This window comes from Mya arenaria, chromosome 16 (genome assembly GCF_026914265.1).
Source record: "Mya arenaria isolate MELC-2E11 chromosome 16, ASM2691426v1".
NCBI lineage: Eukaryota > Metazoa > Mollusca > Bivalvia > Myida > Myidae > Mya > Mya arenaria.
This window is the reverse complement of record NC_069137.1, coordinates 27,365,228-27,426,175: the sequence shown is the minus strand read 5'-3', so window position 1 is coordinate 27,426,175 and position 60,948 is coordinate 27,365,228. Positions and strand designations below refer to the sequence as shown.

General features: G+C 36.7%; 2 protein-coding genes across 2 annotated transcripts; one reads left to right on the top strand and one right to left on the bottom strand.

Moving 5' to 3' along the window:
• Nucleotides 1-4,737: 4,737 nt before the first annotated feature.
• LOC128222588 (arylsulfatase I-like) lies at nt 4,738-18,564 on the bottom strand. The gene is made up of 14 exons (XM_052931676.1): nt 18,492-18,564; nt 18,101-18,212; nt 17,740-17,791; nt 17,365-17,468; nt 15,593-15,714; nt 14,890-14,954; nt 12,584-12,688; nt 9,482-9,545; nt 8,572-8,669; nt 7,521-7,660; nt 6,483-6,541; nt 5,967-6,078; nt 5,265-5,392; nt 4,738-4,910 (listed from the first exon to the last, which is right to left on the bottom strand). The coding sequence occupies exons 1-14, from the start codon at nt 18,562-18,564 to the stop codon at nt 4,738-4,740; spliced, it is 1,407 nt and encodes a 468-aa protein (XP_052787636.1).
• A 5,281-nt stretch (nt 18,565-23,845) lies between these two features.
• On the top strand, nt 23,846-41,583 carry LOC128221843 (arylsulfatase B-like). The gene is made up of 15 exons (XM_052930461.1): nt 23,846-23,983; nt 25,562-25,664; nt 26,863-26,974; nt 27,679-27,730; nt 27,942-28,045; nt 31,072-31,178; nt 32,552-32,616; nt 35,212-35,316; nt 36,677-36,740; nt 36,918-37,015; nt 37,555-37,694; nt 39,173-39,231; nt 39,468-39,579; nt 40,100-40,227; nt 40,889-41,583. Exons 1-15 carry the CDS (start codon nt 23,981-23,983, stop codon nt 41,059-41,061), a joined length of 1,425 nt encoding a protein of 474 aa, XP_052786421.1. The 5' UTR covers nt 23,846-23,980; the 3' UTR covers nt 41,062-41,583.
• Nucleotides 41,584-60,948: the final 19,365 nt, after the last annotated feature.

Below are 60,948 nucleotides of genomic sequence, written 5' to 3'. Positions count from 1 at the left end.
GTTTATAACACGGAATTTGGCAGTGAAATTAAAAACAACTAGAATAAATATAAATAATATTTACATAACATGAAGTATTATCATAATGATTAAGAATGGGCGGTTAGAGCGTAGCAACCGAGCACTTTTTAATCATAACGCTGTAACAACAGGTCATGAAACTTACTTAGTAGAAAATCTCATTGGCTTACATTGTCAATGACACACGGGTTGTGTATCGGATGGGTGAAAGGGAGCCGACCTTTAAACACCGGTGGAAGTTGAAATTCTTAATGATAAAGCCTAGTATGTAATGCTTGCCTATCTGCCATTTCATTGGCTGAGAATATATGTTGTCTTCTAAACGTATATGTCAGTTCCAGAAAAGCAGAGCCTGCTAAATAGCCCTAGGTAAACATGAAGATGATTGTAAAAGAATGTACGTCTGCGAATTTACATTCAAATTCATTATACAATGCATTGTTCCTTTAATGGTTACATTAACATGAATTGCGATTTCATAGAGATGGTGTCCATCCCACTTTTCTCAACAAAATTACACGTATAAATGAAAAAGTATGCTTGTTTACATACAGATCGATGACAAACAGCTATAAGTTAATTTCACTTGTCGCGCCAGAGTAATGATTTGTTTAAAGGCCCTTGTTTAATGTTTTTTTCATCCCAAAAACTTTTGAGATTGATTTTTCAGTTAGAAGAATAAGAACAAGGTATATTTTAATTATTAAGTATTCTTTCATAATTGAGTATAAACCAACATGTGAATGTGCGACATATTGGGTAATTAGAAAAATTCGCCATTTTTTGCATATATCTTTGCACATTGAAGTTAAATGCAGTCCTAATACGTGATGAAATCATTAATTATTCCATGCTTTTCCATGAAATATAGAGTTTTAACAATAAAGTAACATCAGTAACCATGAACTCCATCAGTTCTGAACCAGAAAATGTTGCCAAAATGTTCTGAAATTTAAAAGAAAACTGGTAATCCTTTTTTTGGAACATTTTCTTTAACTTTGAAGCTGAATGTTCAAACATTTGCTTTCACACCAAACACATTACAGACGAAAACAACTGCTCGAATATAATATGTTATTTCACATCTAAAGTGTAATGTAAGTAACATAATGTGAATACCTGCGTGCAAACATGAAAAGTGTAAGATAGAACCCTAAACCCGTTAAGAAGTATTGTTTGTACCATAATCATGATGCTCACCACCACCTCATTTACATGTCGACGTAATACTACTAAAGAAAAAGAAGAACGGAAGAAAAAGAAGAAGATAGAAATGTGTTTGTCTTTATTTCCATAGGAAGACTTAATATTATTTAAGGCCATGCACTAAATATCTAACTCACATAGCAAAACAGTCTTAAAAATTTAAAACCACAAGGGGCTCCGCCTCATATCTAGTTATATCAAACCTTACATAAATGTTTCCCTTCTCTATATTTATAAAGTCAATCGGCCCGTAAATCACTGTATTTTAATACAAATCCACTTTTTATGACGTCAGCAGGCAATATCACATGTGAAAAAACATATTTCACATCATCGAAACATTTTCGCACATTTTTGTGTTTAATAAAACACATCGAAAGCGCTTATATTTTTTAATGGTATTATTAAATGTTCGGTCTAATATAAGAAATAAAACACACCACTTCGGGTCATAAGGCATTTTAAGTACCGGACAGTCAGCAACCATAGATGAATGAGCCTCGGCTAACCCCTCGGTCCATACACACTTTTGTTTGCCGATTGACCGGTCCTTATATGGCTGTCAGTGTAATATTTCTTATGTAGCTTGGCATGCGTTGTGCGTACCCTCAAAATTACTCAAGGGATTCTCAGAATAATATGTTTGTCCATTAATGATTGGATAATGATCAGTGTTTTAAATCTATTGTGACAATCTAAAATGTAACAGTTTATAAGTTTTATTCATAGGTGAATAGCGAATGTTTACTTGATGTCTCTACTCTCATGTGAACGTGAAACAATAATCAAAATTCACCTTCTGCTGGTCACTTAACAATGCCATCCATATCGGACCAAGAAATAGCCAATTTCCAACATCGTACACCATCCGATTCCAAATAAATGCGACGAGTGTTTTGGAGAGAATATCAGTATTTCTCTGATAGAAGACAGTCAAACGCAAAATTTCATATGGCTTTATCACACTGGCATGGTGATTATTTGACAAAAGTAGAGGCATATTGTGTTGGATATGGTCGAATCTAGAGGCTAAACCATCCGTATATAAATGATTTTTTCAATGTCTCCTATAACGGTGGGCGTATCCGTGGTCTAGTGGTAACACACTTGACTATCAATCCCGGGATCGCAGGTTCGATTCACCATCGTATCATTAAGATAGTCAAAATTCTAATCGTCGTCCGGAAGGGACGTTAAATGGGGATCCCGTATGACAGTGCTATACACCGCCGCCTGAAAGTACTGAAAAAAACATTTATTAGAAACAGGTTAATCGAAGTGTTTGAGGAAACCAATCAACTTATAAAACTCCGGTAATAAAACAAAGGCGGGGCTCTTCAAGCGGCATAGAGTGCCCTAAGCGGCATAGAGTGCCCTTTGATTCATTTAAAATGGTAAAGCAAAATAAAAGTTATCTTTGTTTTCAGTCTTCAATCGAAACAAGATGTTGCCTTCCGACGCTGCATTTATTACGTAATTTATCACATGTTATATCACAGGCCTGAAGTGTTTCATGGGTTGACAAGTCCAGTGATAAAGAAAATATTGCTTGTTATTATTTAATGCGTATTGCCCTCTTTAATTAAAGCTGCACTCTCACAGATATACCAATGTTACAACTTTGCTGACAAAAGATCAGATCGTTCGAAAATTAATGTTTAATGGCTTAAACCCACACTAACGGTTAAAGAAAAATGCATAAACTATCAATTTTGCATTTAAATATTATAATCTGCGATCTAATTTTTTGTCAGCAGTCTTAAATAACTGGTTTCCATGGATTTTCGCAAAAATTGGTTCGTTCAAAAAAAAGAGTAAAATAGTTGTCAAACCGTTCAATCTGTGAGAGTGCAGCTTTAAAGAGAACAGTGCATTTGGTCAACCAATGGCAAGACCAAATGCACTGTTTCCCTGAAAGAGAGTAATATGCATTAAATAATAACAAGCAAAATTTACTTTAGTTCTTACTTTAAATATTTGTTTAGTATTTTATTAATGTTACATAGCCAATATTTATTTAACGATTTTAAGAACAAATTTAAATTTAACAACTCAATAAATAATAAATCTTTCACCCCGCCTATTCAATCGCTGAGAACTCGCAGTTTATATCGCTATTTTAAATAAATTCAAATCATTATCGGAAACTCATAGCCTCCAGTTTTTTTCGAAGAAAGATGAGATCTTGTGATAGCTTTGGTTTCGTCGTCGTCCTTGTTGAGCAAAAGCCTTTTATCTTGTCCATAACTCAAAACCGTTCGAAATATTCAAATCAGACTTTGAATACATGTTACCAGAAACAGGGGAATAAGCGATATCGTTCACGCAAATAATAAATAGATGTGGTCACAAAACTGACCCATGTGGGAATTCTGCGATTGGCTTAGAATGAGAGAAAGTTGAACATGCGTTGAGACCTATTTAGTAATCAAAGCACTGATAGTGCTGAACTGCTTGAGCGACGATTCTTTCTATTGGATACTTGTTCGTCGCGCTCCCGCAAAATTCCTTATCATTAAGATAATTTCACTGCTAGAATAATGCAGAAGGGAGAAAATTGCATTGCATTATGTACTGTATATCTGAGTTCCCTCCATGTAGTACCTAATCTTTAGAATTATTATGAAATCTTATCCAAATGAGGTCAAACCCAGAACTGCCAGGAGTTTACAAGTTTATAGGAGTTCTCCCTTTCATATCCGTGTTTAATAAATGTTTTAACTGTTAATATACGCATAATATTACATACTCTTACTTTTAACCAACCATAAATTTATTTTGTAAATCCAACATTATTCCATGTATATTTACAGCTCAACTTCAATTCCCTAAATGAACTGCCTTTCGGCCTTTGCGTTTATCAAATCGATGAACGCAACATCTTCGGCTTTCTTGCATACCGGACGTGTGTTTCCGGTTATGTGACCAGTGCTGGAAAACCCCATACACGCCCCATGTAAGATGAGTCACGCGCAACATCACGCCACTTCTTATTTCATTTATTGCATAGTTTTAAAAAGAATATTATGCCATTTCAATAAAGTGCAATCAAATATTGAAAAAAAATATTCGTAAAATACGCGATTTTTAGTTATATAAAATAACTGCGCTTTATGACGTCAGTAAACAACTTAAGCCTCGAGCTAGCGCTCAAGCCTAAAAGTAAGTCATCTAAACAAGTCGCCTGAAATTCGATATTTGAAAATTCCTAAAGGTCCATACACATGTATTTCTCAATTTGCGTCGTTGAAAGGTAAACGTAATCAGAACTTATTTGTAGAAAAATGAAGTTCATTAGAAAAATATACATAACCTATGCATAATAATGTTACGATTGTAAATTGCATTGCCGTAAATCCATATGCACCCAAAACGAAAATTACTGGAATGCATATGTAGCTCTATCTGAAATTTGTAAATACCAAAATGTATTATATATGTATTTGTTACATTTATTAAATTATATGCACACAAGCATCAAGAAAAAGAGTATCAAAATTTTCAGACGCACTAGCACCACCCCGGTGTCCAATTGCCGCCAAAGTTGTCGGGGTTGGAGGCAGGGTCGGCGGCTTGCATGTTGGAGGGCACCATGGTTGCTTTGTGAAAATTAAGCCGGTTCACCAGTTTGGAAACTACATCTGGGTGATCATTCGCTATGTCATTGTGCTCCGTCGGGTCAACTGTAATATGTTTATAAACAGTAAACGAGAAATCTGTTAAAACATTAAACAATGCATACATATGAACATGAAAACCTTTGGCAAGCTTTGTCTCAATGTACACCCAAACTGCTACCGCTAATTGAATGCGTCCCGCTCGTTCTCTGTAAAATAAATAGTACGGGACGAACTTCCTGATTAACTTATAATAATGTTTCTATCCTGGTTTGGTCCACCTGGTTTGGGGTGTTTGGAGGCTTACCCAGTAACTTAAGAATAATATATCTGATGAAGTATATGATAAATTATATTGAATTCCATGAGGCGGCCGAACACCGATGCTGTATAAACGGTTTTGAACCTTTCTCGGGTTACCTTCGATGTCGAACAGTTGATACTGTGGAAAGGACGCAGTGGCCATGTCCGAAGCTGTCAGTGGCGGCAGTGGCGTCCAGCCATTGAACTGTCCCGGAGAACCTTCAATCAGCTTATACTGGCCAACTCTGAAATGTATGTTGTTGTTTTATGTTAATCAAAATTCTAGCCCAATTTTTCAAGAAAAAACCCCACATTCGTCATATCTTTATGTATATACATGTTTAAAATTAAATTAATGTAATTTCAAAGATCTATCCGGTTGTATACCCATAAAAGGTTAAAGGGGGGGGGAGCATCCCCCACCCCACCCCACTCTACCCCGATAAAAGACCCGTACAGTTGATCAAGTTAACCCTTTATCTCAAGGTTTGGTTAAACAAAAAATATCCCATAGACAAAATTCGCTATATCAGAGTAAGGTATCAAAAGTTTTCTATGGATATAACCCCAAACTTCGCTACCAACAGTTAAATCATAAGTATTTTGATTATAAGAAAAGGGGCGCTTATCCATATATTCGGAACCTCTAACGCAGATGCTAGAGCCGCCACTGGTATATTATGATTTTTTAATAAATACTATAGATGGAAGTGTTCAAATAATAATAATTATATATTTCAAGAAGGGGATAGTGCCAACCCCACTATTACTTCAACCAATAAACAAGTAATCTGAACATAGCGAGAACAATTATCTGACCTGATGGCTGCATTATTGTCAATGTCGTCGATGTTGTAGACAAACTCCGAGCGTGCGGATGGAGCCCCGGAACTGATGGTGGGCCACTGGTTCACCCCATCCATACCGGCGTCTGCGAGCAAAAGGCAAACGTGAATTACAACGTAAGTTAGAACCAAAAACCCGTTAAGAAGTACTGTTTGTACCATAATCATGATGCTCACCACCACATCTCTTAAATGTCTACGTAATACTACTGAAATGACATAAATAATAATAATAATAAGAAGAAGAAGACGAAAAAGAAGAAGGAGCAGACGATGGAGAATATGTTGAAGACGTAGAAGATGTAGAAAAAAGTTGATAAAGACAAAGGAGCAGAAGAAGAAGAAGAAGAAGAAGAAGAAGGAAGAAGAAGAAGAAGAAGAAGAAGAAGAAGAAGAAGAAGAAGAAGAATTAAAAAAGAAGAAGAATAAAGGAAATGTTTTTGTCTTTAATCTCAGAGGAGGAATTAATATTATTTTCAAAAAAGAATACCTGGTGCCCCTCCTGCGAGAGTGAGAAATGTTGGAAACCAGTCCACAGCATGAATCAATCTGAAAAAGTTATGTTACTCATTGGACTATGTATCTGTAAGTGGCTTTCTGTACATGTATCTCGGCATTTTCCGTAAATCAGTAAAATAAAAAAAGCAATATCTGTGAGAGTGCAGCTTTAACGAGCTGATAAAGATAACCATGAAATAGCTTTATCTGGCTCAAGTGTTTTACTCCTTTAGATTTTTCACAATCTGACCCTTACTTTGCAATATTTTTAGTTTAATTGATACTCTAATTCTAAGGGCCAGTATGAACCTAAATGTAGGACTCGCTCAATACCCGATAAGGTGCACTTTCATGTGAGCTGTTCGGAATGAGAAATCACGTGACTTGTTATTGTAAGTATCTACCGTGCAAGTGAAACTTGTTCAAAACAAGAGCTGTCACAGTATGTGACGAATGCCCCCAAATGTGACATTGACCTATGAACAAGGGCAAAACATGAAAAGTTGATCTTGCCTTTACGTGTCAAATACATATGGCAAGTTATTTTAAATTGCCACTGAATATAAAAATACTTGAACCACCCATACTTGACAACCTACACTCCTATGTCCTTATATTCAGCATTCCATTGTGATCTTTACGTTAGAGGTAGGGACATCGGTCTTGCACGTGACACGTCATCTTGGTATGTCAAACACATGTGGCAGGTTATTTTAAAAATGTACTTATATGCTGCATTCCATTGGAAATAAACACTAAGTGTGACCTTGACCTTAGAGGTAGGGACACGGGTCTTGCACGCGACACGTCGTCATGGTATGTCGAACAAATGTGGCAAGTAAATTTGAAATATGTCCGTACGAGAGAAAGCTACAGCCCGGACACGAGTTATTGAGCCGGACACACGTACGGGCGGACGGACGGGCGGACGGACGGGCGGACGGACGGACGGTGCGATTTTAATATGCCCACCTTCGAGGGCATAACAATTGCCCTCTAACTACTTTTGAAGGTTGTGAAATAAGCCTACTCGTTGTTGGTGTATCCGGTTTTGTTGAGGAGGTTGTCGCTGTAGACGAAGGCCGCCCCTCGCGTGCCGCCCTCCCATAGCGTCGTCTTGGAGCCCCTAAGCGGCAGATTGTTCGCGGCAATGTTCGTCGCACCGCCGTTCTTTCAACGGAATCATATTAAAGATACACACGTTTTGACAAAAGATAATCATAATTTTAAAGACGTGAAAGTTGCATGGTATTATTATTATTATTATTATTATTATTATTATTATTATTATTATTAATATTAATAATAATAATAATAATAATTATTATTATTATTATTATTATTATTATTATTATTATTATTATTATTATTATTATTATTATTATTATCATTATTATTATTATTATTATTAATCATTATTAATACTATTATTATTATTATTATTATTATTATTATTATTATTATTATTATTATTATTATTATTATTATTATTATTAATAATTAGTATTATTATTATTGTTGTTATTATTATTATTATTATTATATACCAGATTTTATAGCGTTCATTTCATGTACAAAATACACGTTCAAAAACGCTTTACAAACTTCATATATCATAAAATGAAAACAGAATAACCTTACTTGATATATACTGCTTAAATAAATTCCCGATACCGATTTATAAATTAAACAGATAAAACACTTTAAAAAAATATAATTTTGTAAAGCATTACAAAATAATTAAAACAGTTGTCAAATTTAATGTGGTTTAATTATCAAAACTAGATATATAATAAAGTTTTAAAATTATATAATGTCTTTCATATCAATTTGATATTTTAGATATAATTCCTTTCCCATATACTTCAGTGAAATAGTGAGCTATGAGTGCCTTTTTGAAACTAGCCAATGTTTTACAGTCCGTTATACAAAGGGGGGAAGCGCGTTCCACAACCTTGCAGCTACTGACTGGTATCAGCCCATGACAATAAATCAGCAGCAGTCTTAGATGTATGAATATTGTTAATGTGTAATTCAAACACGTATTTTGAACAGATCTCTGTTAAGACAAAAGCACTCACGTCAGAGGTAAAGACGATGAGAGCATTGTCCATGAAGCCCCGGTCTCTTAGGGCGGAAGTGATGTTTCCGACCGCCTCGTCCAGTGCAGAAACCATGCCTGCACAACAAAACAGATGAGTGTAAAACAATGATTTGTTAAAGGGGTTGTACTCCATATGATGAAACAGCGAAAAGAAAAGAAAATTGTCGAAAACTGACAAACTTGGTATCGATGTGTACAGTGCATTGAAACTTAATAACTGAAATACCACATAGTTTACAATAAATTTATTTATCGCAGTTTTTTTCGTATTGTTCCATTAAGATTACTACGTATGTCTACCTAGTAGAATTCATTCCTTATGCGTGATTGGCTAGTCGATGTTATCACTTGATATGACAATGTTAGGAATATAGCCTTCGTAGCACAGTGGATACATCACTGGACTGCAATTTTGGCGACATCGGTTCGAACCCATTCACCGACTCGATTTTTATTTAAATTTTTGTATGTTTTTTTTTTACAATAACGATATCAAAGAGTAAAACATTTCATTAAATAATTGTCCTAAGTTTCGTTTTTGGGTGCCAATCTGGTGTACAGTCCCTTTAAAGGCAGAAACTCAGTCAATCATTCGAGTAGAAGGTTTGGAAGACTCAAAACACAGCTTATGAAAATATATTTATATTGGCCGAAAACATGGCTGCATACTATTAAGACATTGATTGTACATAACGAAAACAGCCAAGTTTTTTTTTTATAAAAATGCACCCTAAATGGCCCTGAGCCAATAAACGAATACACAGGAATTTGGCCCCTACTGTGACACCAGTGCAATTAGCAGGAGATGCACAGCAGGGGATTATCATGTCAAACATTCCTTAAACTAGACGCATTCTAATGATGATAACAACTTGTTAAAAACATACCACAGTAGGTTCGCCTGGCCTTGGTTGAAATATTTGCATACATGTCTTCATATTGTTGAGGTACCTACAAAACCGAGAATTATATCAATAATGAATTGGGACATATGTCGTTGTCACAAATATTGCCATGCTTCAGTCTTTAGTTTTCTACCGGGGCCTTAAAGCTGCACTCTCACAGATTTGCCATTTTTACATCTTTTTTACTTTTTGTCTAGGAAAGAGCAAATTTTTGCGTAAATATCTGCAAACCAATGATATAAGATTGCTGACAAAAGATCAGATCGCAGATTTTCATATTTCCGTTTGAAAATTAATGTTTTATGGCCTAAACCTTACTAACGGTTTAAGAAAAATGTATAAAACAACAATTTTTGAACTTAAATATAACAATCTGCGATCTTATTAATTACGCTATGTTTGATAACCCCGATACACACTACGCTATGCTCAATAACCCCGATACAGACTACGCTATGCTTGATACCGCCGATACAGACTACGCTATGTTCAATAACCCCGATACACACTACGCTATGTTCAATAACCCCGATACACACTACGCTATGCTTGATACCGCCGATACACACTACGCTATGTTCAATAACCCCGATACACACTACGCTATGCTCAATAACCCCGATACACACTACGCTATGCTTGATACCGCCGATACACACTACGCTATGCTTGATACCCTCGATAAACACTACGCTATGCTTGATACCCCCGATACACACCACGCCGTGCTTGATACCCCCGATACACACTACGCCGTGCTTGATAACGCCGATACACACTACGCTATGCTCAATAACCCGATACACACCATGCCGTGCTTGATACCCCCATACACACTACTCTATGCTTGATACCCCCGATACACACCACGCCGTGCTTGATACCCCCGATACACACTACGCAGTGCTTGATACCCCCGATACACACTACGCTATGCTTGATACCCCCGATACACTCCACGCCGTGCTTGATACCCCCGATACAACCTACGCTATGCTTGATACCCCCGATACACACTACGCTATGCTTGATACCCCCGATACACACCACGCCGTGCTTGATACCCCCGATACACACTACGCCGTGCTTGATACCCCCGATACACACCACGCCTTGCTTGATACCCCCGATACACACTACGCTATGCTTGATACTCCCGATACACACCACGCCGTGCTTGATACCCCCGATACACACTACGCTATGCTTGATACCGCCGATACACACCACGCCGTGCTTGATACCCCCGATACACACTACGCCGTGCTTGATACCCCCGTACACACTACGCTATGCTTGATACCCCCGATACACGCTACGCTATGCTTGATACAACGATACACACTACGCTATGTTCAATAACCCCGATACACACTACGCTATGCTTGATACCCCCGATACACACCACGCTGTGCTTGATACCCCGATACACACTACGCTGTGCTTGATACCCCCGATACACACTACGCTATGCTTGATACCCCCGATACACACTACGCTATGCTTGATACCCCCGATAAACACTACGCCGTGCTTGATACCCCGGTACACACTACGCTGTGCTTGATACCCCCGATACACGCTACGCTATGCTTGATACCCCCGATACACACCACGCTGTGCTTGATACCCCCGATACACACTACGCTGTGCTTGATACCCCCGATACACACTACTCTATACTTGATACAGCCGATACACACCACGCCGTGCTTGATACCCCCGATACACACTACGCCGTGCTTGATACCCCCGATACACACTACGCTATGCTTGATACCCCCGATACACACCACGCCGTGCTTGATACCCCCGATACACACTACGCTATGCTTGATACCCCCGATACACACTACGCTATGCTTGATACCCCCGATACACACCACGCCGTGCTTGATACCCCCGATACACACTACGCTATGCTTGATACCCCCGATACACACCACGCCTTGCTTGATACCCCCGATACACACCACGCCGTACTTGATACCCCCGATACACACCACGCCGTGCTTGATACCCCCGATACACACTACGCTATGCTTGATACCCCCGATACACTCTACGCTATGCTTGATACCCCCGATACACACCACGCCGTGCTTGATACCCCCGATACACACTACGCCGTGCTTGATACCCCCGATACACACCACGCCTTGCTTGATACCCCGATACACACTACGCTATGCTTGATAACCCCGATACACACCACGCCGTGCTTGATACCCCCGATACACACTACGCTATGCTTAATACCCCCGATACACACCACGCCGTGCTTGATACCCCCGATACACACTACGCCGTGCTTGATACCCCCGTACACACTACGCTATGCTTGATACCCCGATACACGCTACGCTATGCTTGATACCCCGATACACACTACGCTATGCTTGATACCCCCGATACACACTACGCTATGCTTGATACCCCTGATACACACTACGCTATGCATAATACCCCCGATACACACTACGCTATGCTTGATACCCCCGATACACACTACGCTATGCCTAATACCCCCGATACACACCACGCCGTGCTTTATACCCCCGATACACACTACGCTATGCTTGATACCGCCGATACACACCACGCCGTGCTTGATACCCCCGATACACACTACGCTATGCTTGATACCCCCGATACACACTACGCTATGCTTGATACCCCCGATACACACTACGCTATGCTTCGTTGTGTACCGTGCTTAATTTGGCTAGAAAATCTCGTAACCATGAATATTTAATGAGGCCGTTTACGTTTAAGTACCAGAAGCTTTACGGTTGAAACATATTCTGGTGATTGCCGGAATTGAACCGGTAATATTTGGCAATAGTCAAGACCACATGGCCACTGAGTCTACTGAGAGTTGAGTGTTATTGAACAATATTTGAGTGTAACATGCGAATTCATTGGAAGAAGAGTTGTCTCTCCTGTATATTCATTAAAACGAGATTTTGTTAGTCAATTGTCCCGCGGTATGTATAAAGTGTAACAGAAGAAAGTAACGTGGTTGCCGATAATGCACTTAGAGATGGTTCGCCAAGCAACAAATGGAATGTTTAGAGGTTTTACCTGAAGTGGGGCGTGTACGGACTGGAAGGGTAGATAGAGGTAGAGTTGGTCATTCACTGGGTCCACAGAATCCAGTATCTCTATTGCCCGCGCAGTTATCACATTCTGGAACATACAAGACACGTGCATTAAAGGGGCCGGCATTAGCATGAAATCAATTTTTAAACAATATCCATTTTGTAGTTTCGGTCACGTATGCATCGACAATACTTTAAATATGGTTTGAAAAATAGCAAAACGCATCCTTAACCGAGTACGGTTTACGCCGTCTAGAGGTCATCTGCTGTTGGTCACGACCACCCTCCCTACAAAGTTTGAATATCGTAGGTCCAAGAACACTCTAGTTATCAATCGGGCAAGCTTTTTGTATCCAAGGTCACAGCGACCTTCACCTTTGACCTACTGACCTCAAAACTAATAGGGGCATAATTAACAGTAGGTATTAAAATCAAATCTTAATCGATTATCGACATAAAAGGAATGGTAAGTATAAATCATTGAATCACCGACTTCATTATCGAAACTGTAATTATGAACGAGAAAGAATCCGTTGCCTAAATTTCTTTTTAACTAATATCCAAACATACATGTAATAGAAAATGACATTCAGTCATTCAGAAATTTCATTTTTGTTTGAAAATAACACAAATAGTTAGTCAAATTCCTCGAGAAAGCAAAAGTAGGCTAAAATACTTGATTTTGGCACGAACATTTATTGGGGTTTGTTATGGGAATTCAAGTAAAAGTATGATTTTACTACCAGCAGTATTTTTTTTTTAAAGCTGCCCTCTCACAGATATACCATTTTTACAACTTTTTGTCTTTTTTTTTGTCTTGGAAAGAGCATTATTTGGCATAAATATCTGCAAACCAATGATATAAGATTGCTGACAAAAAATCAGATCGTAGATTATCATATTTCCGTTCGAAAATTAATGTTTATTGGCTTAAATCGTTACGGTTTAACAAAAAAGCATGAAACAACATTTGTTGAACTTAAATATAAAAATCTGCGATCCAATTTCTTGTCAGCAGTATTATATAATTTGTTTCCATAGTTTTTCCAGAGTTTCGCAAAAAATCAAAAAGCTGTCAAAATTTTGAGAGTGCAGCTTTAAAAAAATCATACTGGTTGAGAAGCAGTTTCCGACAGTTTTTACAAGTTTTTATTGATTTATTCTTACGTGTTAAAATTCTTACTAAAATTGTTCACATTTTAGATAACTACAGCCCAAGCTGCTATTGTTGATATATTTTTCACATGTGTGACGTCACATATAGTGTATCTAATGGGGGCGCCAAGAGGGTACTTACACTGTTCGGACTAGCATGACAACAGTGTTCGCAAATATGTACACAATGATCATCGTTTGTATAAGTCAATTAAGGACAACCTTGTAGCTATTCATAGATATGCAAATTAGGTTTACACGCATGCGCAATGCGCTGCGCGTGACGATCCCCCACGTGCAAGTTTGTGTACAAATTGAAAAATAAACATTAAACATTAAATAACAATAAAAGTTATTTACGTGTCTCGGTAAAAACTTCAACTTTTGATTGCATAGTAACCATTAAATTGAATTGCAATACCTTCTTTATGAAGATCAAAAGAAAGTACGCGAAAAAGCGATTTGTCGGGAACTGCTTTCCGTCGGAAACTGCTTCTCAACCAGTAATTAACTATCGCCGAATACGGAAGTAAATGATAGACGCTCGACAATACTCGATAATCTTTTTATCTCTGATAAATATTACTCAAATTAAAACTAATGCCAAACACATATTAAATCATGTTCTGGATTAACACTGAATGAATGAATAGAAGTTGGCACCATAAATAAAATGCTCGTCGACGGGTCATTAAAGCTGCACTCTCACAGATTGAACGTTTTGACAATTTTTTTATTTTTTGTCTTGAAACGAGCAAATTTTTGCGTAAATATCTGCAAACCAGTGATAAAAGACTGCTGACAAAAGATAAGATCGCAGCTTTTTATATTTCCGTCCCAAAATCGTGTTATGCATTTTTCTTAAACCGTTAATAACGGTTTAAGCCATGAAACATTAAATTTTGAATGGAAAAATGAAGATCTGCGATCTGATCTTTTGTCAGCAGTCTTTTATCACTGGTTTGCAGATATTTACGCAAAACTTTTCTGATTCTAAGACAAAAAAATAAAAAAAGTTGGAAAAACGGTAAAACTGGGAGAGTGCAGCTTTTAAAAAAACCCATACCAATGGTTTTGTTTCTTAAATCTGAAGGGTTGTAATTAGATACATTATCTAACAAATTGAAAACTCACCGCCGAATACTCCCCGTCCGGCGGTCGGTGCACGGAAGTATTGAACCGGAAGTCATATCCATTCCCTGAAAAGAAGTGCAAATTGTTTGTATCCGACCTTTTCGACAACCTTATTTTAGAGAATGTCTTAACATAGTTTTTGAACATGACATAGTTTAGAGCATACGCTACAATGAACCCTGATTTTCTAGCATATGACGTCTTCGCCCGTTTGTACATACAAAAAAATCTAAACCTTAACAGCCAATTCGCAACGGGTATCTATTAACCATGTTCATAGATGTCATTGAATGTTTTTAAGTTTTTAAGACGCTTTGAAATAAGTATTGGAAGGAAATCGAGTGTTTCCAATTGATCAACGGCACAAGATACCAACGAATTAGCCCCAATTGAAATACCATTCGCAATAAGTAGATCGCTTACTAATTTAATTTAGCAGTTAAGCAGTTAAACTTAATGACTTAACTCGTGGGAATCTCAATTATGTTTGCAATAATACACTTAATAGACAGTAATTTAAACTTAAATCAGAAAATAAAAGCTAAAACATTTCATTTATTTAATAAATGACATAAATAAAAAAATACGAACTACTTCAGCTGATGTACCGGCATACATGCGAGTTTTTTTGTTTGTTTTTTTATAAAAAATGGGCGAGGAGTTCATAATGTTGAAACACATCACCTTATTTCACTCCCTGTACAGTCTCTAGTATTACCTATCATGTGTGTATAGTAATCTTCACGGCCGCTGTAAAAGCCCATGAAGGAATCAAACCCACGGTACGTTGGTGTGTACTTCCAGTCGCAAAAACCCAAATGCCATCTACAAAATAAATTATTTTGCAAGAACGTTAAAGGCCAAGTTTAATGAATGTTTGGCATGACAATCTCCTGCTAATTGTACTGTTGTCACAGTAGGGGCCAATTTCCTGTGTATATTTTTATTGGCTCAGGGCCATTAAGGGTTCATTTCTATAATACAAAGCTCTAAAACTGCACAGCAGGATACTCAGATCAGAGATCTGATAAGACAATTAGACAATTAGATTAAGATCAGTACACAGAGGTTGTGTACTATACAAAGTTGGGGGGGGGGGGCTTATAGACGGATTAAACTAGGCCTTTAAGACCATATGAAAAGTATGTTCAGAAAATCCTCACACGTTCCGACCGTATGGTAGGAATAGCCAGTTTACATACGTTTTAAACAACATTGGTAAATATGTGCAAAATGATCTTAAATATAAATATCAAATTGTACAAAAGAACTGTGAATTACTGTAGAATGTGTAGTTCTAAACATATACATCCATGCTTACCATTTAAGTTTTTTTTTAAATAGTATTATTGAAAATACAATCGAACACCGTTGGCTCGAACTCCCTGGGAACGGCGAAAATACCTCGAACCTCGAAAAATTCGAGCCAAGCGGTAATACTTTCCTTCAGTATAATGAAATTGGTCCTTTACATCAGTTCGAGCCAACAAGGAATTCGAGCCAAGCGAGTTCGAACCAACACTATCACAGATTAGTAAAGGCGGTCTGTGACAGTACACTAGCCAATATGATGGTTGTGTGATTGGTGGGTTCGTGTTGTTGTTGTTGTTGTTGTTGATGTTGAGCTTATAAAGTCTACCCGAGCCCTTTTATGGCTGCATTATGGTATGATCCCGTCAAATCCCAAAGTGTAATGAAACAAAGTCAAAAGAAGATTTTTGCTATATTCGCCAAAAGAGTTATTATGTACCCAAGATGACATTAAAGCTGCACTCTCACAGATTTACCATTTTGACAACTTCTTTTTTTTTTCTTGGAAAAATCTGCGATCTTATTTTTTGTCAGCAGTCTTATGTATTAACTGGTTTCCATGGATTTTCGCAAAAATGTGTTCGTTCCAAGACAATTTTTTTGTCAAAACGTTCAATCTGTGAGAGTGCAGCTTTATAGGCGTTTTTGTTGATACCAAACCAGTTTTAGTTTTTGTTTCAATGGTTTCAGCAGTTACTAAACCGGTTTTGATAGTTTTGCTTGAAGTAATAAATACATGGTTTTGTGTACATTTTCAACAACATGGCGGAGCTACTGTAGCTACTGAGTTACACAATTACTAATGTAACCCTTTTCATTTAGCTCATTTGCCCATTGTAAGGCATTGCTATAAAAAATATTGAATTTCAACAAACGAGGTTGATCATTATCCGCCATGTTGTTTCCGAAGTAAACTAGCTTTCGGATGGAACGAACCGATGAAACCGCCTCCGGTAGGGGTTTCGATAGTTTAAAAAACCGGTTTCGGTTTTCGTTAAAACACGATTGAAACTGATTTGGGTTTTATTTGACACCGTAACAACAAATACACGGTTAAAGTGGTCCAACAGCTCTGACTGTTGGATAGGGTTTCATTTCCCTAGTTACGACTAGTTGTAATATAGAACTAGATGCTACATTATCTTTGTACGAAAGGATTCATACTTTCCAACCATGTGGGTGGTGTAATTCAGCTGCTTCAATTTTTGGGGTAACGTGGTGAATCTGGCCGGCAGGTACTCGGGTTGGTTCGGGAAAATGGCGGCATGCTGTCCACACCAGCGTAAGAGAATTTGCATAATTATTATTGTAAGTTTGATAAATTCTTGTTTTAGACTTTTTGCAGATAGAAACAGCAAACATTAATATATCATTTCTGCATAATTCACCAGCATCATGATTAAGCATAAATTTCAATTCGTAAAGCAATACAATCGGGTGTGCAAATGTGTGTATAACGCTAACGTTTAATTAAACCATAGTTGTTATATTTTATTTTAACTAAATTTATCCGCCTTCAACAATTGCAATATAGGTCACCTGAAGCCCAGTATGGAAGGGGTAGTATCCAGTCATATAGCAGTTTCTTGACCTGTAACGTAAGACAGTATTACTTAATAAACATATGGATATATTAAAGCTCTCACAGATTGAACGTTTTGACAACTGTTTTATTGTTTGTCTTGGAACGAGCCAATTTTGGCAAAAATCCATGGAAACCAGTGAAATAAGACTGCTGACAAAAATTAGATCGTAGATCTACTATATTTTAGTTCAAAAATTAATGTTTTGTGCACCGTTAGTCAACAACAATTATAATAATTTATAATAATAATAATAATAATAATAATAATAATAATAAAAATAATAATGATTCTTAACAGTTTATGTTCTGACTTACGGTGTACAGACGGGCTGCACGTATGAGGAGTTGAGGATAACGCCGGCACGGGCCATGTTGTCCAGGTTGGGCGTGAACATCTGGTCATTGTGCCAACCAACATCGTTCCATCCTGGAAGCACATACTAATATATAATGCGTGGTTAATTTTATATTGTTATCTAATGGGTCTTAGATTGATATAGCTTATCGGATTGTGAGATATAAAAATATTACCCATAGTGAATGAATTAAATGATGTATGACTCAGGTGTTCTAATCTTACAAGTTTACATTTATTTACGTCCTCAAGATGAAACTTTCAGTGAGACAAATTTATTTGCTTTAAACGCATAGTGTGATACACATAGTGAACGATTAATTTTATATTGGTAAAAAACGTTATAAATACCCAAGTCGTCGGCCACCATGAATATAATATGTGGGGGTTTAGCAGCCCCCAACAAGATTAGGTTCACCAGCATCGCAATGACAAGGAGGGGACGGGACGATTCCTGAAAGGGGGAACAATATCAATTGATTGAGTTTGTGGGGATAGTTGTCACGTTACATGGTAAACTTATTTATATAATAAGTATTTTATACAAAAAAACATATATGTGGTTGATAGAGACAAGGTTATTACAAGCGGAGATAAAATTAATTAAAATTCAACAAAATAAACTATTTAAAAAACTACCCCAAAATCCAAATACCAATATTAAGAATTAAATGGTTTAGTATGTACTTACAGAATTGAATGGATTGATTTGACCCAAACGCATTATTATTTATTTTGTGTTTTAGTTGTCTGCATTATTTTTTGTAAACTACCCACAACTAGCGCCAGCCACTTTTCATATACCGCTTCACCTGATTTTATTCAATTTAGGCTAAATACTGATTTACTGACATAAATGTATTGGATAACTTGAGAAATACTGCCTACGCATTGGGGAAAATAGTATGTTGACTACTCAAAGCATTTTTATTCGGCTCTGGGGGTATCGGGCACATGTCTAAAATATGCCCCCTCATACCCCAAATTCTGGCCCTGTCCTGGTTATTAAAATATTCAGTTTTGCACAAACCATTAATATGCAAATTGCTACGTGTGTTAGAAGTTTACTTACCATATTGACGAAAGACGCTGATAATAAATCCGGGCTTGTTTAATTCTTACAGTAGATTACGCAGTATAAAAGAAACTGTTAATAGCGCATTTATTATGAGTATTTATAGTCTCTTGTATCACGGTTCCAGCTTTTGACTTCAATCCGATACGCAAGAAGATAATTTCTCGTGTGACAATAATATACTCAAGGGCAAAAGTACGGCAGCCTTATACTTATTTAAATTTATTTTATTGTGATTTTATGAATGTCAATTCATAACAAAAATTACATTAACATGTTTAACAAAATATGCAAAAAACAAATAGCGGACACATCCTTTTTTGGAGGCGTGGATTCCAGGCAAATGACATGGGGGTCAAACTGAACATTTCCGCAAAGCTCATGGTCTGATTTTCAGCTGATCGAAAGTAACTGAGCTCAGAATCTAGTTTTGCCACCTTGTGTATTGACCACTGCAACACAACGCTGACGCATGAAAAGAATTAGACATAGAATGACGTTCTGCGGAAGTCTCTGTCCCAGAAGGGCGACCTATTGAGATCCGTGCTCAGTGACGGCAAGTCCATGACATTGAACGGCTGGCGACGTAAGAATTTCATACACACTCTTGCACTTCGCCTGCCGTCTGCCTGTAAAACAGAACATTGTGCGTAACGCTCGCCTCTCCTCCTGTACACACTTCGCCTGCCGTCTGCCTGTAAAACACAACACTGTGCGTAACGCTCGCCTCTCCTCCTGTACACACTTCGCCTGCCGTCTGCCTGTAAAACACAACACTGTGCGTAACGCTCGCCTCTCCTCCTGTACACACGCCGCCTGCTGTCTGCCTGTAAAACACAACACTGTGCGTAACGTTCGCCTCTCCTCCTGTACACACGTCGCCTGCCGTCTGCCTGTAAAACACAACACTGTGCGTAACGTTCGCCTCTCCTCCTGTACACACGTCGCCTGCCGTCTGCCTGTAAAACACAACACTGTGCGTAACGTTCGCCTCTCCTCCTGTACACACGTCGCCTGCCGTCTGCCTGTAAAACACAACACTGTGCGTAACGTTCGCCTCTCCTCCTGTACACACGTCGCCTGCCGTCTGCCTGTAAAACACAACACTGTGCGTAACGTTCGCCTCTCCTCCTGTACACACGTCGCCTGCTGTCTGCGACACTGACAAGTTTAAACTTACTTTCTTCGGAGAAGAGAACGTCACTCCAGTTGTCGCGGGACCAGCCCCTATGATTTAATGCCCATGTGAAGCGATTTTGGCGGTGCCTACGTGTCAGGATGGCACCCTTGTAATGACGTCTGACCTTAAGTCCAATGTTTCAAAGGCGAAGCCGTACAGTATTTTCGCTGACAGGTCTTTTATGGGTGCCAAGAGTTTGCCGTGCTATTGCAGACGCCGTCTGAAATCGGTCGCGGCCATGTGACAAGCGAATGTACTGGTCCTGTCGTTGCTTCGTGACTTACGCCCTTCCTGACCTAAGTTGGTCTCGAACATGGCCATACTGGCGGAACTTATTCCACAAATTGTGGAATTCGTACAGTTCAAGAGCATTGCAACACGGCGTATAGAGTAACCTGCCTGTAGCATGCCAATAGCGCGGTTTCTTTCAGCCTTGGAAAGTCTCACCATTTCAGACAAAATGCAAATTTTACACTGGCCTTTTATATGATCTTTCACATAGACTACACATGCAGTAAAGTAACGCAATAATCCAAACATTGGCCATGTAAAACGCCACTTAGCGAAAAGTCCACTTTGCACGTGAAATCAAAATCGGATTAGTAAACGCGAATTGTATACTGGGATTTACTGGAGGACTACCTAATAGTTGTGTATCCATAATAAGGCTGATGAAATTAATAATAATTAAACAAAAATACACATTTCAAAACTGTATGCTTACTTTTGCCCTTGAGTTTATCTGCACTGGACGCCCATTGGTAGCGTGTTTCCACTGAATAATTTCCAAATAGCACAACAAATATCCAGATAAGAAGTTGAAATTGCACTTGGTAAATGAGGCCGTAAAGTGACTGTTTTGGACCCTTTAAGCTGCACTCTCACAGATTGACCGTTTCGACAAATTGTCTTGGAATGAGCCATTTTTGCGTAAATATCTGCAAACCTGTGATATAAGGTTGCTGACAAAAGATCAGATCGAAGTTTGCCATATTACCGTTCGAAAATTAATGTGTTATGACCAAAAGCGTTACTAACTACCACTGCCACTTCCACTTCCACTACCACTACCACTACCACTACCATTTCTACTACCACTAACACACCTATTACCATTTCTTTTACCACTTCTATTACCACTTTTGCTACTACTACCACCACCACCACCACCGCCAACTACCACTACCACTTCACTACCACTACTACTTCTACCACTACTACAACTATCACTACCACTACTACCACCACTACTACTACTACCATCACCACCACCACCGCCAACTGCCTCTACCACTTCACTACTACTACTACTACTTCTACTATCACTACTACCACTACTACCACTACTACTACCACTACTACCACTACTACCACTACTACTACCCTACTACTACTGCTACTGCTACTGCTACTGCTACTGCTACTGCTACTGCTGCTGCTGCTGCTGCTGCTACTTCTACTGCTACTGCTACTACAGCTACCGCCACCGCCACCGCCACCGCCACCACCACCACCACCACCACTACCTCTACCGCTACTTCTACTGCTACTGCTACTGCTGCCACCGCCACCGCCACCACCACCACCACCACCACCACCACTACTACTACTACTACTACTACTACTACTATTACAACAACCACATTCCCCTCTCGCCAGTATTTGTAGAGTTGGAAACTAGTCCACAGCTTGATACACTTTAAAAAATAGGCAAGTAACTCAGTGGTGAAGGGTTCTGATTACACAGAGGCTTTCCGAAGTTTCCGTAAATAGTTTGTTGTCTTTAAAAGTTTACCATAACCTGGCACCAACTTTTATCAGATTGTACATCGAAGGAAAACTTGTTCACAATTTGATAGGTAAACATTATGAAATTTGCCTCACAAACATGTATATCAAGGATGCCTGTCGATTCCATAAACAACACCTACATCGAATACCAACCACTTTATTGAAAAATGGGATTCAGACTGCATCTCCTGGGACCACATTGGTTGATCATAAGCCGGAGCCGGGCCAGGTTGCAGCGTCCTAGCACATCGGAAACCGCAAAAAAGAAGCAATGTTTTACACAAAAGTAAACAATCATCTGAGGCTTACATAGCCCTATCAGAAGTCGTTGATTTGATATATAGTGCAGTTAGGTTCGTGAATTCAAAGATTTCAAAGACAAAATTTCAAGAAATATATTGTATTTTGGACATTTTTCAATAAGTTTTTACCATTTTCACTTAAGAATCTTAATTATTTATCCAATACTTTAATTTACTAGAAATCAATTTGAACTCAGTAATGCAAATTAAACGTAAAAATACAATCATTAAATACTATTATTATTAAAATAAAATTTAGGAACTACTTATTGACTTTATGTTAGAAAGATATTTTCATCCTTTACTAATTCATTTACATCTTTAAATATTGTAAAAGGATACCCGTGTCACACGGGATACACCGCCATGCATGCGAGGTTGTTTTCGATGGAATTTAACGAATGTACCGCCATGCATGCGAGGTTGTTTCCGATGGAAAAAGGCTCTGATTGGACCATTCTTAAACATATAGCAGCCAATGACACGGGTATCCTCTTACAATATTTAAAGATGTAAATGAATTAGTAAAGGATGAAAATATCTTTCTAACATAAAGTCTAATTTTTTTTTTCAAAAAGCCTACCTACCCTACCTGTTTTGTAAAGGATATAAACCTAACCAAACCAGTTTATATTTTTGGCCTAAAGGTAGAATGACCCAAATTTAACATATGATAGCTAACCTGTTGAGTTATTGTGCAATGAAATAATGCAGATTAATATAGATAATGCACGAGGTTATGCGTTGGACCTAAATCAATATTTCACCGCATTTAACTTAGAAAATAAGCCCTCCGCAAATCTTCTTCTTCCACTACTACTTCTCCTTGTCTTCTTCTTCTTCTTCTTCTTCTTCTTCTTCTTCTTCTTCTTCTTCTTCTCCTTCTCTTTGTCTTCTTCTTCTTCTTCTTCTTCTTCTTCTTCTTCTTCTTCTTCTTCTTCTTCTTCTTCTTCTTCTTCTTCTTCCTTCTTCTTCTTCTTCTTCTTCTTCTTCTTCTTCCTTCTTCTTCTTCTTCTTCTTCTTCTTCTTCTTCTTCTTCTTCTTCTTCTTCTTCTTCTTCTTCTTCTTCTTCTTCTTCTTCTTCTTCTTCTTCTTCTTCTTCTTCTTCTTTTCAAATTCCAAATTCATTTGCTGTTTTAATTTCGCTGTATTATTTTAATGTTTAATGAGAGTAATGGGAATGATCGTGTGTTCTTAATGTTTCAATTTTTGATGGATAGTTTTGTTCAGCGGACACACGATTTCAATGTGCGTCGAGTGCAGTTATTTTGTCACACGTCAGTTACAATTATCTTCCTGCTTATCGGCTAACATTACATATTAACCCAATAGTTTAACATGTGGTTATGAATCGCTGAAGTTACAAGCTGGAACTCTATAAACATGATTATAAATACCTGTGAAAAGTGGATTTTTAAAGAGTTGTGCTTATTATGCGTTATCGATTGGCATAATTTTACAAACTTCTGATTTAACAGCGTCTTTCATCGATATGGTAAGTTAACTTTTTATACACATAGCAATTTTCTTTTTAATGGTATGAGTGATAATGAATAGAATATATAACCAGAGCAGAACCAGAATTTGGGGAAAGAGGGGGCGTTTTTTTGAACATGCGCCCGCTACCTCCAGGGCCGAATTATATTTGGTTTGAGTGGTCAGCATATCATTTCCTCCAATAAGAAAGCAGTATTTCTCGAGTTTTCTAATACATTAAGTTCAGTAAATCAGCAATCAGAGTGTATTGGCTTCAATTAGATGAAGCGATACATATGATAAGTGGCTTATCCAGTTGGTAAATAGTTTACAAAATAATAAGTAGATTACTTATAGTTACTCTCTCACAGCTTATACCTTTTTTATTTTTTTGTCTTGGAACGAGCCACTTTTTGCGAAAATGCATGGAAACCAGTTATATAAGACTGCTGACAAAAAATTGGATCGCAGATTTTTATTTTTAAGTTCAAAAATTGATGTTTTATGCATTTTTCTTAAACCGTTAGTAACGGTTTAAGTAAAACATTAATTTTTGAACGGAAATATGAAAATTTGCGATTTGATCTTTTGTCAGCAATCTTTTATCATTAGTTTGCAGATATTTACGCAAAAAAAATGTTCTTTCCAAGACAAAAAATAAAAAGCTGTGAAAATGGTATATCTGTGGGAGTGCAGCTTTAAAACAAGCAAAGATTGTTTCTACATGTGTACATACAAACACAATTTAAGTTGTTATGCGATTGGTTCGAATCCAATCATTCATTTTGCATAACTATAAGTTCATACAGACAAACCCCGTTGGCTCGAATTCGCTTGGTTCGAATTCCTCTTTGGCTCGAACTAGATGGAAAGAACCGATTTCTTTACACTTAACATTCCCGCTTAGCTCGAATGTTCCGAGGCTCGAGATATTTTCACCGGTCCCTATGAGTTCGAGCCAACGGGATTCGACTGAACTTACAATCGTCAATCATTACTTGATGTTGGTATGGAAGACGTTTTGGTCTGAAATGATTGATTTTGGTGAGTTTTAATTCCTTTTTATCTGCGCTAGTATATTTATCAACCACAAATACGTCGCCACCTTTTACTTTAAAGCTGCTGTACTCTGTATGATGAAATAGCAAAAAAAGAGAAAATTGTCAAAAACTGACATAAACTTGATATCGGTGTGTACAATGCTTTGAAAGATTCTAACTGAAGAACCACATAGTTTCAATTTAATTTATTTTTGCGCAGTGTTTTCGTATTTTTCCATTAAAAAAGAAAACCAGATATGTCTGCCTAGCATAATTCATTCCTTATGCGCGATTGGCTAGTCGATTTTAGCACGTGTTATTACCAAGTAAGGTATATAGCTTAAATAGTCCAACTGTTTAGGGTAAGCCTTCGTAGCTCAGTGGATATAACATTGGGCTGCAATTTTGGCGACACCGGTTAACAATTCGGTCTCCGACTCGATGTTTCTTTTCTGTGTAAAATGCTCATTATTTTGATGAATTCACTATGGAAACTGGTAACTTAAAACTACACATAAAACTCACATTCCATCCATGGATATTGACTCCACTTTCAGGAATCGACCCGTCCCCTCCTGGTCATTGCGGTGCTGATGAACCTGGTCTTGTTGGGGGCTGCTAAACCACCACACATCATATTCATTGTGGCCGACGATTTGGGTATTTATAATAGTTTTGTTTATCAATATAAAATTGACTATATTATATTTCGGATAGCTATTTTGTGGTATGTTGCCTCGACCCAATTATCACCAATAATTATCTTAAAGCTGCACTCTCACAGATTTGACAACATTTTTTTTTGTCTTGGAACGAGCCAATTTTTGCGAAAATCCATTACACCAGTTATATAAGACCGCTGACAAAATATTAGACCGCAGACTTTTAAGTTAAGTTCAAAAATTGATGTTTTATGCATTTTTTTAAACAGTTTATTACGGTTTGGGCCATAAAACATTAATTTTCGAACGGAACTATGAAAATATACGATCTGATTTTTGTCGGCAGCCTTATATCATTTGATTACAGATGTTTACGCAAAAAATGCTCTTTCCAAAAGAAAAAAAAATAAAGTTGTAGAAATGGTATATCTGTGAGAGTGCAGCTTTAACTGTACAGTAAGTGTGTCGTTGGTTCATTGAATGCACATGAGGACAGTTATTGCCTTAAATGACACTCTTATTCCCCCAAAAATGATTTACCATAATTAATAATATTGTTTTAGTATTCCAAAAGGATGAATAAAGGACGAAAACACTGTTTTTTTTATGAAGGATACCGTTTTAATGGAAAGAAATTAGCATAAAACATGGTATTGCTACCTTGTGAGACTATAAAAGACCATAGTAAATCTTTAAGCATTCACCAATCATTTAATATTTTTGCACTTTCTGCTTTTAAGTACAAGGTCACAATCTTGTTATCAGTAATAAATATTTTATATAAATGCATTGTTTAGTAAGTAGTTAGAGGTTTACCCGTCAAAATTGATGTTTAGTAAACATGTGTATGTATTGATTTTGAATAAGAGTGTCACTTTAAATATATTAATTCGTAAATGGACTAAAGTGTATACTTTAAACATGGGTGGGTAAGCAGTAAGACATCTGTGAGCGTGAATGACTTCTGGAAACCAGTGAAAAAACAACAGAATTCATTATATGTGACTTGTCACGTGATTTTTGGTCCGAAACTTCGTTTTCGGCGAAAATGAGATATAACTTATTTCTGACAGTTCTCTTCTTTATAAAGTATATACTAAAAACATGGGTGGTAGGCAGTAAGACATCAGCGTGTAGGATAACTGGAAACCAGTGAAAAACACAGAATTCATTATAATATAAATATGTGCTTCCAGGATGGAACGATGTTGGCTGGAACAATGACCAGATGTTCACGCCCAACCTGGACAAGATGGCCAGCCGTGGCGTTATCCTCAACTCCTCATACGTGCAGCCCGTCTGTACACCGTAAGTCAGAACCATGTACTGAACATTATTTTTCTTATCATTATAAGGTTTTTTTGTTGTTCTTTTTATGTGTTTTTTTTTTTTTTTTTTTTTTTTTTTTTTTTTTTTTTTGGGGGGGGGTGTTGGGGGGAAGGGGGAAGGGGGTAAATAATGACATAAAAAACAAATTGTTCTTAGTAGCATGCTGGCGCCTGATAATGCATCTTAAAACACTAACATTATGTTTATTGAACTCCTTGATTCTAAAATCGCAGAAAAATACAATTGAAGTGTTAAAAAACTGGCTTTAGTTGGGAGCGAACCAACGCCGATATTGAAGACAAGTCGGTCATGTATCGTGTCATTGGTGGTTTTTTAAGTCGGTCGGTTATCGGGCAAAGAAGAATGTGTGAGTCTGCCGGTGATCGGGTCTCGGGGAATTTTGTGAGTCGGTTGGGTATCGGTTCTCGATTAGTATTGTGAATGGGTCGGTTATCGGGTCTAGGGGGTGTGTTATGAGTCGGTTGAGTATCGTGTCAACGGTAGTTTTCGGAGGCGGTCGGGTACCGGGTCACAATTAGTTTTGTAAGCCGCTCGGGCTTCGGCTCAGGGGTAGTTTTGTGAGGCGGTCTGATTAGGCCAAACAAACCATTTATTAAATGCAACCTGTTATGATACCAACACTCATCTGTTTATTAGGTATTAATTACTGCCGTACTTTACAGGTCAAGAAACTGCTATATGACTGGATACTACCCCTTCCATACTGGACTTCAGGTGACTTTTGTTGAAGATTTAGATAAAATGAATTTTTACAACAATGGTTTAATTAACTGTTAATTTGTACTCCTCGGCTATATTGCTACATCCATCAAATATTATGCTTAACCATGCTAATGAGTTATACATAAATAACATATAAATGTCTCATGTTTCTTTAAACTGTTTGACATATTAAACTAACATTTATTATTATTGTTGTGGTCAGCATATCGCCATACTGCCCGACCGTGCCGGTTACATGCCGACCAAATTCCCCACGTTACCCGAGAAACTGAAGCCACTGGGATACAGCAACCACATGGTTGGAAAGTATGAATTCACTGATCACACAGCCATCAGGGTGGCTATTGTTTTGTCATAGAGTGTCTTTACAGCTCTGTATTTAGTAGTTTTGTTAGCGTTTGTATCAAACGTCATCGTCGGATACCCACGACTTGCCCATTCCGTTAAAGTCCACGTACTTGACGGATCGAAGAATTGGCGCTAGAGGGGCGCACTTAAGGACATGCGACCCTTCCGATAGACTCTAAACACCGTGAGTTAGTTCTGAGAGTCCCGAAAAAAAGTTAATTAAAATCTAATTTATACATATTATTTTTTCTAATATATTGACACGGAAAGAAAGTTAACTTAAAAAATGTTTGGGGTAGGGCTAAAGAGGGGCTGGTTATCATGTTAATTATGAATGTGGATCTGCTAGTAATTTTTCAGCGTTAATTAAAAAGTAACGGAAAAGTCGATCATGGGTGAAATTGGTCCGTCTTGAATGGAAAGTGGAGAGTAATGGAATGTTTGGATCATGGGTGAACTTGGTGGGTCTTGAATGGAGAGTAATGGAGTGTGTAGATCATGGGTGAACTTGGTGGGTCTTGAATGGAGAGTAATGGAGTGTGTAGATCATGGGTGAAGTTGGTCGGTCTTGAATGGAGAGTAACGGAATGGGTTTATCATGGGTGAAAATGGTCGGCCTTGAATGGAAAGTAACGGAATGGGTTGATCATTGGTGAAAATGGTCCACCTTGAAGTAAGATACCGTTTGATATCCGACGTTGATCAAAGTAAAACGCGGGAAAAACATCAACCTCTGCTCAAATGAATCAATGAAAGTCTGAATCCATATCCATTACCTTTAGAGACTGAGTTTGTAGATTTGAAACTTCAAAACCTTATTGTACATGTATTTAAAAATTGCTGTTTGAAGACCTATACTGAAATAAGACGTGCTGCATATGTTTAGAATAACACATATGAGATTGACCCACATCTCTTTTATAAATTAAAACATTTTAAATTGGATGTTGTGATTCTGACCCCAAATTTGATTTTGTGATTCTGATACCCAAATCGGACATACGACGATAGTGAAACGGGCCTTGTACACAGTAGGCAAAATATAGTCAAACTTTGTATGTGTAAGTAATACTAAGTATGCAAGCTTAACAAGTAAACCAACATTTTTATTAATAGTAGCGTATAAGTAGTTTTTATAACATACATTAAACCACAACTAGTTTGATTATTTATTTTTCAGCGAAGTGTAGTTTAAGTAAAATTATTCCAAATATCAGCCACCCTCCAACACAAACTGATAGAATTTGGTTGCAAACGTATGGTTTATATAATGTCAATACCATCAGTGGGTGTATACCACGTGATACATTACGTCATAAATGCTACGTCGGAAGGCAATAGTTTGATTTGAAAAAAAAGATTTTAAACAAAGATAACTTCACTATTTCATCACCATTTTAAATTAAACATAGCGCAGTCTACGCCGCTTCGGTCTTTTACCAGAGTTTGATTGAGAGTTTAGTTTCTTAAAACACTTCGACAAACCTTTTCGCAATACGGCCGTCTGACGGAGCACTGTCAAACATTATTTTGGGAACAGGTTTGTCGAAGCGTTTGATGAAACTAATCACCTTATCAAATTTCGGTAATTAAACAAATGCTGGACTCTTAAAGCGGCATAGACTGACTTTTGTTTTATTTAAAATGGTGTTGTTAAAGAAAAGTTTTCTTTGATTTAAGTCTTCATTGTAAGCAAAATTTTGCCTTCTGACGTAGCCTTTATGAAGTAATTTAGATCACGTGGTATATACACACTGACCATTCAAATGATCGGAAAGGATGTAGACTGTTTATTTTAACCAAATGGTCGGAAAGTTTGTAGATGGACTAAACAAACCACATGGACGGAAAGTATGTAGATTGTTAATATCAACCATATGGTCTGGAAGTGTGTAGATTGTTGATATCAACCATATGGTCTGGAAGTGTGTAGATTGTTAATATCAACCATATGGTCTGGAAGTGTGTAGATTGTTAATATCAACCATATGGTCTGGAAGTTTGTAGATTGTTGATATCAACCATATGGTCTGGAAGTGTGTAGATTGTTAATATCAATCATATGGTCTGGAAGTGTGTAGATTGTTAATATCAACCATATGGTCGGGAAGTGTGTAGATTGTTAATATCAACCATATGGTCGGGAAGTATGTGGATTGTTAATATCAACCATATGGTCGGGAAGTGTGTAGATTGTTAATATCAACCATATGGTCGGGAAGTATGTGGATTGTTAATATCAACCATATGGTCGGGAAGTATGTGGATTGTTAATATCAACCATATGGTCGGGAAGTGTGTAGATTGTTAATATCAACCATATGGTCGGGAAGTGTGTAGATTGTTAATATCAACCATATGGTCGGGAAGTATGTGGATTGTTAATATCAACCATATGGTCGGGAAGTATGTGGATTGTTAATATCAACCATATGGTCGGGAAGTATGTGGATTGTTAATATCAACCATATGGTCGGGAAGTGTGTGGATTGTTAATATCAACCATATGGTCGGGAAGTATGTGGATTGTTAATATCAACCATATGGTCGGAAAGTATGTGGATTGTTAATATCAATCATATGGTCTGGAAGTGTGTGGATTGTTAATATCAACCATATGGTCGGGAAGTGTGTAGATTGTTAATATCAACCATATGGTCGGGAAGTATGTGGATTGTTAATATCAACCATATGGTCGGGAAGTATGTGGATTGTTAATATCAACCATATGGTCGGGAAGTATGTGGATTGTTAATATCAATCATATGGTAGGAAAGTATGTAGATTGTTTTATCAATCATATGGTCGGAAAGTGTGTAGATTGCTAATATTAACCATATGGTCTGGAAGTGTATAGATTGTTGATATCAACCATATGGTCGGAAAGTATGAAGATTGTTAATATCAACCATATGGTTGGAAAGTATGAAGATTGTATAAACCATCCATGAGGTTCTAAAGTGTCACCATGACTTATTTTATAGATGGCACTTGGGGTTTTGCAACTGGAACTACACACCGACGTATCGTGGGTTTGATTCCTTCATGGGGTTTTACAATGGCAAAGAAGATTATTATACACGCATGATAGGTAATAGTGGAAGATATTTATTAGTATTTGTGATTTTTCACTCTCATATGTCATGGCAATAATCAATCGGAAACCCTCGATTCTCTTCAGAAATTTCGCGAGTAGTGTATCCTTAACCTAAGAACCTTCATTCACCTCTCACCACATGGTTAAAAGATACCTGGTTCACTAAACAGACTGGCTGAAAGTCTTTAGAAATATTTATAAGACTAATTGGTTAAAAGCTGCACTCTCACAGATTTACCGTTTTGACATTTTTTTTTTTTTTGGTCTCGGAAGGAGCAAATTTTTGCGTAAATATCTGAAAACCAGTAATAAAGGACTGTTGACAAAAGATCAGATCGCAGATTTTTACAAAATTAATCCGTTCCAAAATAAATGTTTTATTGCTTAAACTGTTACTACCGGTTTAAGAAAAATGCATCAAACATCAATTTTTGAACTTAAATATAAAAATCTGCAATCTAATGTTTTGTCAGCAGTCTTATATGACTGGTTTTAAATTACATGAATTTTCGCAGAAATTGGCTCGTTCTAAGACAAAAAATAAATAAGTTGTCAAAACGGTTAATTGGTGAGAGTGCAGCTTTAAGGTACAGTACAGTTTCTTCTTAGCATGTCAAAGATGTTAAAAATGGCCCTGTCGGTCGGCTTATACCTCATTTAACAGCGGTATCCTAGGATGCACATTGGTCCAAACTAAAGGCAAAGTTGCCCAAATCGGAATACCTCGGACTATTTCCTTTAAAAACATGTTCCGAAGAACGTGGACGTTTTCCATGTATATTTGCATAAATAATGAAGATTCCGATGCGTAAAATCCTTCGGTTAAACTGTTATATTGAAATAACAACGTGATCTATTTGGAGTGTAATTAAACGTTAAGAATTCTGACATTGTAAACCGTCCATATAAGTCCATGATTGTTTTCATTCGAATATGGCCGATGTGTTCCGAGTGATCCGAGGCTCGTCGTATTCCGGAGATGACCGGTGTGTTCCGAGTGATCCGAGGCTTGTCGTATTCCGGAGATGACCGATGTGTTCCGAGTGATCCGAGGCTTGTCGTATTCCGGAGATGACCGAGGTTTTCCGATTGAAAAAGCCAATGATGAATGATTATTTGTCATTAAAGCTATTCAGAACTGCGTTTCTTCTCCGAAATGGTCACTTCAGTAAAGGATTAGTTATGATGTCATATGCAAAACATTCCATGTCACTTATGTATATTTCGTTACCTTAGTGCAATAACTCAATAACTGCATATAGAGATAGAAGCAGATATTGAGTTATTGCACGAAGTTGACGGTTTAAGCAGTTTGTAAAATAAGCTTGCCGAAATGGCGCATTAAAACAACCGGTTCTTCTTTTCAGCAACCGGATATGACTTCCGCTTCAACGATTCTGTGTACCACCCACAGGAAGGAGAGTACTCGACGGTAAGGAAATCGAGAAATCAAATTGTTATATAGTTTGTCTTAATACAAGCCATCACCTGTTAGAGTTTAAACCTTTTGGCTTTGGATGTTTTTAGAGAGTCGTGAATGTTTTTTTTTTAAAGACCAGTTGTTGGTGTTTAAGATCAAAGCAGGTATATAGTCTGCAGATAGAGTTTGGATCTATAATCATAGAAGTACTTGGGGTTTACCTATAGGTTAATTATATGTGTTGTATTGTTAAGTTTCCTCAGGTTAATGCATACTTTGATAAGATGCACCTTTTGTATTTTATCTTTATTGAGGATTGTTGGGATAAGAGTGAGGTTTGTGCACTTAAAAGGGTTTAAACCCCCAGTAAATTTACATTTTACTGACCGTTCCAAGGCGGTACCTAGCAATCCTTGATAAACATGCCTAGTTTTTTTTATATATATATAGTATGTGTGCACTGTACTGTTTGTGGAGTTTTGTGCTGTTCTTCCGTGTTTCTTGTTTGTGAATTTTTATTTTTATGTTGTATGTCTTTGGCGTTTACCCTGTGCCATTAAACCGGTTTTATGTTTAAACGTTTTGCTACTAAGCTTGTTTCTGAAGCTTTTCGCATAAATAATGATAAATATGTTTCGGAACATGCTATTTATGCTGGTGTTTTAAATGCTTGCTTCTATTCATTCATTTATAAACGTTCATTTCAAAACATAGTAATATTTCAGAACCGATATGTAAAATATGTTGGATGCTTGCTTCTATTCATTCATTTATAAACGTTCATTTCAGAACATAGTAATATTTCAGAACCGATATGTAAAATATGTTGGATGCTTGCTTCTATTCATTCATTTATAAACGTTCATTTCAAAACATAGTAATATTTCAGAACCGATATGTAAAATATGTTGGATGCTTGCTTCTATTCATTCATTTAATAACGTTCGGTTTAGAACAAAGTCATGATTCAGAACATGTTTAGAATCACATTTATGCAACGGATTCTTTCTTGTTCATATTTTTATTTTCGATTATGGAATTGGTAGTTGACCAGATTAACCATTTCCATAATTTCGATTACAGGTTGTGTCCGATTAATAATCCCTACTGTTAAGTCCCCCCCCCCTTCAAAAAGCGGGGGTATATTGCTTTTCACATGTCGTTCCGTCGGTCCGTCTGTCGGTCGGTTGACCAGACAATGTATGCTTGATAACTTGAACACGCTTGGGCCTACGGTTGGTCATTACCAAAAGATGAAAATATTAGTTGTAAGGTTATAGGTCAACTTAATTATCGCGGTTACCTTGAGCATAAAACATTTGCCGATTGATAGCTAGAGTATGCTTGGAACTATTCTCCTTGCCTCGTAGGGTCGTTGATCGTGGTGACTAACAGATGCCCCTTTGCAGTGTGTGTATACCACGTGATGAATTACGTCATATATGCTACGTCGGAAGGCAACATTTTGCGTAAAATGAAGGCTTAAATCAAAGATAACTTTTCCTTTACAACACCATTTTAAATGAAACATATGGCAGTCTATGACGCTCAAAGAGCCCCGCATTTGTTTTATTACCGAAGTTTGATAAAGTCATTAGTTTCATTAAACACTTCGACAAACCTGTTTCCAAAATCATGTTGACAGTGCTCCGTCAGACGGCCGTATTGTGAAAAGGTTTGTCAATCAAATTTATCAATCAAACTCTGGTAAAGACCGTAAGCGGCGTAGACTGCGCTTATGTTCATTTAAAATGGTGAAGAAATAGTGAAGTTACCTTTGTTTACAGTCTCTTTTCAAATTAAAATATTACCGTCCGACGTAGGATTTATGACGCAATTTAGCACGTGGTTTACACACACTGCTCTGACAGTTCGTTGACCTTCTTGTTTGGCGCGTAACTTGGACAGTCATGTGATATTTCTCACACTGTACACTACTTAATCGCGGTGTGTTGTCGGCATTGTCGCGAAGAATATGTATATATATGAAATGCGGGGTGTTGGAAGATGAATTTTATTTTGTTCTGGAATGCGATAATTATAAAGATATCAGGATAAAATATATAATCAACTACTTTGGGCGTAATCCAAGTTTCTTCAAATTTATGCAATTGATAAATAATGAAAGTTCAATCGAATTAAAAAATCTTGCCACATTTACTTTTAAGGCATTTGAAATAAGACGCCATTTAGTATATGACTGACGTGCTTTTACCTATATGATTTGAATCGAATACATGCTGTCTCTCTCGACATGAAATTCTTCCTCCAAGTATATAAGCTTCATATTGTTATTTGAATATATTATGTAAACTTTCAACGCCAGATGACATCTTGCTGTACCAGTATATTATTATTATACTTTGTTGTTAATTCTGCTATGCTATGGATCTGGTCAGATTTGTTTGCATAATAAAGTCTTCTTCTTCTTCTATATAATTCCTCGCTCACAAGGTAAATATACTTAGCGATACATTTTGCCAGCAAACATACCATAACTGAAGTGTTGTCGATGCATACAAATCAAAAACTTAAAACTTGGATATTGTACTTATTCAAACTGCATGTAATGCGTCCCCTTTAACGAACATTTGTTTGGTGTTTCAGAATGTTATAACCAATCGGGCGATTGAGATAATGGACTCTGTGGACCCAGTTAATGACCAACTCTACCTCTACCTGCCTTTCCAGTCCGTACACGTTCCACTTCAGGTTGATCCCTTTAAATGTTCCTGTAGTGGCGTAGGATAATACTAGTTTATAACAATACAAATACAGTTTCAGTAGTTTATTAGAAATCTCACCAATACACATTATAACAACATAATATATATAGTTTTGTTTTAAAAAATAAAAGTTTTGTGCATGAGTAATAGGAGACTATAACACTATAAATACGATATATATATATATATATATATATATATATATATATATATATATATATATATATATATATATATATATACAGCACTCAAGATCGATATATGTCCAACACACAGTATTGCACATTTATTTTGGATAACATAAACAAATAAGACTAAAGATTGACAAATAACATAATTATACAAAACAATTATTATTATAATTATTATTTTGATTATTATTATTATTATTATTATTATTATTATTATTATTATTATTAAAATAATAATAATTATTATTATTACTGTTATTATTATTATTATTATTATTATTATTATTATTATTATTATTATTTTATTATTATTATTATTTTTATAATTATTATAATTATTATAATTATTATTATTATTATTTTTATTATTATTATTATTATTATTATTATTATTATTATTATTAATATTATTATTATTATTATTATTATTATTATTATTATTATTATTATTATTATTATAATTATTATATTATAATTATTATTTATTATTATTATATTTCTTTAATTTTACAAGGCACTGGAGACGAATGCTATTCTTGGTATGAGAGTAAATTACAACGAAACAATTAGAATACTGCATGATCAGTGTGTGTATACCGCGTGATAAATTACGTCATATAGATGCTATATCGGAAGGCAGCATTTTGTTTAAAATGAACACTTAAATCAAAGATAACATATCTTTTACACCACCATTTTAAATGAAACAAAGGGCAGTCTATGTCGCTTAAAGAGTCCCGCATTTGTTTTATTACCGAAGTTTAATAAAGTCATTAGTTTCATCAAACACTTCGACAAACCTGTTTCCAAAATCATGTTTGACAGTGCTCCGTCAGACGGCCGTATTGTGAAAAGTGTTTAAAGAAATTAAACTCGCAATCAAACTCTGGTAAAGGCCAAATGCAGGGCTCCGTAAGCGGCGTAGACTGCGCTATGTTTCATATAAAATGGTGAAGAAATAGTGAAGTTATCTTTGTTTAAAGTCTTTTTTCAAATCAAAATATTGCCTTCCGACGTAGCATTTATGACGCAATTTATCACGTGGTATACACACACTGATGATGAAATCCGAATGTTATGTAGAATTGTAAGATCGGTCTTTAAATAGTTCTGATGAGAGTGGAGCATTATTGACACAATTTGTTTGTTTTGTAGGTTCCTGAACGATTTGAAAACATTTATTCAAATATTACAACGAAGGATAGGCGTACTTACTGCGGTATGATTTTTATGCTATATATACAAAGTATAAAGCTAATAGTTCAGCCAAAATGAAAAAAAGAAAATCATCATATGTGTTTTTAGACTTCTAAGCATGATTTAATTATACGTATGTTTGAGCATACTTCTGCCTTTGCAATACAACATATTTCACTGAATCTGTTTTGCTGTGCAGGCATGGTTTCTGCACTGGATGAGGCGGTCGGGAACATCACTTCCGCCCTGAGAGACCGGGGGTTCATGGACAATGCTCTCATCGTCTTCACCACTGACGTGAGTGCGTCCGCATATATTTAAAGATGTTCTATAACTCCAATAAGATTTACCACAAATAATACAGGTGTTTAAATATACCAGAAAGGATGAATTAATGTCGATAACAATGGTTCTTTTGAAGGATTCCGAGTTTAATTTGAAAGAAATGTGCAGAAAACGCGGTATTTCTACCTTATGAAACTATATTAGATCACGGTAAATCTTTTAGCACTCACCAATCATTTAATATGTTTTGGGTTTCAGCTATTAAAAACACGGTTACAATCTTGTTATCAGTAATTTATATTTTATCATCAATGCATTATTTAGTAAGTAGTTTAAGATTTTTAACTCAAAATTTATGTATGTTATACATGAGTATGTATTGATTTTGAATAAGAGTGTCACTTTAATTACATATATACAGTAATACTACATATCGGACTGCTACTGATTTCATGTCGTTCTCTGAAACCACGCACCTTTCAAGTCCTATTAAAACTTCAATTAGCCTTTGTCAAATATGCATCTAACGCTGATATGTTTTCCGCTGACAGAACGGTGGACCGACATATACTTACTCGAACAACCTGCCGCTTCGGGGTTCCAAGACTACGCTATGGGAGGGCGGTACGCGAGGGGTGGCCTTCGTCTACAGCGACAACCTACTCAACAAAACCGGATACACCAACAACGAGTAGGCTTAACCACTTTAAAGTGTACTCAGATGGCAATATTTGAACATCCTTCCCTTAGTCTAAAATTTGCAATGACAAGTCTCATATAAAATAACCCACACAAAAACCTTCCTTATCGATGAGTAACTGAGTCCTGGAGTTGAGCAAATTCTACCATCAATAAAACATGAAAATATTACGTATAAGGTGATCCTGTGTGTGTATACCACGTGATAAATTACGTCATATATGCTACGTCGGAAGGCAACATTTTAAGCAAAATGAAGACATAAATCAAAGATAACTTTTCTTTAACAATACCGTTTTAAATGAAACAAAATGCATAATGCCGCTTAAAGAGACTCGCATTTGATTTATAACCGAAATTTGATGAAGTCATTAGTTTCGACAAACCTGTTTCCAAAATCATGTTTTGACAGTGCTCCGTCAGACGGCCGTATTGTGAAAAGTTTTGTCAATGTGTTTAAAGAAACTAAGCTTTCAATCAAACTCTGGTAAGGCACGGCTCTGTAAGCGGCGTAGACTGCGCTATGTTTCATATAAAATGGTGAAGATATGGTGAAGTTATCTTTGATAAAAGTCTTTTTTCAAATCATAATATTGCCTTCCGACGCATTTATGAGGCAATTCATCACGTGGTATATTCACACTGTAATCATATGGTGAACGATTTAATGTGGTAAAATATTTCAGGAATCCGACCAACAAATAGCTCAAATGTTTTGATATTTTTTTTAATTCCTTTTTATCATGGAACTAGCCAATTTTTGCAAACATCCATGGAAACCAGTTATATAAGACTGCTGACAAAATATTAGATCGCATATTTTTATATTTAATTTCAAAAGTTGATGTTTTATGCATTTTTCTTAAACCATTAGTAACGGTTAAAGCCATAAAACATTATTTTTTGAACGAAAATATAAACATCTGCGATTTGTTCTTTTGTCAGCAGTCTTATATCTTTGCAGATATTTACGCACAAGATGGCTTATTTCAAGACAAAAAATTAAAAATTGTCAAAGCGGTAAATCTGTGAGAGTGCAGCTTTAACCTCAATGTTCAATAATAATGCCTGGTAGCCAAATATAACTGTTATATCATTTAAAAGGTAATTGCATGCTGATTATTATTACAGTTTTCATATTTGGTCTTTAATTATTTCAATTGTAATAGTATTCACAATGACCTATTTTACAATCGATTTAGGCCAAGACCCCAAAACAGTATGGGGTCATCTGGCATCCTGAATTAACATATGTGTGTGTGGGGATCTCAATGCTTTATTGATACACGTTTCTTAGAAAATTGTGAACCAGATTTATTGCAAAGGTATTTGATGTGTAATATGTTAGAATTGTATGCATATCTAGGATACACTTTCATAGACAACAATAGGTTTTATGGAAATTGCCGAGATGCATGCACTTCGAAAACTTCGGAAACCATTAGTGCTTATATACTTGTCTATTTATAGAATGATTCATGCTGTGGACTGGTTTCCAACACTACTTAAACTCGCAGGAGGGGAACCAGGTATTATATATTTTTAAATAAGTATAATATCTCCTCTATGAACCTCCTCTCTTCTGTATTGTGACACTAATATCATAAGAATCATTCTTATGATGTTTTTTGTCGTCGTTTAAAATTCTGCGACGAAATGCATCAATGTTATGAAAATAAAAACAAGTACAACAATACTGCTTTTTACGAGTTCTATGCTCTTACGTTATATAACATTGTTTTACATGTTTATGTTATGCCAACAGACGCCGGTATTGACGGGGTTAACCAGTGGCCCACCATCAGTTCCGGAGCTCCATCCGCACGCTCGGAGTTTGTCTACAACATCGACGAGATTTTCAAGAATGCGGGCATCAGGTTCGATAATTGTTCTAGCTATGTTCGGAATACGAGTATAATCGAAGGGTGGATATAATCTCATTCTTGATATATCTTATAAGTATAATATAAAATAAAACTGTTTTCTATGGGCATAGATTGTTATCTTGTATCATGTTTTATACTTTTAATTAATGATTAAATACATTTATTTTGATGAGAATCAAACCATTTCTACGCAATGACCTTCCATAATGCACCAGTCAATTGTAACTACGGCCCTCAGGTTCGGTGGAATAGTGGGGAATTTGACTTACTGTCCAGCCAACCCCGGGGAAATTCCAAGCTATATTTTGCGCGAAGACAAAACCTCCGCATTCACACGGCACTGTGGGGCCGCCTGGAAGGAAAAACACGGCCGATTTCCTCGGCTATCCCCGGTATATACTCCCGGGGGGGGGGGACATGGTTACAATTGATTAGTGCATAACAAGACGTATTTCCGTAATACAATGGGAAGTAGCTGCTTGAGTTTGAGTTTGAGCTTAATAACATCCAGGATTGGCCAGTACAAGCTGATTGAAGGTTCTCCGGGTCGTTATAACAACTGGACGCCACTGCCGCCACAGACAGCTCCGGACTGGTCAAATGCGTCCTTTCCGGAGCATCAACTGTTTGACTTAGAAGGTAAACCGGGAAACGTTTTAAACCGACGAAATTGCTCTTAGAAAAGTTTACCCCATATGGAGAGGGGACGTCATATGAATTATGGATTATAAAAAATAACCTTTTTATACGTATTTTATCAAGAGTTACGAAGCCACAAATTTCTCAGACAAGAAAAGCTATTGCTTATATTTTTTTAAAAGTCAAATTAGTTCAGCTTAAACATTATAATGCATTAGATTTAATATTTATGAATATATTTGCGTCAACCTATAATTTGCGACTTCAAGCTGCACTCTCGCAGATTGCACGTTTTGACACCTTTTTTATTTTTTTGTCTTGGAACGAGTCGAATTTTGCGTGGAAACCAGTTATATAAGACTGCTGACAAAAAATAAGAATGCAGATTTTTATATTTAAGTACAAAAATTGGTGTTTTATGCATGTTTCTTAAACCGTTAGTAACAGTTTGAGCCATAAAAAATTAGATTTTAACGGAAATATGAAAATGAAAATGTGCGATCTGATCTTTTGTCAGCAATCTTTTATCATTGGTTCGCCGATATTTACGCAAAAATTTGCTCTTTCCAAGACAAAAAATAAAAAAGTTGTAAAAACGGTAAGTCTGTGAGAGTTCAGCTTTAAATTGATATATCGTATAATGCAAGTAAAAATATTACAGCGGATCCGACGGAGCACCATGACATAGCGAATGACCACCCCGACGTGGTTTCCAAGTTGCTGGACCGGCTTAATTTTCACAAGGCGACCATGGTACCCGCCAACTTTCCACCCGCCAACCCCGCCTCGTATCCCACCAATTTCGGCGGCAACTGGTCACCGGGATGGTGCTAGATGGCCCAAATACTCATACCAAATTCTCATATTCATGATGTTTGTATGGAGATTATCTTGAGTAAAAGAAATAAATATATAAAAAAATTGGTTTAAACAGTATTTATTTTTTAACAAATAAACATACACATATAATATATAGAATTGAGGAGAAAGCCATAGTATATTATTATAAAATTATATATTAATATAAAAATATCAATGTATAAAATTGTAGTGTAGGGTGCACATGACTTTACGGTAATGCATGTTACCAGCGTCAGATTGTTTATTAAGTCCAAATAAAGAGAGTTAGTTCATATGTTAAAAATCTTCGAACAAATGATAAAGAAATCTACTGATAGCATATAGAACGAACAGTATTTACAGTAAACGCAAAGGTATTCACGAGTTTAGCAAGCAAGACATTCCAGTATGGTACAAAATATAATTTATTACTATTTTATAAAAGGTATATGCACCTTATTATAGCAACCATGTGGCATTTCACTTTCTCGGTCAAACATTCACGCAGATTGTTAATTGAAGTTGTTGGCTATGAATGTTGTTACATTATAAGCCTAATAAACCTGATGAAATGTTTAAAATGTTACGTTATGTTTGCTTGTGTTTCTTTTCACTCTCCATCACCGTCGAAATAGCTTTTTTAATGTACATTCGATTCCCGTTGGCTCGAACTCATAGGGACCGGAGAAAAATACCTCGAGGCTCGGAAAATTCGAGCAAAGCGGGATTACTTACGTTCAGTATTAAGAAATCAGTCCGTAACAATGACTTCGAGCCAACGAGCAAACCGAGCCAGGCGAGATCGACCCAACGGGATTCGACTGTACATGTGTATATTAAAAATCCGGTTAAATCATTATAAAGGGTTATCCGTGTGAGGTAGTGGCAAAATGATTGCTTTTTTTTAAAAGAGGGCGTGTATCACATATATTTAGAGTTAAAGACCTTGCCACACATAGGTGCGTTTTATTCGGCAAGCCCTCATGTTTTGTCGGACGTAAGGCTTTAAGGAGTCATTATTACTTTAAGTAAAATACACAGAAATGTACTGAATACAATTCAGATTTCCATTGCCATTATATTCTTAAATAAGAAATCCCATTGGCCATTATATACTTAAATAAGAAATACCATTGGCCATTATATATTTAAATAAGAAATCCCAGTGGCCATTATATACTTAAATAATAAATCTCATTGGTCATTATATACTTAAATAAGAAATCCCATTGGTCATTATATACTTAAATAAGAAATCCCATTGGTCATTATATACTTAAATAAAAAATCCCATTGGTCATTATATACTTAAATAAGAAACCCCATTGGCCATTATATACTTAAATAAGAAATCCCATTGGCCATTATATACTTAAATAAGAAATCCCATTGGTCATTATATACTTAAATAAAAAATCCCATTGGTCATTATATACTTAAATAAGAAATCCCATTGGTCATTATATACTTAAATAAAAAATCCCATTGGTCATTATATACTTAAATAAGAAATCCCATTGGCCATTATATACTTAAATAAGAAACCCCATTGGCCATTATATACTTAAATAAGAAATCCCATTGGTCATTATATACTTTAATAAAAAATCCCATTGGTCATTATATACTTAAATAAGAAATCCCATTGGCCATTATATACTTAAATAAGAAATCCCATTGACCATTATGTACCTAAATAAGAAATCCCATTGGCCTTTATATACCTAAATAAGAAACCCCATTGGTCATTATATACTTAAATAAGCAATCCCATTGGCCATTATATACTTAAATAAGAAATCCCATTGGCCATTATATACTTAAATAAGAAATCCCATTGGCCATTATATACTTAAATAAGAAATCCCATTGGCCATTATATACTTAAATAAGAAATCCCATTGGCCATTATATACTTAAATAAGAAATCCCATTGGCCTTTATATACTTAAATAAGAAATCCCATTGGCCTTTATATACTTAAATAAAAAATCCCATTGGCCATTATATACTTAAATAAGAAATCCCATTGGCCTTTATATACTTAAATAAGAAATCCCATTGGCCATTATATACTTAAATAAGAAATCCCATTGGCCATTATATACTTAAATAAAAAATCCCATTGGCCATTATATACTTAAATAAGAAATCCCATTGACCATTATGTACCTAAATAAGAAATCCCATTGGCCTTTATATACTTAAATAAGAAACCCCATTGGTCATTAAATGCTTAAATAAGAAATCCCATTGGTCATTATATACTTAAATAAGAAATCCCATTGGCCATTATATACTTAAATAAGAAATCCCATTGGCCTTTATATACTTAAATAAGAAATCCCATTGGCCATTATATACTTAAATAAGAAATCACATTGGCCATTATATACTTAAATAAAAAATCCCATTGGTCATTATATACTTAAATAAGAAATCCCATTGGTCATTATATACTTAAATAAAAAATCCCATTGGTCATTATATACTTAAATAAGAAATCCCATTGGCCATTATATACTTAAATAAGAAATCCCATTGGTCATTATATACTTAAATAAGAAATCCCATTGGCCATTTTATACTTAAATAAGAAATCCCATTGGCCTTTATATACTTAAATAAGAAATCCCATTGGCCATTATATACTTAAATAAGAAATCCCAGCGGAAATTATATATTTAAATAAGAAATCCAATTGGCCATTATGTACTTAAATAAGAAATCCCATTGGTCATTATATACTTAAATAAAAAATCCCATTGGTCATTAAATACTTAAATAAGAAATCCCATTGGTCATTATATACTTAAATAAAAAATCCCATTGGCCATTATATACTTAAATAAAGAATCCCATTGGCCATTATATACTTAAATAAGAAATCCCATTGGCCATTATATACTTAAATAAGAAATCCCATTGGTCATTATATACTTAAATAAAAAATCCCATTGGTCATTATATACTTAAATAAGAAATCCCATTGGCCATTATATACTTAAATAAGAAATCCCATTGACCATTATGTACCTAAATAAGAAATCCCATTGGCCTTTATATACTTAAATAAGAAACCCCATTGGTCATTATATACTTAAATAAGCAATCACATTGCCCATTATATACTTAAATAAGAAATCCCATTGGCCATTATATACTTAAATAAGAAATCCCATTGGCCATTATATTCTTAAATAAGAAATCCCATTGGCCTTTATATACTTAAATAAGAAATCCCATTGGCCTTTATATACTTAAATAAGAAATCCCATTGGCCATTATATACTTAAATAAGAAATCCCATTGGCCATTTTATACTTAAATAAGAAATCCCATTGGCCATTATATACTTAAATAAGAAATCCCATTGGTCATTATATACTTAAATAAGAAATCCCATTGGCCATTATATACTTAAATAAGAAATCCCATTGGCCTTTATATACTTAAATAAGAAATCCCATTGGCCATTATATACTTAAATAAGAAATCCCATTAGCCATTATATACTTAAATAAAAAATCCCATTGGCCATTATATACTTAAATAAGAAATCCCATTGGCCATTATGTACTTAAATAAGAAATCCCATTGGCCATTATGTACTGAAATAAGAAATCCCATTGGCCATTATATACTTAAATAAGAAATCCCATTGGCCATTATATACTTAAATAAGAAATCCCATTGGTCATTATATACTTAAATAAAAAATCCCATTGGTCATTGCATAATTAGTCAAATATTTTTTTTTTCTCTACTGTTTATTCTGTGTTAATTCAAATACATTCTGTTTCGTTTCGTTAAGGTATTTAAAACATACATCACCTGGTATATTTGCTTATATTTATTATTCCGTTCATATATATCCTTTTGACAATAGTTTATATTCTTCCTATCTATTTATATTAAAGTTTATTCACCATATACCTTTGTATGTGTTTCGTTTATTATATATGTATTTTCCTATCCTTATTATTGGAGGCAATAAAGTTTTGAGTTGAATTGAATTGGCTAAACAATATTTACATTGTTTTGGGACTTGGCTGTTTTGGAATAATACAGCCCTGTTTTGTTTTCCGTCCTTATATTGAGGCATACTTAACAAAAACACGTCATTCAGTCGAGCCTTTCTAATGTGCTGACCGATTGCTGACGATATAAACATAGAGGGATACTGCTGACCATTGTTGTTACATTTAAAGCCTAATAAACCTGATGTAATGTTTAAAATGTTACGTTATGTTTGCTTGTGTTTCTTTTCACTCTCCATCACCGTCGAAATAGCTTTTTTAATGTACATTCGATTCCCGTTGGCTCGAACTCCTAGGGACCGGAGAAAAATACCTCGAGGCTCGGAAAATTCGAGCAAAGCGGGATTACTTACGTTCAGTATTAAGAAATCAGTCCGTAACAATGACTTCGAGCCAACGGGATTCGACTGTACATGTGTATATTAAAAATCCGGTTAAATCATTATAAAGGGTTATCCGTGTGAGGTAGTGGCAAAATGGCATTTTTTTGAAAGAGGGCGTGTATCACATATATTTAGAGTTAAAGACCTTGCCACACATAGGTGCGTTTTATTCGGAAAGCCCTCATGTTTTGTCGGCCGTAAGGCTGTAAGAAGTCATTATTACTTTATGTAAAATTTACAGAAATGTACTGAATACAATTCAGATTTCCATTGTCATTATATTCTTAAATAAGAAATCCCATTGGCCATTATATTCATAAATAAGAAATCCCATTGGCCATTATATACTTAAATAAGAAATCCCATTGGTCATTATATACTTAAATAAGAAATCCCATTGGTCATTATATACTTTAATAAGAAATCCCATTGGTCATTATATACTTAAGTAAGAAATCCCATTGGCAATTATATACTTAAATAAGAAATCCCATTGACCATTATATACTTAAATAAGAAATCCCATTGGTCATTATATACTTAAATAAGAAACCCCATTGGTCATTATATACTTAAATAAAAAATCCCATTGGTCATTGCATAATTAGTCAAATATTTTTTTTTCTCTACTGTTTATTCTGTGTTAATTCAAATACATTCTGTTTCGTTTCGTTAAGGTATTTAAAACATACATCACCTGGTATATTTGCTTATATTTATTATTCCGTTCATATATATCCTTTTGACAATAGTTTATATTCATCCTATCTATTTATATTAAAGTTTATTCACCATATACCTTTGTATGTGTTTCGTTTATTATATATGTATTTTCCTATCCTTATTATTGGAGGCAATAAAGTTTTGAGTTGAATTGAATTGGCTAAACCATATTTACATTGTTTTGGGACTTGGCTGTTTTGGAATAATACAGCCCTGTTTTGTTTTCCGTCCTTATATTGAGGCATACTTAACAAAAACACGTCATTCAGTCGAGCCTTTCTAATGTGCTGACCGATTGCTGACGATATAAACATAGAGGGATACTGCTGACCATTGTTGTTACATTTAAAGCCTAATAAACCTGATGTAATGTTTAAAATGTTACGTTATGTTTGCTTGTGTTTCTTTTCACTCTCCATCACCGTCGAAATAGCTTTTTTAATGTACATTCGATTCCCGTTGGCTCGAACTCATAGGGACCGGAGAAAAATACCTCGAGGCTCGGAAAATTCGAGCAAAGCGGGATTACTTACGTTCAGTATTAAGAAATCAGTCCGTAACAATGACTTCGAGCCAACGGGATTCGACTGTACATGTGTATATTAAAAATCCGGTTAAATCATTATAAAGGGTTATCCGTGTGAGGTAGTGGCAAAATGGCATTTTTTTGAAAGAGGGCGTGTATCACACATATTTAGAGTTAAAGACCTTGCCACACATAGGTGCGTTTTATTCGGAAAGCCCTCATGTTTTGTCGGCCGTAAGGCTGTAAGAAGTCATTTAATTACTTTATGTAAAATTCACAGAAATGTACTGAATACAATTCAGATTTCCATTGTCATTATATTCTTAAATAAGAAATCCCATTGGCCATTATATTCATAAATAAGAAATCCCATTGGCCATTATATACTTAAATAAGAAATCCCATTGGTCATTATATACTTAAATAAGAAATCCCATTGGTCATTATATACTTTAATAAGAAATCCCATTGGTCATTATATACTTAAATAAGAAATCCCATTGGCAATTATATACTTAAAAAAGAAATCCCATTGACCATTATATACTTAAATAAGAAATCCCATTGGTCATTATATACTTAAATAAGAAACCCCATTGGTCATTATATACTTAAATAAGAAATCCCATTGGTCATTCTGTACTTAAATAAGAAATCCCATTGGTCATTATATACTTAAATAAGAAATCCCATTGGTCATTATATACTTAAATAAGAAATCCCATTGGTCTTTATATACTTAAATAAAAAAATCCCATTGGTCATTATATACTTAAAAAAGAAATCCCATTGGTCATTATATACTTAAATAAGAAATCCCATTGGTCATTATATACTTAAATAAGAAATCCCATTGGTCATTATATACTTAAATAAGAAATCCCATTGGTCATTATGTACTTAAATAAGAAATCCAATTGGCCATTATATACTTAAATAAAAAATCCCATTGGCCATTATATACTTAAATAAGAAATCCCAGTGGTCATTATATTCTTAAATAATGAATCCCGTTGGTCATTATATACTTAAATAAGAAATACCATTGGCCATTATGTACTTAAATAAGCAATCCCATTGTTCATTATGTACTTAAATAAGCAATCCCATTGTTCATTATGTACTTAAATAAGAAATCCCATTGTTCATTATGTACTTAAATAAGAAATCCCATTGGCCATTATATACTTAAATAAGAAATCCCATTGGCCATTATGTACTTAAATAAGAAATTCCATTGGCCATTATATACTTAAATAAGAAATCCCATTGGTCATTATATACTTAAATAAGAAATCCCATTGGCCATTATGTACTTAAATAAGAAATCCCATTGGCCATTATGTACTTAAATAAGAAATCCCATTGGCGATTATATACTTAAATAAGAAATCCCAGTGGTTATTATGTACTTAAATAAGAAATCCCATTGGCCATTATGTACTTAAATAAGAAATCCCATTGGCCATTATGTACTTAAATAAGAAATCCCATTGGCGATTATATACTTAAATAAGAAATCCCAGTGGTTATTATGTACTTAAATAAGAAATCCCATTGGCCATTATGTACTTAAATAAGAAATCCCATTGGCCATTATATACTTAAATAATAAATCCCAGCGGCCATTATATACTTAAATAAAAAATCCCAGCGGCCATTATATACTTAAATAAGAAATCCCAGCGGTCATTATATACTTAAATAAGAAATCCCATTGGTCATTATATACTTAAATAAGCAATCCCATTGGCCATTATATACTTAAATAAGCAATCCCATTGACCATTATATACTTAAATAAGAAATCCCATTGACCATTATATACTTAAATAATAAATCCCATTGGCCATTATATTCTTAAATAAGAAATCCCATTGGCCATTATATACTTAAATAAGAAATCCCATTAGCCATTATATACTTAAATAAGAAATCCCATTGGCCATTATATACTTAAAAAAGAAATCCCATTGGCCATTATATTCTTAAATAAGAAATCCCATTGGCCATTATATACTTAAATAAGCAATCCCATTGGTCATTATATACTTAAATAAGAAATCCCATTGGTCATTATATACTTAAATAAGAAATCCCATTGGTCATTATATACTTAAATAAGAAATCCCATTGGCCATTATATACTTAATTAAGAAATCCCATTGGCCATTATATACTTAAATAAGAAATCCCATTGGTCATTATGTACTTAAATAAGAAATCCCATTGGCCATTATATTCTTAATTAAGAAATCCCATTGGCCATTATATACTTAAATAAGAAATCCCAGTGGTCATTATATACTTAAATAAGAAATCCCATTGGCCATTATATACTTAAATAAGAAATCCCATTGGCCATTATATACTTAAATAATAAATCCCATTGGTCATTATATACTTAAATAAGAAATCCCATTGGTCATTATATACTTAAATAAGAAATCCCATTGGTCATTATATACTTAAATAAGCAATCCCATTGGTCTTTATATACTTAAATAAGCAATCCCATTGGTCATTATATACTTAAATAAGCAATCCCATTGGCCATTATATACTTAGATAAGCAATCCCATTGGTCATTATATACTTAAATAAGCAATCCCATTGGTCATTATATACTTAAATAAGCAATCCGATTGGTCATTATATACTTAAATAAGCAATCCGATTGGTCATTATATACTTAAATAAGCAATCCCATTGGTCATTATATACTTAAATAAGCAATCCCATTGGTCATTATATACTTAAATAAGCAATCCGATTGGTCATTATATACTTAAATAAGCAATCCCGTTGGTCATTATATACTTAAATAAGCAATCCGATTGGCCATTATATACTTAAATAAGAAATCCCATTGGCCATTATATACTTAAATAAGCAATCCCATTGGCCATTATATACTTAAATAAGCAATCCCATTGGTCATTATATACTTAAATAAGCAATCCCATTGGTCATTATATACTTAAATAAGCAATCCCATTGGTCATTATATACTTAAATAAGCAATCCCATTGGCCATTATATACTTAAATAAGCAATCCCATTGGTTATTATATACTTAAATAAGCAATCCCGTTGGTTATTATATACTTAAATAAGCAATCCCATTGGTTATTATATACTTAAATAAGCAATCCCGTTGGCCATTATGTACTTAAATAAGCAATCCCATTGGCCATTATGTACTTAAATAAGTAATCCCATTGGCCATTATATACTTAAATAAGCAATCCCATTGGTCATTATATACTTAAATAAGAAATCCCATTGGTCATTATATACTTGAATAAGAAATCCCATTGGTCATTGCATAATTAGTCAAATAAAATGAAGAAGTTTCGAAAACGACCTTTTTATTGTTTTCCGATACACAAGTGTTAACTTATTCCCAAGGCGTTCAAGCAACGTATGATTACTGACTCAATTATGTACTGTATGTTGTATATCGACTGGATATTGCACACTTGTTATATAGTGTTTTTTTTCTCTACTGTTTATTCTGTGTTAATTCAAATACCTTCTGTTTCGTTTCGTTAAGGTATTTAAAACATACATCACCTTGTATATTTGCTTATATTTATTATTTCGTTCATATATATCCATTTGACAATAGTTTATATTCATCCTATCTATTTATATTAAAGTTTATTCACCATATACCTTTGTATGTGTTTCGTTTATTATATATGTATTTTCCTATCCTCATTATTGGAGGCAATAAAGTATTGAATTGAATTGAATTGGCTAAACAATATTTACATTGTTTTGGGACTTGACTGTTTTGGAATAATACAGTCCTGCTTTGTTTTCCGTTCTTGTATTGAGGCATACTTAACAAAAACACGTCGTTCAGTCGTGTCTTTCTAATGTGCTGACCGATTGCTGACGATATAAACATAGAGGGATACTGCTGACCAATTGCTGACGATATAGAAATAGAGGGATACTGCTGACTTATTGCTGAAGAAATAGAAATAGAAGGATACTGCTGACTAATTGCTGAAGATATAGAAATAGAGGGATACTGCTGACTTATTGCTGAAGATATAGAAATAGAAGGATACTGCTGACTAATTGCTGAAGATATAGAAATAGAAGGATACTGCTGACTAATTGCTGAAGATATAGAAATAGAGGGATACTGCTGACTAATTGCTGAAGATATAGAAATAGAAGGATACTGCTGACTAATTGCTGAAGATATAGAAATAGAAGGATACTGCTGACTAATTGTTGAAGATATAGAAATAGAAGGATACTGCTGACTAATTGCTGAAGATATAGAAATAGAAGGATACTGCTGACTAATTGCTGAAGATATAGAAATAGAAGGATACTGCTGACTAATTGCTGAAGATATAGAAACAGAGGGATACTGCTGACTTATTGCTGACGATATAGAAATAGAAGGATACTACTGACCAATTGCTGACGATATAGACATAGAGGGATACTGCTGACTTATTGCTGACGATATAGAAATAGAGGGATACTACTGACCAATTGCTGACGATATAGAAATAGAGGGATAATGCTGACCAATTGCTGACGTATAGAAATAGAGGAATGCTGCTGACTTATTGCTGACGATATAGAAATAGAGGGATACTGCTGACTTATTGCTGACGATATAGAAATAGAAGGATACTGCTGACTTATTGCTGACGATATAGAAATAGAGCGATACCGCTGACTAATTGCTGACGATATAGAAATAGAGGGATACTGCTGACTTATTGCTGACGATATAGAAATAGAGGGATACTGCTGATTTATTGCTGACCACATTGATAAATTAATGAATTGATACAAGCGAACTAAAAGTTGTATAAAGAGTTATTTCATGTTTGATTATTAACTATTAGTTAAATTATTTAATATTAATTATATACTGATATCTTATTAAAGCTTGGTATTTTTTTTGGTATTTTTAAGAGTGTTAACTTGCAAGCTACATGCAAACCAGATTACTTCAAGACTGTTATTATGTTGTCATAAATATTGACGCCCTACAATAATTCTAATATAGCACCACATGGCTTTTCGTTACATTTTATGGGTGAAAACATTTCTGTATAAAAATGCTTTTAGAAAAATATTGCAATACTCTAAAATTCTGTGCAGGGTCATGATATTCCTTTAAAAAAAGGATGCGCTGACTCAGAAATTACCCAACAATAATTAAAACAAAAGCAATCTCTATAACATGTCTAACATTCAAACCACTCGGACACTAGTCACCCCGCTGGAGTACGACGACCGAATTTTTTTAAAGATAAATATATCACGTCCTTGTAACTAATAAGTTTTTTCTTATATATTGCATTTATACGATTAGTGAACACAGTTTGACATCATAACGGATTTGTTTTCCCGTGTAAATACAAACATCATGACAACTGTGAAGCTATCTACATTTGTTGACATAAATGTTTGTGCTTAAATTGACGCCTTTTGGTAATATAAACTAGGGCTTTGTATGTAAAATAACCAAGAGCTGTCACGCGAACGTGACAAATGCACCCGGTTGCGACTTGTCAACGTTATAGCCATTTGACCTTTAATTTCGACCTTGACATGTAAATTTACGTAAGTTACAGCTGAGATAAGAGAGTGACGGACGGACGAACGAGTGAACGGAGAGTGCAACTGATATATGCATCCTTTCGGGGCATTACACACACAAAGAATAGCAGTATTGCAGCATTTTGCGATGTTAAAATCTCAAAAGACAATCCAAAAGCAAAACAATTATTTCGTTGGAAACAAACAAGTCCACCCAAATAATTATATTACGGGTTTATCTATGGAATTCAACTGAAAATCACCACTTTGTTCTGTTTATTTATTATGTATTCAATTCAACTGCACTGTGCACCGATTCATTCATGGGAAAAAGCAGAGAATTTGCTTTCAGGTTGTGGCCACTAAAGATAAGTATTCGATAAGCTATATCCATAACTAACGTTAAACCCAATGAGATATGTGAATCGTTCTCTCCCGGTCCGGCAGCCATTGGTCAGTTTTTATCACGTGGGCATCTCCCGTTCTCTATATAAACAACGTTCCTTTCGAGATCAGCAGCTGAGCCTAAAATGTTTGTATATGATGTATTTGAAGTGTTTGATTTTAATGCGTATGTGATAGATACTTAAGATATTATTTAAATATTGAATCTTTAACCAGAGATTTATACATACTGTGTAGGAATATTTTTATATATACAGTCCAAAGCACCCACGCTACGATTAAAGACGAGATGTTTTAAATGTTATTAAATCTGTGGAATAACTGTAAAACGTAGCGTGCTCGCCGAATGGGTATAACCCGATGGCGAGGGTAAATAAGCTCACCCCCCCCCCCCCCCAGATCAGCAGCTTGATCATTGACGTCGGATAGCTCGATTGGGTTAGGAAACACCCGTATGTTTGAGCTGGACTTTTGATGTCAAATAGCTCGATTGGGTTAGGTTACACCCGTATGTTTGAGCTGGACTTTTGATGTCGGATAGCTCGATTGGGTTAGGTTACACCCGTATGTTTGAGCTGGAATTTTGATGTCGGATAGCTCGATTGGGTTAGGAAATACCCGTATGTTTGAGCTGGACTTTTGATGTCGGATAGCTCGATTGGGTTAGGAAACACCCGTATGTTTGAGCTGGACTTTTGATGTCGGATAGCTCGATTGGGTTAGGAAACACCCGTATGTTTGAGCTGGAATTTTGATGTCGGATAGCTCGATTGGGTTAGGAAACACCCGTATGTTTGAGCTGGACTTTTGATGTCGGATAGCTCGATTGGGTTAGGAAACACCCGTATGTTTGAGCTGGACTTTTGATGTCGGATAGCTCGATTGGGTTAGGTTACACCCGTATGTTTGAGCTGGACGTTTGATGTCGGATAGCTCGATTGGGTTAGATTACACCCGTATGTTTGAGCTGGACGTTTGATGTCGGATAGCTCGATTGGGTTAGGTTACACCCGTGTGTTTGAGCTGGACTTTTGATGTCGGATAGCTCGATTGGGTTAGGTTACACCCGTATGTTTGAGCTGGACTTTTGATGTCGGATAGCTCGATTGGGTTAGGTTACACCCGTATGTTTGAGCTGGACTTTTGATGTCGGATAGCTCGATTGGGTTAGGTTACACCCGTATGTTTGAGCTGGACTTTTGATGTCGGATAGCTCGATTGGGTTAGGTTACACCCGTATGTTTGAGCTGGACTTTTGATGTCGGATAGCTCGATTGGGTTAGGTTACACCCGTATGTTTGAGCTGGACTTTTGATGTCGGATAGCTCGATTGGGTTAGCAAACATCCGTATGTTTGAGCTGGACGTTTGATGTCGGATAGCTCGATTGGGTTAGGAAACACCCGTATGTTTGAGCTGGACTTTTGATGTCGGATAGCTCGATTGGGTTAGGTTACACCCGTATGTTTGAGCTGGACTTTTGATGTCGGATAGCTCGATTGGGTTAGGTTACACCAGTATGTTTGAGCTGGACTTTTGATGTCGGATAGCTCGGTTGGGTTTGGTTACACCCGTATGTTTGAGCTGGACTTTTGATGTCGGATAGCTCGGTTGGGTTAGGTTACACCCGTATGTTTGAGCTGGACTTTTGATGTCGGATAGCTCGGTTGGGTTAGGTTACACCCGTATGTTTGAGCTGGACGTTTGATGTCGGATAGCTCGATTGGGTTAGGAAACACCCGTATGTTTGAGCTGGACATTTGATGTCGGATAGCTCGATTGGGTTAGGTTACACCCGTATGTTTGAGCTGGACATTTGATGTCGGATAGCTCGATTGGGTTAGGAAACACCCGTATGTTTGAGCTGGACTTTTGATGTCGGATAGCTCGATTGGGTTAGGTTACACCCGTATGTTTGAGCTGGACTTTTGATGTCGAATAGCTCGATTGGGTTAGGTTACACCCGTATGTTTGAGCTGGACTTTTGATGTCGAATAGCTCGATTGGGTTAGGTTACACCCGTATGTTTGAGCTGGACTTTTGATGTCGAATAGCTCGATTGGGTTAGGTTACACCCGTTTGTTTGAGCTGGACGTTTGATGTCGAATAGCTCGATTGGGTTAGGTTACACCCGTATGTTTGAGCTGGACTTTTGATGTCGAATAGCTCGATTGGGTTTGGTTACACCCGTATGTTTGAGCTGGACTTTTGATGTCGAATAGCTCGATTGGGTTAGGTTACACCCGTATGTTTAAGCTGGACTTTTGATGTCGGATAGCTCGATTGGGTTAGGTTACACCCGTATGTTTGAGCTGGACTTTTGATGTCGGATAGCTCGATTGGGTTAGGTTACACCCGTATGTTTGAGCTGGACTTTTGATGTCGGATAGCTCGGTTGGGTTAGGTTACACCCGTATGTTTGAGCTGGACTTTTGATGTCGGATAGCTCGGTTGGGTTAGGTTACACCCGTATGTTTGAGCTGGACGTTTGATGTCGGATAGCTCGATTGGGTTAGGAAACACCCGTATGTTTGAGCTGGACATTTGATGTCGGATAGCTCGATTGGGTTAGGTTACACCCGTATGTTTGAGCTGGACATTTGATGTCGGATAGCTCGATTGGGTTAGGAAACACCCGTATGTTTGAGCTGGAATTTTGATGTCGGATAGCTCGATTGGGTTAGGTTACACCCGTATGTTTGAGCTGGACTTTTGATGTCGAATAGCTCGATTGGGTTAGGTTACACCCGTATGTTTGAGCTGGACTTTTGATGTCGAATAGCTCGATTGGGTTAGGTTACACCCGTATGTTTGAGCTGGACTTTTGATGTCGAATAGCTCGATTGGGTTAGGTTACACCCGTATGTTTGAGCTGGACGTTTGATGTCGAATAGCTCGATTGGGTTAGGTTACACCCGTATGTTTGAGCTGGACTTTTGATGTCGAATAGCTCGATTGGGTTTGGTTACACCCGTATGTTTGAGCTGGACTTTTGATGTCGAATAGCTCGATTGGGTTAGGTTACACCCGTATGTTTAAGCTGGACTTTTGATGTCGGATAGCTCGATTGGGTTAGGTTACACCCGTATGTTTGAGCTGGACTTTTGATGTCGGATAGCTCGATTGGGTTAGGTTACACCCGTATGTTTGAGCTGGACTTTTGATGTCGAATAGCTCGATTGGGTTAGGTTACACCCGTATGTTTGAGCTGGACGTTTGATGTCGAATAGCTCGATTGGGTTAGGTTACACCCGTATGTTTGAGCTGGACTTTTGATGTCGGATAGCTCGATTGGGTTAGGTTACACCCGTATGTTTGAGCTGGACTTTTGATGTCGGATAGCTCGATTGGGTTAGGTTACACCCGTATGTTTGAGCTGGACATTTGATGTCGAATAGCTCGATTGGGTTAGGTTACACCCGTATGTTTGAGCTGGACGTTTGATGTCGAATAGCTCGATTGGGTTAGGAAACACCCGTATGTTTGAGCTGGACTTTTGATGTCGGATATCTCGATTGGGTTAGGAAACACCCGTATGTTTGAGCTGGACTTTTGATGTCGGATAGCTCGATTGGGTTAGGTTACACCCGTATGTTTGAGCTGGACGTTTGATGTCGGATAGCTCGATTGGGTTAGGTTACACCCGTATGTTTGAGCTGGACGTTTGATGTCGGATAGCTCGATTGGGTTAGGTTACACCCGTATGTTTGAGCTGGACGTTTGATGTCGGATAGCTCGATTGGGTTAGGTTACACCCGTATGTTTGAGCTGGACTTTTGATGTCGGATAGCTCGATTGGGTTAGGAAACACCCGTATGTTTGAGCTGGACTTTTGATGTCGGATAGCTCGATTGGGTTAGGTTACACCCGTATGTTTGAGCTGGACTTTTGATGTCGGATAGCTCGATTGGGTTAGGTTACACCCGTATGTTTGAGCTGGACTTTTGATGTCGGATAGCTCGATTGGGTTAGGTTACACCCGTATGTTTGAGCTGGACTTTTGATGTCGGATAGCTCGATTGGGTTAGGAAACACCCGTATGTTTGAGCTGGACGTTTGATGTCAGATAGCTCGATTGGGTTAGGTTACACCCGTATTTTTGAGCTGGACTTTTGATGTCGGATAGCTCGATTGGGTTAGGTTACACCCGTATGTTTGAGCTGGACTTTTGATGTCGGATAGCTCGATTGGGTTAGGTTACACCCGTATGTTTGAGCTGGATTTTTGATGTCGGATAGCTCGATTGGGTTTGGTTACACCCGTATGTTTGAACTGGACTTTTGATGTCGGATAGCTCGATTGGGTTAGGTTACACCCGTATGTTTGAGCTGGACTTTTGATGTCGGATAGCTCGGTTGGGTTAGGTTACACCCGTATGTTTGAGCTGGACTTTTGATGTCGAATAGCTCGATTGGGTTAGGTTACACCCGTATGTTTGAGCTGGACTTTTGATGTCGGATAGCTCGATTGGGTAAGGTTACACCCGTATGTTTGAGCTGGACTTTTGATGTCGAATAGCTCGATTGGGTTAGGTTACACCCGTATGTTTGAGCTGGACTTTTGATGTCGGATAACTCGGTTGGGTTAGGTTACACCCGTATGTTTGAGCTGGACGTTTGATGTCGGATAGCTCGATTGGGTTAGGTTACACCCGTATGTTTGAGCTGGACGTTTGATGTCGGATAGCTCGATTGGGTTAGGTTACACCCGTATGTTTGAGCTGGAATTTTGATGTCGGATAGCTCGATTGGGTTAGGTTACACCCGTATGTTTGAGCTGGACTTTTGATGTCGAATAGCTCGATTGGGTTAGGAAACACCCGTATGTTTGAGCTGGACTTTTGATGTCGGATAACTCGATTGGGTTAGGTTACACCCGTATGTTTGAGCTGGACTTTTGATGTCGGATAGCTCGATTGGGTTAGGTTACACCCGTATGTTTGAGCTGGACTTTTGATGTCGGATAGCTCGATTGGGTTAGGTTACACCCGTATGTTTGAGCTGGAATTTTGATGTCGGATAGCTCGGTTGGGTTAGGTTACACCCGTATGTTTGAGCTGGACTTTTGATGTCGAATAGCTAGATTGGGTTAGGTTACACCCGTATGTTTGAGCTGGACTTTTGATGTCGAATAGCTAGATTGGGTTAGGTTACACCCGTATGTTTGAGCTGGACTTTTGATGTCGAATAGCTCGATTGGGTTAGGTTACACCCGTATGTTTGAGCTGGACGTTTGATGTCGAATAGCTCGATTGGGTTAGGTTACACCCGTATGTTTGAGCTGGACTTTTGATGTCGAATAGCTCGATTGGGTTTGGTTACACCCGTATGTTTGAGCTGGACTTTTGATGTCGAATAGCTCGATTGGGTTAGGTTAAACCCGTATGTTTAAGCTGGACTTTTGATGTCGGATAGCTCGATTGGGTTAGGTTACACCCGTATGTTTCAGCTGGACTTTTGATGTCGGATAGCTCGATTGGGTTAGGTTACACCCGTATGTTTGAGCTGGACTTTTGATGTCGAATAGCTCGATTGGGTTAGGTTACACCCGTATGTTTGAGCTGGACGTTTGATGTCGAATAGCTCGATTGGGTTAGGTTACACCCGTATGTTTGAGCTGGACTTTTGATGTCGGATAGCTCGGTTGGGTTAGGTTACACCCGTATGTTTGAGCTGGACTTTTGATGTCGGATAGCTCGATTGGGTTAGGTTACACCCGTATGTTTGAGCTGGACGTTTGATGTCGAATAGCTCGATTGGGTTAGGTTACACCCGTATGTTTGAGCTGGACGTTTGATGTCGGATAGCTCGATTGGGTTAGGTTACACCCGTATGTTTGAGCTGGACTTTTGATGTCGGATAGCTCGATTGGGTAAGGTTACACCCGTATGTTTGAGCTGGACTTTTGATGTCGAATAGCTCGATTGGGTTAGGTTACACCCGTATGTTTGAGCTGGACTTTTGATGTCGGACAACTCGGTTGGGTTAGGTTACACCCGTATGTTTGAGCTGGACTTTTGATGTCGGATAGCTCGGTTGGGTTAAGTTATACCCGTATGTTTGAGCTGGACTTTTGATGTCGGATAGCTCGATTGGGTTAGGTTACACCCGTATGTTTGAGCTGGAATTTTGATGTCGGATAGCTCGGTTGGGTTAGGTTACACCCGTATGTTTGAGCTGGAATTTTGATGTCGAATAGCTCGATTGGGTTAGGAAACACCCGTATGTTTGAGCTGGACTTTTGATGTCGGATAACTCGGTTGGGTTAGGTTACACCCGTATGTTTGAGCTGGACTTTTGATGTCGGATAGCTCGGTTGGGTTAGGTTACACCCGTATGTTTGAGCTGGACTTTTGATGTCGGATAGCTCGATTGGGTTAGGTTACACCCGTATGTTTGAGCTGGAATTTTGATGTCGGATAGCTCGGTTGGGTTAGGTTACACCCGTATGTTTGAGCTGGAATTTTGATGTCGAATAGCTCGTTTGGGTTAGGAAACACCCGTATGTTTGAGCTGGACGTTTGATGTCGGATAGCTCGATTGGGTTAGGTAACACCCGTATGTTTGAGCTGGAATTTTGATGTCGGATAGCTCGATTGGGTAAGGTTACACCCGTATGTTTGAGCTGGACTTTTGATGTCGAATAGCTCGATTGGGTTAGGTTACACCCGTATGTTTGAGCTGGACTTTTGATGTCGGACAACTCGGTTGGGTTAGGTTACATCCGTATGTTTGAGCTGGACTTTTGATGTCGGATAGCTCGGTTGGGTTAAGTTATACCCGTATGTTTGAGCTGGACTTTTGATGTCGGATAGCTCGATTGGGTTAGGTTACACCCGTATGTTTGAGCTGGAATTTTGATGTCGGATAGCTCGGTTGGGTTAGGTTACACCCGTATGTTTGAGCTGGAATTTTGATGTCGAATAGCTCGATTGGGTTAGGAAACACCCGTATGTTTGAGCTGGACTTTTGATGTCGGATAACTCGGTTGGGTTAGGTTACACCCGTATGTTTGAGCTGGACTTTTGATGTCGGATAGCTCGGTTGGGTTAGGTTACACCCGTATGTTTGAGCTGGACTTTTGATGTCGGATAGCTCGATTGGGTTAGGTTACACCCGTATGTTTGAGCTGGAATTTTGATGTCGGATAGCTCGGTTGGGTTAGGTTACACCCGTATGTTTGAGCTGGAATTTTGATGTCGAATAGCTCGTTTGGGTTAGGAAACACCCGTATGTTTGAGCTGGACGTTTGATGTCGGATAGCTCGATTGGGTTAGGTAACACCCGTATGTTTGAGCTGGAATTTTGATGTCGGATAGCTCGATTGGGTTAGGTTACACCCGTATGTTTGAGCTGGACTTTTGATGTCGGATAGCTCGATTGGGTTAGGAAACACCCGTATGTTTGAGCTGGACTTTTGATGTCGGATAGCTCGATTGGGTTAGGTTACACCCGTATGTTTGAGCTGGACTTTTTATGTCGAATAGCTCTGTTGGGTTAGGAAACACCCGTATGTTTGAGCTGGACTTTTGATGTCGAATAGCTTGGTTGGGTTAGGTTACACCCGTATGTTTGAGCTGGACTTTTGATGTCGAATAGCTCGGTTGGGTTAGGTTACACCCGTATGTTTGAGCTGGACGTTTGATGTCGGATAGCTCGATTGGGTTAGGTTACACCCGTATGTTTGAGCTGGACGTTTGATGTCGGATAGCTCGATTGGGTTAGGTTACACCCGTATGTTTGAGCTGGACTTTTGATGTCGGATAGCTCGATTGGGTTAGGTTACACCCGTATGTTTGAGCTGGACTTTTGATGTCGAATAGCTCGATTGGGTTAGGTTACACCCGTATGTTTGAGCAGGACTTTTGATGTCGAATAGCTCGATTGGGTTAGGAAACACCCGTATGTTTGAGCTGGACGTTTGATGTCGGATAGCTCGATTGGGTTAGGTTACACCCGTATGTTTGAGCTGGACTTTTGATGTCGAAAAGCTCGATTGGGTTAGGTTACACCCGTATGTTTGAGCTGGACTTTTGATGTCGGATAGCTCGTTTGGGTTAGGAAACACCCGTATGTTTGAGCTGGACTTTTGATGTCGGATAGCTCGTTTGGGTTAGGTTACACCCGTATGTTTGAGCTAGACTTTGGATGTCGGATAGCTCGTTTGGGTTAGGTTACACCCGTATGTTTGAGCTGGACTTTTGATGTCGGATAGCTCGATTG

What these genes read in the sequence shown, in the direction of transcription:
- LOC128222588 (XM_052931676.1), bottom strand. Translation starts at nt 18,564, where the DNA reads ATGCTGGTGAACCTAATCTTGTTGGGGGCTGCTAAACCCCCACATATT. An exon ending in CCTTCCATACTGGGCTTCAG is followed by an intron (nt 17,469 to 17,739) that starts GTGACCTATATT and finishes TGGTGTGGACAG; the next exon opens with CATGCCGCCATTTTCCCGAA. An exon ending in GACAATAATGCAGCCATCAG is followed by an intron (nt 5,393 to 5,966) that starts GTCAGATAATTG and finishes CATACATTTCAG; the next exon opens with AGTTGGCCAGTATAAGCTGA.
- LOC128221843 (XM_052930461.1), top strand. An exon ending in CCTTCCATACTGGACTTCAG is followed by an intron (nt 27,731 to 27,941) that starts GTGACTTTTGTT and finishes TGTTGTGGTCAG; the next exon opens with CATATCGCCATACTGCCCGA. An exon ending in ACTCGCAGGAGGGGAACCAG is followed by an intron (nt 39,232 to 39,467) that starts GTATTATATATT and finishes TTATGCCAACAG; the next exon opens with ACGCCGGTATTGACGGGGTT.